The sequence below is a fragment of the Euphorbia lathyris genome, chromosome 5 (assembly GCF_963576675.1).
Source record: "Euphorbia lathyris chromosome 5, ddEupLath1.1, whole genome shotgun sequence".
Classification (NCBI taxonomy): domain Eukaryota; kingdom Viridiplantae; phylum Streptophyta; class Magnoliopsida; order Malpighiales; family Euphorbiaceae; genus Euphorbia; species Euphorbia lathyris.
The window spans coordinates 59603954-59676042 of record NC_088914.1 but is presented as its reverse complement, the minus strand read 5'-3'; positions in this window follow the sequence as shown (position 1 = coordinate 59676042).

Sequence of the window (72089 nt, the reverse complement as noted above, 5' to 3'; positions counted from 1 at the left end):
TGGATATATTATTGAAAAACCGTTTTCTTTCTCTTTTTAGAAACCGTTTTGAGCATATATTATTGAAAGCCACATCAGTAAAGAATCACCCATTTATGTTTATACATACACAGAAAGGGGGAAGGAAGAAGTGATTTATTTACACCCGTATTAAATGTGATGTTGTGTGTTCATTCTACATTAACTTATTTCCCCAAAAACGAGTCCATTTACATGGTTCGTACCTTAATCGCCGTTGGAACGATTTAGGTGCGTTTTAAAACCCCGTTTGATGAAATTTACCCGAATCGCCGTTGGAACGACTCGAGTATTTGAAAACGTTTGAGATAAAAACCTTTTAATGAGAAAACATGGTTTAAACATACAAGTCAATTTTATTTTGTACAAATTCTTTGAGAAAATGATTCAAAACTCTATTATTCACAAAGAAAACGATTTTAATTACAATGATCATTTAATCCGCCTTTGGAACGGATTAAGGTTTTAAAACGTGGTGTTTTGAGAAACGATTTGAAATATTAACAAGAATGACTTTATTTATTTACATTAGAAATCTAAAAACTCATTAGTTTAAATAATTCAATTGAAAACTCTCTTTTTGTGATTTATTTTCCCCACTTATTTAATGGACTCTTTACTAATTATAATTACCATAATAAACCCATTTAAACCACCATCCATACTCAAACAAAGTCCACTTGAAACATGGACCCATGATTAAGCCCAAAAGAATAAAGAAAGCAATTCTAACATATATATATATATTTAAATAAAAAATAGAATATGAAAATAAAAGTTAATACAAAAGGAACTATATGTATATAAAAATAATAGGTACAATATATTTATACTTTGAAAATGTGAAAATAGTAAGTAAATCCTATAACTAAGAAAATAACATTTACCCAAAAATAATTTCATTCAATAATCAAGATAACCCAAATATCCCAAAACTATATATATATATATACATAACTAATATAGTTTTAAATATAAAAAATGACACATACTAATATTTATCCATTATTTCTCAAAATATCAAGTAACTAATATTCAAAACATAGCCTAAATCAATAAAAAGGAAATACATATATATATACTTATACTCATATTGTAAAATAGAATAAAAATGATATACAAATATTCTAAAATAAATATATATGCTAAAGTTCTAAAATAATTTAAAAAACATATATTACGTAATTATACATATATATACTAAGGATTAAAAGCTTAAAAGTTAAGAAAAAGGGACTGAAATGGCATTTTTTACATTTTGGCAGATTTACCGACGGAAAATCCGTTGGTAAACAGCATTTAGTGACAGAATTGGTAAATTACAGCAGCACTCCTAAATGTTTCCAGATTTATTCAACAGCTTTAAATTAAATCTAATTCAATAGTTTTGGATTTCCGAACTACCAAAAATGGATCATAGTCGAAAACGGAAGTTCCTAAAACGACGTTTTTATTTTAAAACATTATTTGGAAATTTCTTTTAAATTAAAATGTTATAATTACAACGTTTTTGATACCCGAACTACCTTTTTATCGGATCACGGTTCGTATTGGGATATCAAAACAAGGTTTTTTATTTTAAAACAAAACCGAATTTTATTTAACACGAAACGAAAATTAAATAAATACGCTAATTAAATAAAATGTGACAAAATAAATAAATAACTAGATAAATAAAAAAAAACTATAGCATAAAAAAAAATAGAAGAGGAGAATAAATTAAATAAAATAAAGAGTCTAGTCCTCGGATAATACCTTTAAATTCGGTATCTGACAGTCGAAGCCGATTGATTCCACGAACCACGATCTTCCGTTTTTTATGAAAATTTTAGTAAAAATTGAACTTAGGAAATTTGGAGATTTTCAATTTTTAGGAAAAAAAATGTTTTCTCCTAAAAAAATCAACTTTCTCTCTCTAAAAAATGTTCTAGTGTGAGAAGCTCTCCCCTTCCTCTCCTCCCTTTTTCTCTTTTTTTGCATGGGGATCCGTGCCTTTTATAGGCAAACGGGTCCCCGGACCAATGGGCGACGTCCAAAAGAAATTGGGCGTCGCCCATTGGGGTTGGGCGGCCGCCCAACATTTGTTGGGCGATCGCCCAACAATCGTTGGGCGATCGCCCAACGGCGTTGGGCGAGCGCCCAATGCTAGGTTGGGCGCCCGCGCCCAACCTCCGTCGGGCGTTCGCCCGACGTGGTTGGGCGCCCGCCCGACGACCCTCAGGGCGTGCCTCGAGCCATCGGGCGTGCGCACCCCGCGGCCACCGAGCGCGCGTCCCGTGTCGCCGGACGCTCACACGTCGCGGCCGCCGAACGCGCGCTTCGCCCTACCGGGCACGTGCGCTCAGCGGCCAACGAGAGCGCGCCCCGTGCCACCGGACCTGGGCATTGCTCGGACGTCGAGAGCGTGCCACTTGCGGTGCGTCCGACGGACGCCGAGCGCACGTCCCGCGCCGCCGAGCGGGCGTTCGACCATTATCGTCCGCGTGCCGGATGCCGCTAAGCACCCGCGCCGTGCCGCTAATTTTCCTTCGCTTATTATTCTTTATATATTTTTTGTTTTTCAAAACTTCCGGAATCAATCACTTCAACCGTCTGGTTTTCAGGTTTTCGTCACAGGTCCTCCGACTCAGTGTCTACAACTGGGGTCTTATTTTTGTTTTTCTTATTTTTCTTGTTCTTCCTAATGGTTTTCTCAATTTCTGGGTCTATAGGGTCTAGTACAATGCCTGAACTTCGAGAACTGCGCATGAACCTGAAATCTTGCACGAACCGAAACTACCTACAAAACAGTATTTTGAAAAATAAATAAATTAGTAAATGAAAACTATTAAATTATAAAAGTTAAAATAAGTATGTTTAAACCTAGATTCGAAATAAAACACGAAAAATTTAAAATTTTGTCAAAAATTTTGGCGTTCCCCGGCAACGGCGCCAAAAACTTGTTGAGCGATTTCCGCAAGTGCACGGTATACGCTTGTAGTAATAAAAGATATCGAACCCACAGGGAACGCTTTTTAACTAAAACTTTATTTAATTCGGTTTAGTCACGTGTTTAGGTTTAACAAAAGAATATCGTTTAATTGATTGAATTGGTTTTGGTAAATTAGGATTAGATAGAAGGATTATATTGAGTTTAGAGAACAGTTCCGTCTTTGTGGTTTTGATTACAAGACAGATATTTCCGCAATTGGAATAAAATAGAACTTATTTTCATAAAGCAAAGAAAACAACTTTAACTTTGTAAGATTATGGACATGTAACAATATAGCGATTTATTCAATTAAATGGCTTCGAACCATAGAAATCCCCCTGATGTTGAGGTGATTCCTACCTTAATCAAACTAGTGTTTTATGTCTGATAAGCCGCGATCAGCGATCATGTCATCCATAAAAACTAAATCTGTCAAGTGTTCAACAAAGTTCTTATATGAATAAGATGGAATAGAACGTTTTAATAAAAACACCAATTTATCATTTTGAAAATCATTTTGTCAGAACGATATCAAAATAACAACAGTAAGAATGTATTGAATAAATAAGTATATCATTAATAAAATGTGAATTTTCACAAGTTAACAGAGAAGTAGAAACTTGGATAGCATTGTAACGAAAACTTTGAGATCCGGGTCGTCAATCTTTCTCTCAAACTCCGTAGGTTCGTCAAACCTCATTCGCTTCAGCCGTCAATTCTTCTCGCTGGATCTTCGGAATAGAGACTGATCTCGTCCACTACCAGAATGAAAACTAAACTAATACTGTTTATAACTAATCTAATAACAATTCGTGTACAGCACGATTGTTTACATAGAAATGAAATCTAAACTTTCTGATTCTTTTCTGAATCAGAAACTCAACATAATAACTTTCTTCTCTAATTTCTCTAACTTTTTCCAACCTTGATCTCTTGAAATGGATCACTTATTTATAGTTGTTGAAGGGTTGTAAATGATGGGTCGTGTCCGCTGGTGAAGGGTTGCTTTTATCCAAACGAACAGACGCGTTTTTCCGATTTAAACATGTGTTTTGTGTGCAGAAGGGTTCGCTGTCGCGACTGAGATTCTGAAAATCTCAGTCGCAACAGCGGGTATAGGGACGAGTGAAAACTTCGTTTTTCTCCCGAGCTGGCCTCTGCAAGTCGCGACTGAGATTCTCAAAATCTCAATCGCGACAGAGAGATGTTTCCCTGTCTCTCGACTGCTTTTTGTCCTCCTTGAGCGTTCTTCTGACTGATATGCATTCTTGGTACGTTTTTTAGGTTTTTCCTCCATTTTAGCTCCGTTTTGGCTTCGTTTTCGCTCCTATTTGGATTTAACCAAATAATTAAGTACCTTGCATCAAAGAAGTAAATAAAGACGTAAAAGTATTCCAAAGGAATATAATTAACATGATTTCAATGTAAATTTAACGTATTTATATATGATATTTTAGGTATATTTTGGGCTTAACAGTTACAACTTCATGACTATATATAGCTTGTATCTCGAGCTATCAAGGTACACTTACACATATCCTTTGTCAATTCAGTTTTCTTTCTTGTTCCTCTATACTGAATCTGGCATCGGAGCTTCCCCCCGTCGAACCCAACGATGCCCCCACAGGGATGGAAGCTAATCAGAAATTCTTCGCAAGTCATCAATTGGTGCGGTGAAGGTGGAATCCTTAATCAAATAAAGGGTTTTCGTTCATGTTAAAAGACATGACGAATGGAGAACAGAACCCCTCCTCAGGGGTTGAAACACCATCAAGCCAACCTGTAACCAGTGCTGGTCGCACTGACTCAAGTGCTCCTACGACGCAGGCTGAAGGGAGTATGGCACCAGATGCATTCATCAACATGTGTGTGGGAGCAATAGGAAGAGAGTTTGGACCTGAGATGGGTAACCGCCTACGGTCATTCATGATCATTCCTCCGCTTTGGAGCATGGCACCTACTTCTACGGTATCTCAATGGCCACAGGCGGCTATAGGATCGAATGCCCATAACTCTTCATTTTTCCAAGTTCGACCTACAGACTCCTTGGTGACCACCACATTACCGCTTGGTGAACGGCCAATCAATCGGGAATTATTTCCTGACGGAGCGGAAGGAAGTCAGAGGAATGCTACAGCTTTTCCTGGCGGATCGACAAACCCTAGAGTTTCTCTCGGCGGATCCGGTGCACCTGGTCACTCACGTCCGAATATTCTAGATGGCAGATCGGAGGGCCAAAGACACAAAAAAAGAAGAAAGGGGAAAAGCAGGCGATCAAAGTCACCTTCGCCTATAAGGAGATCCTCCCGCAGAGGTAGATCACCTCCATCCTCCGGACGGAGACAAAGTAAGAGGCCAATAGAGACACCTCGTTCGGATAGGCCCCCACCACCGCCGAACCAGAGGGAGGATAGGCAAACACCTCCTGGAAAACATGGAGGGGACAATGGACAGGCTCCTCCTAGAGGAGATGGAAGTGGAGGTGGACGTTCGCCATCAGACCCGTCGTCCGGCTCCAACTCCTCGTCTTCACCAAGTCGATCTCCACGTCCCAGGGCGGGTCCAGAAAATTTTGATGATCGAGTTAGAGCTGCGGTGCTCCGCATAAATGAAGAGAATGCCAGGCATAACCCATTCGCTAATCGTGATTCGCCCTTTACGACATGGATCGAAGCTGAGGAAATAGATAGGCATTTCAAAATACCTAATATCCCGGTTTACATGGGTGCAGACAACCCGGAGGCCCATGCCAGAAAGTACCGAATGCTGCTCAGCCTTAACCGTGCAAGTGAGGCGGTCTTATGCCGGATGTTTATCACCACATTAGGCGGCCCCGCTTATGATTGGTTTCAATCTTTACCTCCCGGATCAATAGACAGCTGGGATCAGTTGAGTAGGGAATTTTGTGCTAAATTCGCCGGATGTATCCCTCCAGTGGTCAAGTCACGGAAGCTTTTTGAATTGAAGAAAAAGACGAATGAACCTCTTCGAGAATATGTGGACAATTTCAACAAATTGTGCATACGAATCGTCGATGTGGATGTCTCAATGGCAGTGGAAGCTTTAGTGAAGAACACCACGTGTAAAAGCTTGCAGGAAGATCTAATTAGGAAGAAGCCCAGAAATATGACAGAACTAATTGAACGATGCAAAGACTTCATGGAGGTCGATGATATCTGCAGGGAGTCCTTGTCTCCACCAAAGAAGGATAAAGGCGAATCTCGCCATCGGGATAAGGAGAAAGATAAGAACCCTGATTCCTCATCTAGAGGTCGGCGGAGGGGCTCCAAGAACAAATCAGCATACGTGTCGTCATTTACGCCGCTCAATGCCTCTAAAAGCGAAGTGCTGATGTGGATTGAGAACAGCCAGCACAAGCGGAGCATTTCATACCCCGAACCCAAAGGGGGGGAGTACACCAACACCGGGAAAAATCCCAAAAATTATTGCAAATACCATAGGAAAAATGGCCATGACACAGACGCTTGCTGGGAGTTAGCCAGGGAGATAGAAAGGCTAATCGAAAGAGGAAAGTTGGACAGGTTTGTCCAAAATGATAGTAAGAAGGGTGATGGAAATAGGTCGAGAGATGATCAGAAGAAACAGGCAAAAGGGACCATCAATGTCATAGCAGGCGGACCTGGATACCAACATGTGTTGAAAAAAGCGAAAACCACTGCTCTGGATAGGGCATCACTCAATCGCCCTTTTGCAGATGTCGGCTCAAAGATCTCTCCTCATGCGGATGCCCTGGTCATTACTATGATGGTGGAAGGCTGGGAGATGAAAAGAGTGATGATCGATACGGGAAGTTCATGCAATGTTATCACGAGAGGAGCATTCGCCAAGCTTATGATCGACCCCATCCAAGTGGAAACCACCATAGTAGACATTCTGGGAGTAACAGGGCACACCATCCAAACAAAGGGCCAGGTAACATTAGATTGTGAGTTAGCTAATGAAGATCAAATCTGGAAAGGAGATCTAGAATTCTCCATCCTGGATGGCCAGTTAGCTTACAATATTATCCTTGGACGACCCTTTATCTCCGAAGCCGCGGCTCTCATCTCCATACGCCATTTAACCATCTACATCCCCACAGCCAAGGGAGGTGTAATGGTCCGAGGGAATCAAAAAGTGGCTCAGGAGACATATTCGGCATCTTTAATGATTCGCCCGTAGTCTAAAGAGGAAGACGAGGAAGAACTTGTCACCATGGCCTTGGGTGAAACGGAGATGTACCTTATGGCGGATGAAAAGCAGGTACGGATGGCTAAGGGCTGAAAGGAGAGATTAAAGAAGCGATTACCAAAGTTCTCCATGAGTCGGAGGATGTCTTTGCGTGGAAAGATGAGATTCTCCCCGGAATTAGTCCAGACATGATCACCCACAAGCTCAACATTGACAAGGACGCGGTCCCGGTGGCACAAAAACGACGAAATCATGGCCCTGAAAGGCAGAAGGTGATAGAAGAAGAGATCACCAAGCTTAAATGGGCAGACGCCATCGAGGAGGTGCTTTATACACAGTGGCTGGCGAATGTGGTTCTCGTCAAAAAAGCAGGCGGATCGTACCGCATGTGTACCGACTTCACAGATCTCAACAAAGCTTGTCCCAAAGACAACTACCCCTTGCCATGTATTGATATCTTAGTGGATGGAACCGCGGGACACGCCATGTACTCCTTCACTGACGTGAAGTCGAGTTATCACCAGATTCCAATGGAGCCATCGGATAGAATCAAGACTTCGTTCGTGACTCACCAGGCCACCTATTGCTTCAAAGTCATGCCCTTTGGGCTTAAAAATGCAGGGGCAACTTATCAACGGATGATGAACAAAATATTCGGAGAAAGCAAAGGTGATAACTTTTCTGTCTATGTAGATGATATGATCATCAAGAGTACCACTATGGAAAAACATGCGGATGATATAAAGGAGGTACTGGGCGTACTTCGACATCACAACATCAAGTTGAATCCAGAAAAATGTACCTTTGGAGCAACGTATGGAAAATTCTTGGGATTCATGATAAGCCAGAAGGGCGTAAGCCCAAATCCCGACAAAGTCAAAGCTGTCCTAGAAATGAAAGCGCCACAGAATATTAGAGAGGTGCAACGTCTTAACGGGCGTATCGTAGCCTTGGGCAGGTTTATCTCATGTTCTGCTCATAGATGCCAACCCTTTTACGAAGTGATCAAGAAGCAAAAGGCATTTGAATGGAACGAGGATTGTGAGAAGGCCTTCGAAGGGATTAAGCGGTTTCTCATGGAGCCGCCCTGATGAGTCGCCCTCAGAAAGGTGAAGATCTCTATATGTATGTTTCAGTAACAGATAAAGCCGTTTGCACGGTCATGATAAGGGAAGAAGATGGTCAGCAATATCCCATTTATTACGTGAGCAAGGTATTAAAAGATGCTGAAACCCGATACTCCAAGCTCGATAAAATGGCGTTGGCCGTTGTCACCACAGCGATTCACCTTAGGCCCTACTTCCAGGCTCATGCTATCATAGTTCGCACAAACATACCGATGAGGAAAGTGTTGCAAAAGCCTGAGACCTCAAGAAGATTGATGGAATGGGCAATTCGCCTGGGAGAATTCGATGTTCGTTATGAAAGCCGATCAGCCCTGAAAAGTCAAGTCTTGGCAGACTTTGTGAATGAATTCACTGAAGAGGGAATGAATCTCCCCAAATCTAAATTCGAGGAATGGACGATGCATACAAATGGAGCTTCCTCGGCAGAAGGTGCAGGTATAGGTATCGTGATCAAAGGTCCCCAATATATAAAGCTACGGTACGTAGCAAAATTGGATTTCCTTGCAACCAACAATGCGGCGGAATATGAGGCCTTAATATTGGGGCTGCGCCTGCTAAAGAAAATCACTCCCGAGCGGATTGTGATCTACAGTGATTCCAAGTTAATGGTTAACCAGGTGATCAAAAATTTCGAGGTAAAAGATGACGTTCTGGCCAAATACGTTGATGAGGTCAAAAAATTGCTGAATCACCTTGAAGCCAAAGAAACTAAGTGGGAACTGATCCATGTACCTCGAGGATCGAACATATAAGCGGATCACTTAGCTAAAATGGCTTCACGCAAGGAGAACTGGGCGGATCTACAGTGCCCATTCGAAGTCAAAGCGGCCCCGGCATTCACCTTGGAGGAGGTATCCATACTCACGATAGTGGAAAGTGATTGGAGATCATTAATCCGCCAGTATCTGATAGATGGAACTATGCCTTTGGACAAGGAAAAAGCTCGACGGATAGTAAGGAAGGCGGCCTATTTCTCCATGATAAATGGTTGCCTCTACAGAAAGTCTTTTAGCCACCCCTGGTTAAAATGCATTATGTCGGAAGAGGGACAACAGATCCTCAAAGAGCTGCACGAAGGAATATGTGGAGCCCATGAGGCATCTGCCTCCATCTTGAAGAAATCCATGTTAGCAGGATTTTACTGGCCCACAGCGGAACTTGATGCATAAAAATTGGTGGAATCTTGCCATAATTGTCAGATTCATGCAAATGAATCACACACCGCCAAACACCTCCAGAGGCCCATCATCGAAGGTCGACCCTTTGCTATTTGGGGAATTGACATTGTTGGATGATGCGGATTCCGTGAAGAAGCCTCACTAAGGGATAAGTGTACCCCGTCGTTATCAAGTAATAAATTTCTGGTTAAGTCCAGGTTATCGTCCACAGGATTTATTTCTGCAAGTATCGAGCTACTCGGTTTCAGGTGTTATCTAGGCTTAGGGGGTTTTGAGTTGGTTTTTCTAAGTTAATCTACTCCTAGGTTGAATTATACTATTCCTAGCTAAATTATCTGATTCTAACTAAGTTATTCTACGCCTAATTAAGTTACTCTACCCCTAATTAAGTTAAACTACTCCTAATTGATCTTTCACTAGATGCAATTACCCGAAGGAACATGGTATGAACGATAATAATGAAGATAGATTGTTAGGTCTATTGAGTAAAAACCTAATCTGAGTCACTTGCATTCAAGGCGATTAACCCTACTTACCCTCCTGAGGTTCCTGGCGCGTGATTCCCTAAGGCCGAAACTAGGTCTAAGGCTCAGTAAATTGGCGCTTAATCAACTAAGAGGTTGTCAATCTCCTAGGCTCTGACTAGGTCAGATTCAGCTCGCAATATGTGCCTACTAGATTTTGGGGCTCTTGAATGAGTTAAACCAATTGAATAAAGCGTAAGACAGAGATTAGGCAAATAATCATAGACAAAACAAGAGCTAAATTATTATTAAAGGCGAAGATAAATGTCACAAGATACAATAAGCTAAGTTCGGCAACTGTATCAAAGAGTACAAACAAGGAAAGATAAAAGGAGATACAAAAATCCCTTTTAGGGAACCTGTTTACTCTGCAGCCGGCGACCTAATCTTAAGGACGAACCTTGACAATTCCTCGAGAAAAGCTTTGAAGGAGCTTCAATGGAGTTTTGAAGGATATGGAGGAGATGGAGAGGAATTACAAGGGGGAAGCTAAAGCAATTTACAAATAAATGAAAGATACTAATTTACATTGGAAAAACTCTATTTATAGGCGTGGCTCGGCCCTCTTTTTGACCTATTTTCGTGTCCTTATGCAGGTAGGAAGTCGTGGGGTCCGTCGTGGCATCGTGGGGGCGGAATTGGTCTTTTTGACCAATTCCCGCAGGTCTGCTCGCCGAGCAGGGCGAGCTGCTCGGCGAGCAGGCGCTACTCGCGACGAGCAGTGCCCTGCTCGGCGAGTAGGCCTCTAGTGGCCTGCTCGGCGAGCAGGCATGGCCTGCTCGGCGAGCGGGCCTCCAGGGGCCTGCTCGGTGAGCAGGCATGGCCTACGGAGGCCCGCTCGTCGAGCATTCTTGCCCGGTATGCCCCTGTGTGCTTGCCGACTGCCGTCGATGCCTTTTTCGTCCGAACTTATACCTGTGCATGTACAGAAACTCCAGATAACATTAGTCCAAAGGCTAAATTGACCCGCCAATCGCTTATTTTGAGCAAACGCTTCGTTTGGTGCGACTTTTGACGGACCAATTAGCTTCAAAAGATAACGAAATTATACTATGCATGCTATTTTGGCCGTAATTGCCTAAATTGGTCATAAAACGAGCCTAAACAACGAAAAATAAATAAAATGTTTCCAATTCCTAACTAACTCACACAAAAGCATTTAAATGCGAGAAATGCTCGCTTATTAACTAAATAATGCTAAAACCCGTCCTAAAACCGTACCCAAAGATAGGGGTTTTTGACCCCTATCATTGGACCATTTCCTCCTACCCGCAGACAAAGGAAGTACATGGTAGTGGCAGTAGATCATTTCACCAAATGGGTAAAGGTTGAAGCTGTCTCCTCCATCAATGCTGAACGAATGGTGGAGTTCGTCAAAGATAATATCTTGGGAAGGTATGGAGTTCCCCACACGATTATCACTGACAATGGAACGCAATTCAACTATGGAGAGTTCAAAACTTTTTGTGCACAATTGGGCATTTAGAACAAATTCGCCTCCATTTACTATCCTCAATCCAACGGTATGACCGAAGTCACAAATCGGACGATCGTAAAAGGAATAAAGAAAAGATTGGGAGAGCATGACAAGAAATGGGCGGATCAATTAATGAACGTCCTATGGGCGTATCGCACTACACCCAGAACGGCCACAGGCGAGACACCATTCGCCCTCTCTCATGGCGTGGAAGCTGTAATCCCAGTCAAAATACAGGTCCCCAGTGACCGAGTTGCATTCTACTGCAAGGACGAAAATAGCCAAAGATTGAAAGAAAGTCTTGATCAAGTGGAGGAAAAGCGGGAACAGGCATATGTCCGCATGGCAGCTTATAAGCAGCGGATCGCAGCTTACCATGATAAAAATGCCAAGCTTATCAATCTGAATGTGGGAGACCTTGTGCTCCGTAAAGCGGACAAAATTCAATCTAAGGAAGGGAAAGGAAAGCTGGGACTCTCCTGGACGGGTCCGTACAAAATAATCGACAAGATTGGATTCGCCACGTTTAAAATTCAAGACATGGAAGGAAATACACTGCCACGGACATGGAATCTCCAAAATCTCCGCAAATACTTCGTCAGAAAATAGAATGTAACCAAGGTCTTGAGTACTCTTTTTCCTTTAGTAAGCTTTTTTCCCATGAGGTTTTTCTTATTAAAGGTTTTAATGAGGCTCACATGTAAAGACCCACTTGCTGTAATAAGGTGTATCACCATTCAATAAAAGGCAATTGTTATCTTGTCAACATTCTTTTTTAAGTATTTTTTGTAGCAATATAAATATTCCAGCCTAAAAAAGAAGGGGGGCACCCAACGCTTCCCATGCGCCAAAACATAATGCTATCACGGCATGGTTACTTTTTCTCCTCAAAGATAGGAGACTAATCTCATGGGCAGATCAATCCTTAAATGATCACCCTTCGAGATAGAGTTAAAACATTCCTTGGACGCAAGGTCTTTACACTCTCTTACGCCCTTTCCAAAACGGGTTCAAAGTCCTAAGGGCGGATCGATTTACCTCAAAGATAGGAAGCAAATCGACCGCCTAAGGCAGCTTAACTTCCTCTAAAGGAATAAAAGCTTCAAGCCTTCACAAAGGTTCATGCTATGAGGCAGCAGCCGCGCGACAGCGGCTGGTCGCGCCGTGAGGCGCGACCCGAGCCGCTGTCATATATTTTTTTTTATAAAATATAAATATATATATAAGTTTTTAAAACGATTTCAAAAACGATTTTCAGAAATAGGAAAAACTACAATAGATTTTCGTTTTATGTTTTAGAATTAATAAAACTAATTTTATTAACCTAACTATAAAACAAATAGATTTTGTTATAATGATTATCAACCGAAATAATTAGGAACATACGCATAATCAATTTTAATTAACAATTAACTAAAATTTATTTATCTTTAGAATTAATTAGTCAAACAATTTGTTAATTAATCCTAACCATAAATATTTATTCAATCCTATTGAAAAACTTCTAAATTTTCATATATGAAATAACGGATTTAACGATGGCTCTGATACCACTGTTGGAAATTAAGGCTAAGGTATAGCAGCGGAAATATAAATTTTTTAGCCTATTTCCTTTTAACCATAGAATCCGTTAATCGTTATTTCATATAAAGAGGGATAAGAAGGAATACCTTTCGATGAACAATCTACCGTTGTTAAAGAAGCGCCCACAATTCTTTTCCAAGTTCCCAAGCACGAAGTATAACACAGTAAGGTTAAGTTAGAATCAACCCTTATGAGATGCAACCAAAATAGATTACCTCTAATTAACCAACACAAGATCAAAGAGAAAAGGAGATGAATGAGATTAATCAATTGACGGAAGCCGTATGAATTCTTGTCCACGAACTAGGGGATGCGAATTCACTTTCTCTCTCTTAATGTAGGTTTCGAAAATCACAATAAGAGGAGGGGATAGGCTTAGTCGAAATTCTCATAAGGAGGGGGTATATATAGTCACTTGTATCTAAACCCTAGTTAGATAGGAATAGTTACTTAATAGGAATTCCATTCGGAATAGGATTCCTAATTATTATCTTATAATATATCAAATACATTTAGGATAATAATAAATAACCTAATTGGATAATAATAGGAGTATATTAATCTAATTAAAACTCCTAACTTAATTATCTCTTAATTAATTTAATTCACAAACCTAATCAAATTAGGATTAATGGAATTAAAATAATTCCTTATTTACTATATATAAATTTCGGCCCCCCTCTATATAAATGGGCCTTACTGGGCTCATTTGGGCTTCCATCTATTAATGACATCCATCTCTCTTTTGGTTCCAAGTCTTATGTGTGATCCATTAGGTTCTTACTACTTCTGGCCGTATGCAACTATTAAATTAATTTCTTCAAGAATTATATTTAATCCTTGCATAACGGAATGATGTACTGAGTATGTTATTGGCAAGTCTGTAATCATTCCCCTAGAGTCCGTTAAGAAGACAGGTTGATTCTGTCGTTAACCCTTCCGTATTAGTTACAGTATAATTCGATCCTTTATCAACTACATCCTTAAACTGAATCTTATGACTATGGGTGATGTCAAGTCACATATAGCGAGACGTTCATTTTACTTGTACAGGCCGAGTCAACTCAAATAGATAGGTTAAGTGAAATCTGTATTTCTACTCTTAAGCTATCACCTTGCAAGGATTTAGAGTCGAGTCTTCCACAAGCGATCCTTGGATGTATCTCCCATTAATCGGGAGTGATAAATGCTCAATCCAATGTATAACTACCCTGACATTACCTCCTGTGACACCCAACCTTTGCAGTTCACACCCCAGAGTCATCTCTGTTAAGGATCATGGGACCACAGGATCAAAGTCTCACATTCAGTAATTCAGGATGACCAATTAACATTCCTTTGAGTCTGAGGATTAGTTATACCTATTAATACCAATGAGATGAACAGGTGACAAGGAAGAATCTACCCATCCTGTTATCTCAAATCGGATCCCCAATCCTAATGAACGACGTTTCATCGGATCTATGTAACTGTCTAGATATCTATATATATGAAGCTTGTGAGATCAGCTTTCTGTCGGACAGAAGACATTGTTACATACAAGTCTCAACAGTGATATATCAATCCTAAACATATCACTTGACTTGGGGTGGTTTTAAGTTTATTAGTTTATTATAAAGTTTTGTCTCACTTCATGCTTGTATGAACACTTTATAATCACTTTAAACAAACTTACGGATTTCCTTTTATTAGACTTTATTTAGTGCTTAAAATGGATTGCCTTTTTATAGTTATAAAACTGATAACTTGTCGGATTTAATTCGATGGTCCTCGTCGTAGTTACCTGCAAAACAAAACCGGAGACAGGATCTCCGGGAAAACTCTCCGACGATCAAGTCAGTTTTATGTGGAAGGCTAGTAGATTGATAATAGTATTGATGGGAAAAATGTCAACTTACCTCCCCCATTTGCTTTCATGTCTCTTTTATAAGTATCTCTATGTAACCGCCGAGGGCGGTTACTCTTTCTATGCCACGTCCCTTACGTGGCCACCAACGTGGTTTCGTTTGTTTGAGTGGGAGGTTTAATGCCCTGTTAGGATTTCGGAGCGGTTATCCGCTTTACCCGCTTCCTTTATTAGGAGCCCATTTGATCTGGAACCATGGGCCTAAGTATAGGTTAGGCCCGTGTTTATGATTCAGCCCGATTTGGCTTCGCGGATCATCACATGCCTCCCTCTTAGTTTGGCAAGAGGCCTTTAAGGTCTTTTCATATGCTATAGGCAACTCTTCGTCTTTGTCTGGATATTCAAAATTCGAAAGTGGTTCTTTCGTTCTCCGTCATTTCTTCTCCGGCGTCAACATCTTTGCGTTCGTTCTTCTTCTCGTACCATTACGGTGCATATCGCCGTGCTGGTGATGGATACATAAAGAAATAAATCTTCTCCATCCTCTGGCCTGCTCATTAAGGGCGGATAACATAGTAGTCGTTTTATCCCCTCGAATGCTTCTTGACAATCTGGTGTCCATTCAAAGGACTTAGATTTTTTGATGGCATTGTAGAAAGGTAGACATCTTCTAGCCGAGCATGATATGAACCGCCCTAATGCCACCAACCGCCCATTGAGTCATTGTACTTCTCTTATATTCCTCGGTGTCTTCATCTCCATCACTGCTTTAACCTTCTCAGGATTCGCCTCAACTCCCTTGCCACTAACAATGAAACCCAGGAACTTCCCCGCTCTTGCTCCAAACGTGCATTTCTCTGTGTTCAATTTGAGGCCATATTTGATCAGCACTTCCAGGATTTCTTTAATATCCTGTGGGTGGTCTTGCATCTTCTTGCTTTTAATGATCATGTCATTTACATAAATCGAGAAGTTCTCGCCTGATTTGTCTGAAAATATTCTGTTCATCATCCGTTGATAGGTTGCTCCAGCATTTTTCAGTCCAAAGGGCATCACCTTGAAGCAATAAGTTGCCTGATGAGTTATGAATGACGTCTTGATCTCATCCGCCTTCTCCATTGGTATCTGGTGGTAACTGGATTTCACATCGGTGAACGATAAAGCTTCAAATCCCGCAGTCCCATCTACCAATATATCAATATTAGGTAGCGGATACATATCCTTCGGACAAGCTTTATTCAGATCTTTGAAGTCTACGCACATTCTGTACGTTCCATTTGGCTTTTTGACTAGCACCACATTGGCTAGCCACTCCGGATAGGTGACTTCTCGAATTGCATCTGATTTTAGCAAATCCGCCACTGCTTTTTCAATCGCCTTCTGCCTCTCTGGAGCATGTCCTCTCTTTTTCTGTCGCACTGGGGTTGCACTTTTGTCCACATTCAAACGATGTGTCGCTATTTCTGGGCTTATCCCCTTCAGCACTTCATTTGGAGCGGCGAATGCCGAATCGCACTGGATCAACACATCGGTAATGGCTTTCTTTGTTTCCTCTGTAAGTCCTGCCGCTATCCGTACATTCTTGTCATTTGAGATGGCGAATAGTTCTGTTTCTCCTAACGCTTCAGCCGGCAACTTCTCATCAACTTTATCCTCTTCATCTGGCTTTGGTTCAAGTGACAATGTATAAGCTTGTTGAGATATAAGTTGATCTCCCTCAACAACGACTCGCCCTTGGTGCGTTGGCAAATGCAATGTCAAATGCTTCATTGAAATGAGCGACTCCATTTCCGATAGGAACGGACGCCCCAGGATTATATTATAAGCCAATGGGAGATCAACAATTGCGAATTCCAGATCACCTCGCCATTTTAGATTTTTATCGCCCATTTCTGTCTCCAACACCACCTGTCCACTTGTTTGAGATGATTGACCTCCAAAACCAGTTACATCCATGAACGTATGTTCTACTCGCTCGTCGTTGATTCCCAATTTGTTGAATGCAGTTCGAGTAATAACATTGCAAGAACTGCCTGTATCGATAAGGACCCGCTTAACATCCCATCCTTCAATGGCCACCGTAATCACCAACGCATCTGCATGCGGCTCCGTGATTCGTGCAAATGAGTAATTGAGGGCATCCTCCCTACTCGTGTTGCTTTTTCGCTGTTCACGGCGAGCCCTTTTTGTTGGAGGCTCATAGATCCCGCCTGCTATCACGTTAATCACTCCTTTTTTCTGCTTCTTTTCTGGTCTTACTTCTACCTCACGCGGAAGTGTTACCTTTTCATCCATCGTTTCTTTTCTAACGAATTGACTCAGTTTGCCTCTCTCAGTCAGCTTTTCAATCTCCCTCTTCAATTCGTAGCAATCATTCGTGTCATGGCCGTTCAATCTGTGGAACCTGCAATATTTGTTAGGATATCGCCCCAAACTAGTTCGACCTTTCGTCTCAGGAAACTGCACATCTTTCTTCAGGGGGTTCTTTTCAATCCAAAGTAACACCTCATGGCGAGTCGTATTCAATGGCATTTGATATCCTCCTCCCTGGAAGGAGCGATCGCCCTTTCGAACAAAATTACCCTTGGACTGGGTTTGATGTTGATGGCGCCGATTGTCCGAAGCGGATCTAGTGGCATCTCTTTCTCGCCGGGTTTGAGCTCTATGTTCCCTGTTGACATCATCCACTTCCATGAACTCCTTTGCTATCTTCATGAGTTCGGCCACTGTGCGTGGCTTGTTGCGGATGATTTCCTCCCGCATGCTCCAATCTGTGGTTCCATCCGCCATTATGTTGCGGATGCTCACGATATCCGGGTTCTGTAGCCGCACCAGAATATCATTGAAGGCTACAACAAATTCCCTTAGGGAATTGTAATTTCTCTGTTTGATCTCTTTCAGCTGTCTATCCGTCACATCTGCTGCTTTACAGCCTACGAACTTTGCACAGAAATCACGACTGTATTGAGTCCAGTTGTGAATAGATTCAGTAGGTAGAGACCGAAACCAATCGGATGCTGCACCACCCAAAGTGGTCGAGAACAATCGGCAAATTATGCTTTCGCTTGCTCCTGCAACATCCATCAATTCCCTATAGTTTCTGACATGTGCCTCAGGATCAGAATTTGGATCCCCATAGTATTTAGGTATCGTCGGTGCTTTTATTCTGTGATCTGGAATAAACTCCCGCAACGACGGGGCAAAAGGCGAATCACTCTGCACCACTGCTCTCGCCCTAGGTGTGTACCCCATTCGCTCCATCATGCTTCGCAGTTGATCCTCCAATTCAGTATTGGGTTCCCGTCGAACTTCTTCCATCCGCTGCTGGTGAATTCTGGGTGACATCCACCCGCCATACTGTGTCGACATTTGTTCTCGCTGTGGGTCTAACCGATGTCCAGTTATAGGATCAAAGTTCCAAGTGTGCTCCCACCCAGACATATTCATTCCAGACGTCATCAACTCTGAATGTCTATGGACAAAGGGCTCTGTTTGTTGTAGCGAAAGAATTCCTTGCCTTCCTGACATCGGCTGGGATGTTTGCCAGGTCGGATGGATCGTCATAATAGGATCTTGGTGCGAGTAGTTGTCTGGATGGCTGTGTGGGTTCATGCGACTACTCTGACCCATCCGATTTGTCTCTCGAGATGGCTGCGGAAGCGCAGATATGGCAGGAATAGTCGGTGATTATGTCGAGATGACAACGGGTTCTTGAGGAGCAGCCGCTACGGCGGTATTGTGATCAGCGATTGCAGTTAACAAACTAATCATTCGATCTCCCGCCGCTTGGCTCATATTCGAAGCCAAGACTTGTCCTGCCATCTGTATGAAATCGCTATTGGACATCTCCCTCTCGGTTTGCACTTGGACCTCCAATAATGGACTCAACTGTCCCGAAGGATTTGACGAGCTGGGTACCACAAGTTGTGTACTCACAGGCTGCGAATTCACAGTCCGTGGACCCCTTGAGTTCATACTAGTTGATCTGGTTGTAACTCCGGTCGTTCGTGATGGTTCTGACATGTTCTTTGTGTACCTTTACCCAGATGTTAGTAAAAAAGGTCCACGTTCACCGCACCAATGATAACTTGTCGGATTTAATTCGATGGTCCTCGTCGTAGTTACCTGCAAAACAAAACCGGAGACAGGATCTCCGGGAAAACTCTCCGACGATCAAGTCAGTTTTATGTGGAAGGCTAGTAGATTGATAATAGTATTGATGGGAAAAATGTCAACTTACCTCCCCCATTTGCTTTCATGTCTCTTTTATAAGTATCTCTAGGTAACCACCGTGGGCGGTTACTCTTTCTATGCCACGTCCCTTACGTGGCCACCAACGTGGTTTCGTTTGTTTGAGTGGGAGGTTTAATGCCCTGTTAGGATTTCGGAGCGGTTATCCGCTTTACCCGCTTCCTTTATTAGGAGCCCATTTGATCTGGAACCATGGGCCTAAGTATAGGTTGGGCCCGTGTTTATGATTCGGCCCGGTTTGGCTTCGCGGATCATCAAAAACATATATCTCATTAAAACAAATGACATAAAGAACAATTCATTTACATTAAGTTTGTATCCTGCAACAATTGTCTATAGGACACTAAACCCCAACAGCATCTCTACAAGAGAGTGACAGGCCTTAGATAAACCCTTGACAAAGAGAACAATAAGGTAATTAAGGTTCAAAGAAAAAACAAAGTTACCTCGATCGAGTTGTGCAAACTTTGAGTAAATGAACTTGTCCCCTTCTCGGCGAATCAAAGGAATGTCATTCATCATGAAGTCCAAGGCATCAGTGTATGTCCAAGCATCCGCCTTGACATCCTTCATGAGGTCCGCCACTACCTCATCACTATTTGTCAATATGCGCATGTCTCCCGCCATATGCACAGGTTTGGCATTCCAGAACGATGGAAAGCCTAAAGACTCGCCCTCTTTTATCTTTACATAGAAGAATTTTTCGTCCCAAAGATGGACGTTGAACATCTTGCTGCTAAACGACGAATATGTTCCAAACTTTGCAAAAGTGAGGAAAGACTCAGACTTTCACTGTGACGGTTTATGAAGAGATCGAAAGACACGAGGAGTACACACTACCCCTAAGTTTGAAGCTAAGTAACAATCTAAAGCCAGGTCTAACCAGCCATTTGGATGTAATTGGCTGATAGTGATATCAAAGTAAGCAAGGATGTCCGCCATCATCTTCGGGAGAGGAAGCCGGAACCCTCTTTCTACATGACTACTATATACAGATAGATATCCGCTTGGCGGACGGGCAGGTCATTGATGGGCAGTCGCCAATGGGGTCTCGTAGTTATTTATCCACGGAAAGCGATTCGCCAGATCCACTAGATCCGCGGCGCTCATGTGAGACGGAGTAGACTCTGCACGAGGCACCTTTTTCCTAGACGGGGCAGAAGAAGAGGCTTCCATCCCGGAAAATTGCCTAAAATCTACTGCCGGAGCAGTACCAGTAACGGGGACGGAAAGGTTTTGAATTCTACCTGAACGAGTTCGACCACTATTACACGCCGAGTTACGCAACTCAGCTAAATCAGAGCTAACTGTATCTTCGGAGGAATAAGAATTTTCCGACGAAGAAGTAATCCAGCTAATTACGATTTCAGAGGAAGAGGTCAAATTAAAAAGTTCGAAGGTCGATTCGTAGGATGAAGAAGAGCTCCTAAACATTCAGAAAAAATAGAATGAAAAAGATCCACTTACATGAAAGTTAAAGCTTGGAGGATTCTGAAACTCCGGGAAAACTCTGGGCAAAGAAGCGTAAAGAAAAATGGAAGAGAAGCACAAATGAGGAAGAAAGAGAAAGAGAGGAAGGAAGAAAACGTTTTCTCTTTCCTCGAGCGGCGCGTCCATGACACGTGTCACCCATTGATTGTCATCAAATAGAGTGACCATTAATGCCAGTCATCATGACGGCGCGCGAAGAAGCTCAAAAGCCCTAAAGGACTTTAAAAGAACTTTAGGGGGGCTTCTGATAACATTGGGATATTATCCAAAGGATCAAAAGAGATATTTACCCCCAAAATGGCCGTGTATTGATCGTTTGATGTCGGAACGCTAAGGCGAATCAAATGAAGATATCCGATGGGCGGATCAAACGAGACTACGCCATATGAGATCCGTAGGCAAACCTATGTAGAGATCCGCCATAATCCCTTAATCCGCCAGTTGAAACAGCTGAGTCGATTCCTTCATAAAAGCCATTAACGAACTATTAATGAGCTAACGGACATGCTAAAAGGAAACCAGTAACCGCCATTAATGGAGCATTAATGGAGACCTTCTAGTTACTAAAGGTTACAACTTCATGACTATATATAGCTTGTATCTCGAGCTATCAAGGTACACTTACACATATCCTTTGTCAATTCAGTTTGCTTTCTTGTTCCTCTATACTGACTTTGGCATCGGAGCTTCCCCCCGTCGAACACAACGACGCCCCCACAGGGACGGAAGCTAATCAGAAATTCTCCGCAAGTCATCAAAATGCTAGAGTGATTTTCTTTCTAATCATCTAAGGTGTTCTTTGTCTGAAAAAGGACAATTTTGTATCAATCGTAGTATTGAGAGAGTGTGCTGAGTGCTCGGTGTTAAGTACTCAGTGGTAGAGAAATCTAGGTGTTCGGTATAGCACTTAGTAGGAGTTGAGTAGACGAATAGAGGACGGTACTCTTGCATATTCAACTGCCTTGTAAACGGTTTGTGCTCTACCTTTAAAGAGCTCAGTATTGGATTTAAAAAGCCCGGAGGGATTCTAGGGACTGGACGTAGGCAGAGAGGCCGAACCAGGATAAGTCGTGCTGAGTAATCTCTAACTCTCTTTCATATATATATCTGTATGTGTTGCTTGCTATATTTGCTCAGTATATAAATTGCTTAAACTGACACTGAGTAAATCAGAGTGCTGAGTTGGAAACTGACTACAAAAGTGTCATTTCCCAACTCACAAGTAAAACAGTTCTAGTCAGTATCTGACTAAAGCCGTTTTACGCCTCACTCGGCCGCGCTGACCAAAGCTGAGTTACGAAACTCAAAGAATTAAATTAAATCAGCGTAATTAAAGCAGAAAAGTTACATTAGTTCCTAACCCCCCCCCCCCCCCTTGGAACTAATCACACGGGACCAACAAGTGGTATCAGAGCCTAACAGCTCACTACTCAAAGATATAACTATCTTGAGCTGATCCCGATAAATGGCTGAGAACAGCACTCGTTTCCTTCCAGGGAACCAAACAACACAGATACTCCCTGGGGGATTATCAATTAGTCGGCCTCCCCTATTCTTTGGATCTAACTATACATTCTGGAAGAATATGATGAAGAACTTTATTCCAGCCACAAACATGAGTGCATGGCTTGCAATAGTTCAAGGCCCATATGTGCCTTATAAAACTGTTAACGATGAGAAAGTCGTTAAGAGTGAAACTGAGTGGTCAGAAGATGACCTTAAGAAATTACAAAATAATGCTTCGGCTATCAATATGCTTCACTGTGCGCTAGATGCTGCAGAATACAATAAGATTTCAGGTTGCGAGTCAACACAGGAGATTTGGAAAAATCTTGAGGTAACCTATGAAGGTACAAGCAAGGTCAAGGAATCAAAGGTGAACCAACATATGAGATTATACGAGCTGTTCGAGATGAACGACAATGAGGACATCTCTGAAATGAACGCTAGATTCACCAACATCATAAACGAGCTAAAGCGACTCGGCAAGAACTTCACTGAAGAAGAGCAGGTGAAGAAAATCTTGAGAAGCTTACCAAAGAGTTGGCAAGCTAAGAAAACGGCCGTGGAGGAAGCTCAAGACTTGACAACATATAAATACGACGAGCTGATCGGATCTCTCCTGACTCATGAGATCTCTATGAAAAATTTTAAAGCAAAAGAAAAGTCAGAAGACAAGAAACAAAAATCACTTGTCATGAAAGCTGACTCAACCAAAGCTGACTCATCGGATGATGAGGAAATGGCCATGTTCACGAGGAAAATGAAGAAGCTATTCAGAAAAAATGAAAAGAATAGTAAGAGGCCATTCAGAAGAGGCGATAGGTACAAAGCTGAGTCCAGTGACAAATATAAAAAGGACAGCTCCAAGCCTGTCACGTGCTTTGAGTGCCATCAAACTGGGCACATTAAGTCAAGCTGCCCTAAAAGAAAGAAAAAAAGGGAAGTAAAAAGGCAATGGTGGTCACATGGAGTGACAGTGATGAGTCAACGTCATCTGAAGCTGATGCCGCCGAGTCAGCAAACATATGCTTCATGGCCGATGACGCTGCTGACCACACTCGATCTGAGCAAGCTGACCTCTCTAAAGAATCTGAACAGGAGGAATACTCAAATGAGGTAACGTCCTTACACATGCTTAGAAATGAAATGATTAACGCCCTGGGTGATTTATATACACTGACTAAAAAGTGTAACAAGAAAATAAAGGCACTCAGCAGGCGATGTGACAAGATCGAAGAGGTCAAACTTAGTGACCTTCAATATCTTCTCCAAGACAACTCAACTTTGCATAGCAACATGAAAATTATGCACAAGTTTGTCTCGGAAGTCCAATCAGATTCAAAGAAACTGAGAAAGGATGTCACAAACCTACAGAACCAAATAAAAGGTTCAAACAAATCCCATGCTGAGTACTCAGGTACTGGTCAGCGCAGACAGTTCACTCAGTGTGACTGTTGTGGGAAAAGGGGACACACAACAGATGTGTGTTGGTATAAAAAGCGGATTGTCCAATGTGACTTCTGCAGAAAGAAAGGACATACCACTAAGGTATGTTGGCATGCTCAGCACAATGGTGCTGACCAAAAACAAAGTCACCCTAAAAAGGTAACTCATTGTGACTTTTGTGGCAAACAAGGCCACACCATAAAAGTATGCCGTCACAAATTAAAACATGACTTTGCACATGTCTATGCTAACAAACGAGGACCCAAAAATAATTGGGTACCTAAAGATGAATGATTCAAAATGCAGGTGAGCCTGAGGTGCTTGGAGAAGTCAAAGCTTTGGTATATTGACAGCGCATGCTCGAGGCATATGACTGGTGATGAAACTCAATTCATCACACTTGAGCTTAAACGAGGTGGAAACGTAAGCTTTGGAGACAATAAAAAGGGAAAGATGGTAGGATCGGGTACTATCGGAGGTAATCCCACCATTGAGTCAGTCTCCTTAGTTAAGGGTCTCAAATATAACCTATTGAGTGTAGCTTAGCTTTGTGATAGCGGTAGAAAGGTTATGTTTGATGCTACTCAGTGTCGGATACTCGAGGGAAAAACAAATAATTTGATTTTAACTGCCCCTCGTGTTGACAATGTATATATGTTGAGTTTAGAAAAGCAGTTTTCCAAAAATATATGCTTAGTATCTAAAGAGGATAACTCATGACTATGGCATAGGAGACTTGGTCATGTAAGCATGGACCTCCTTGCCAAATTAGCTAGAAAGCAACTAGTTGAGGGATTGCCCAAACTCAAATTTGAAAAAGATCAATTGTGTAATGCTTGTCAGCAAGGTAAACAAACGAAGAAGTCTTTTCCAAGTAAAAACATTGTCTCAACCAAGCGACCATTGGAATTACTACATTTGGACCTTTTCGGACCTGTCCAGCCACTCAGCTTGGGCGGTAAGAAATTCTCCTTAGTCATTGTAGACGATTTCTCTTGGTATACTTGGATCATCTTGCTGAGTAGCAAGGATGAAACATTTGAGATGTTCACAACATTGATTAAGAAGCTTGAAAATGACAAAGACCTAAGAGTAGCTCATGTTAGAAGTGACAATGGCGGAGAATTCAAAAACCAACAGTTTGATGAATTCTGTGAAGCAAGTGGTATTGACCACAATTTCTCTGCTCCTAGAACACCTCAACAAAATGGGGTTGTTGAAAGGAAGAATATAACAATTGTCGAAATTGCTAGGACAATGCTGAGTGAAAATAGGCTTCCAAAGTATTTCTAGGGTGAAGCTGTCCACACAGCATGCTATATACTCGGGTAAATTTCATCAATGGTGTACAACCTTTGTCCCGTTTCACACTTTGGTGTACAACCTTCATTTTGTCTCACTAATATGTACGAACTTATAGGTGACCTCCCACTTTGGTATACAACAGGTAAAAATGACCGGTCAACACAAAGTCAATGCACCATGTCATTAGTTTGACCGGTCAAAAAGTAAAAATTTGACCCCTAATATTAAATTACTTCTATACCCTCGTCTTCCTCCTTCCTCCTTCCCTCTCTCTCTCTAACTCCTCTCTCTCCTTTATAAAAACCGGAATAAAAGAAATTAAACCAGATTCCTATAGTAGGGGAAATAACTTTTATGAATGGTTATAATTTATGTGATCAGATAAAAATTAAATTAACTAAGGTCGAGCATATTAAAATCTATATCACTGAAAACAGCCAATTCAATAATAATCATCTTCAATATTTAACCATGGGCATGGAGAGTTGGAATATTCCCCTTGTGATGAAGATGATGAACAAGTTCCACTATCTTGTTTATAATTCTCCGGAAAATTCCACGTCCTCGAGTCTTGAAGAAACGTCAACGACTCTGCAGATAATATGTAGCTGAGTAATGAATGGACGGCGTCGTTGCAGTTTGCAGGAATATCCCACCATCCATCCATCGGAAAAGTGATGTCATCGCCGGATGAGGAATGATCGCGGTTATTATTTGTTATTTGCTTATTATCAGCAGCAGCATTATCATTGATCTGATGAAGAGATGTGTAGTTGGATCAATTCCCATTTTACTTGGATCACCACATTGTAATTATTATGAGCTTAAAATACATATATATATCAATACAAAATTGGGATTATTAAATGTTTTTTTTTTTGTCATTCAGTAGCTTTTAAGTTTTCTAAATAAAAGTTGAAAATGATAGCAGGGAATATTTATTCTACAGACATAGACTTAGTTTTTATTTCAACGGATATAGACTTGGCAGGGTTGGTTTTGATTTCAAAATTTTATTGTTTTTATTAGGTTATCAACGAATTAGTGACGGAAGGTGAATCCAAGTTACCATTGCTTGGATGCACAAATTATTAGTCCCTTGTAAGGTTGCAAATATAGTTCCAAGGGGGGGTTAGGAACTATTTTACCTTTTTTTAAGATAAGTTGGGCAGATTTCTTTTCTTCAAGAAAAGTTTATCTAACAGCGGCGCTTACCACTCAGCAAGACACTGGCTTAGTCAACTAGTGACTAGGACAGCTTCGTTGCTTAGGTCAGGAAATAGAACTTAGAGTCTATTCCTGAACCTTCTCGTTGGTAGCGCACAAATCAGCTTGACCTCTTTTACTTGGTCAGTTTTAGTTTGTTTTAAGCAAGCAATATGAATAAGGAGTTAAGGTTTAGAAATACTTCACTCAGCAGATTTATCCAGGTTCGGCTTCTTCTAAGCCTACGTCCTGTCCCCGGAACACCTCCGAGATTTCAAATCCTCTACTGAGCTCTTTAAAGGTAGAGCCTCAAACCTTTTACAATATCAGCAATTGAGTATGACAAGAGTACCTTCCTCTATACTTCTACTCAATCCTAATCTCTCCGCTGAGTACTTAAAATCGAGTACCCAGCCTCTCCTTTCTACTTCTAGAAATGATAAAGATTTTGTCCTAAACAACAATTGCTAGAACACCTTAGATGATTGAAAAACAATCACTATAGACTTTTACACAAATGAATAGACTTTGTAGTGTAAGAACTTTGCTTTGCTTTTGATGGAGAACTTTTGTATACGTTTGGTCAGCGTAGCGGCTCTTGCTCAAAGTTCTCTACAGAATGTGGATTCTGAATGGACTATTTATAGAGAGCTGTGAGAGCTTCTGGTTATTTCGAATTTCGAAATAACCGTTGGAGACAAACGGCTACAGGTCGCTTTCACTGAGTCTGCCAGCAGTTCTCGTTAGCCAATCAGATTCCAGCGTCTTCTGTTCTTCGGTTAGTGAGTCAGTATGTTCCACCATTTTGGGTAATGTCAACCAGACAGCTTGTTGTGTCTTCTGACCTTTACCTAATGAGGAAATACTTGGTCTGGAAGTTGTCTTATGGTCAGTAGCTGTCCTGCACGTTTTGTCAAGACAGCTCAGCAGCTTCATACCGAAGTTGTCTACGTGGATCTTCTCGATCCTTCTTTACTCAGCATGCATTTCATCACTTTAACGGCGATGTTTTGGAGATACGCGGGCTGAGTGATCTTTGGCTTGTTTGACTTGGGCCTTGATTTCCATATAGGGCTTGAGCCTTATGATCTTTATGTCTTATGATAAATTATAAACTCAACATTGAACAAACACATTAGTAACACTAAATCAAAGCATTTAAACTTAGTGTGTTATAGAATATTTACTTTCACTTAATTAATTTTGTCAAATCAAAATCCTGTGGAAAGGTGTTTCAACAAACTCCCCCATTTTGATGTTGGCAAAACTAATCAGCAAGGAACTCAGTATGAGCTCCCCCATGATAGTTGACCTTTTTAATTAAGTGAACTCCCCCGTAAGGATAGAACTACTGACTTAGTTTTATTCTAAACATTCTAAGGTTTGACTGAATAAGCCTAAGATCAGTTTTCAGTTATAGGTCAGCTTATGGGTCATATTCTATTTTACTCAGAATTCAGCGAAAGTAATGTATAGTGACAGAGCGCGCTGAGCAAATTATTGTTCAATGAGTTTTTTATCAGAATGTTTCATAAGATCATAGTATGATGTCAAACATGTTATCAGCATATCATTTAGTCAATAAATATTATAAGTGTTAAGCATAGCTGATATAAACGAAGTATGATATATTGATAGAAGTCAGCAGTTGCACAGCAAAAATAAATTAGCAAAAATTAAGACCTAGCCTAACTATTTCTTTTTCTTGCCCTGTGACTGACTTTTCTTGTACTGACGTTGCTCATGCTGAGCTCTAGCAGGTTGCGCTTTCTCCCCCGTTTTGTCAACTTCAGGGAGCTTAAACGCATCGGTTAAGACAGCGCGAGTCAGTTCTTGTGAAAGCTCTTTGAGTTTGTCAGCACTTTCATTTAGCCCATCAAAAATGCCAACGCCATCAGCGGATACTTCGACTGGTATATGAAGATCAGCAGCACTGAGCATATTCACACTGAAGGCTTGTGCTTTGGCTTGCCAAATGAGAGCTTCAGTGAGACCAGCAAAGACTTGGTGGAAGGTATTGTTATGACGGATGTGAGTGAAGGATTGCTATGCAAGAGATAGCAACTCATTTTGCTTCATCGAGTCAGTATCCATCTCTTGCTTGTTGAGATTAAGGAGCCGAATGGCCTCACCAATTTGCTCGACTGAGCACTGACTATAGGATACCATTTGCTCATTTGTCTTAAGTTGCTCAGTATGAAGCTGAGCAAAGAGCATCTTGAGTTCTGAGGAAGTGGCATAGTCAGTGTTCACAGCAGATAACTTCTGAACTTGCTGATGGAGTGAGTTCAGATGTTGAATTGTTGACAGCTGTATCTCTGCCAACTTAGCAATGGAGTCCTGCTTAGCTTGCTGGGCTTGTAATGACAGGACGACATTCAGCAAATCCTTGAGTCCCTTGACTTCGTTGAGAAGTAGAGTGACTTGAGAGAGCTGAGTTACGGCAGGAATTGAAGAACCAGCAGCAGGCGAAGCGGAATGTTGAAGATCGTGGATGAGTGCTTGCACTGAGTCAATGAGCTTTTTGCCGGACTCAGTGGTATCTCGATGTACATCAGTATGACCAGAAGAAAGTGGGGTGAAAGGAATACCCTGGTCAGTGACTGGATGACTTGGCTCAATCTGCACTTGAGTTGGAGGTAAGTTTGATGGATCAGCAGAGAGGTTGTTGATGATGGAAGTCATAACCCGAACACTGTCTGTGCTGACGGCAGAGGGATGAGGAGTCAGCATTATGCTTGAGGAAACAGCATGGGCAGTGCTTGGTTCAACCTGACTTGTAGAAGTGGTTGAAGTGTTATGCTCGGCATGTTCCTGTTGAGAAGAAACAGAGGCTTGTTTTTCCAACGGCGTTGTAGTAGAGGAAGTTGTGGGCCGTTTGAAAAATTTTAATTTGACGGTAGAAGGATCCTTTGTTGTCTTGGAGAGGACAAGTTGAGGAATGGATGGTGGTTGCACAGGAGGGTCACTGACTATTACCTCACTGGCCTTAACCAGTTTTTGCCTTCTACGTGGTGGAGTGGTATGATGAGCAGGTTCTATTGAGTGAGTAGGAGAAGGTTCCTTTTGCTCAGTCTGAATCTGGTCAGCTTGCTCTTCAACTTGTTCAACTCCCACAGCCAACTCAGTGTCAGTCTGCACAGCACCACCTGCTAACCCAGTGTCAGCGTCCTCAGCTTCAATTTCGCTGGCATATTCTTTAGACTCCTCAGCGTCATTCTGACCGCTGGTTTCATCATCTTCTTCTTCTTCCTCAGTATTATCTCCATCAAGTTCTTCCTCAACTTGGGAGATGAAGTGGTCATCTAACTGGACCTCAGTTCCCTCAGCATCAGTGCCTTGACATTGAGTGAAGTGAGAATCACCTGGTACAATAAAATCCGTCGGTATGACGTCGAGAGGGGCCAGTGTTGAAGACTTCTGCTTCTTCTGAGGGAGCTCAGCAGCTGCCTCAGTGTTAGGCTCATCTTGCCTGCTTCTCTTCTCAGCTGACTTTCCAGCTGACCTCTGCCTCTTTGCTGGAGACACAACATTAGGTGTCTCAGCAGATTTTCTCTTGCGAGAAGCTGGGGCCTTAGTTCTTTGCCCTTTCTTAGGCTCAGCTATAGTCTCCTCAGTCTGATCAGCTTGGCCAGCAGCAGCAGCAGCTTTTCCTTTCTTCAGAGGCTGCCCATATTTCAGTGCCCTCAGCGAGGCCGCTGTGATTTCGGTTCCTCTGAAAGATTCCTCTCCTTCAAGGTCAATCTTGTGGTCGATGAGGATCCTGGTAATGATTGATCCCAACCTCATTGTACCCGTGCTGCGTAGGAACCCAGCAACTAGGAAGACGGGCATGTTGATGGGGGTGTACGTCAGCATGTGCCATATGAAGCACTGTTCAAAGTTCGTTGCTGAGGTCGTGCAGTTTATCTTAGGGTAAATGAAGTAGCTCAGCAGGTAGTGAGCCATCTTTTGGTGCTGCCCCATTGAAGATGCTGAGATCTCGCCTGAGTGACCCTCAGGTTTGCAGAAAGTATGGACGTAGTCGGTTTTGTCCTGATCTCCAGACTTCCTCAACCTCACTCCCTCAGTTTTAAGTTGGAGGAGATTTCCCAAGTACAGAAGGTTGATGAAGATCGTCTTTCCTTTTACTTTAGTGCTTAGATAGTCAGGGGAGTCATTGGCAACCATGAGATTGTGGTAAAACTCCCTTACCAGGTCCGGATACGTTTCATCTCTGACGGAGAACAGCCCAGTCCATTCGTTCTTTGCAATCCATTCGGCAAACAGTTGTTCATGTTGGACGAAGTGCTCAGAAACCCATCTGGAGGGCTCAACTTTCCATTCGAGAACACTTTCGAAGACTTTGGAGTAGGTTCGTATTTTCACAGCTTTCTCTTTTTCAGAGTTTTGATCAGTTTTACCCTTGCTAGAGGTGGAAGGGTTTCGTGAAGGTTCATCGGAGCTGGACTTATTTTGGCCGGCACCGGAGACGTTGAAGGATAGCTTAGTCATGCTTCTAAGATGGAGAGAATAGAGGTATTTGAGAGAGAGAAATTTGGGTGATTTCGTAGCCTTAAAAATTTGTTGAGCGTAAGGAGTAAAAGATGGGGAATTTCCCATGATTTATAGACGAGTTGAACGGTGTGGATCTTAGCCAAATCCATGTGTCAGTTGCCTTGGGATCATGTACCGACAGGGATCCTGGCATTTATGACACATTACGGCAAATACGTCATCCTAGGTTATGCGCGTGCTTGGAAATTATGCTAACGGATTAATCACTCAGTATTTAGAATGTCAAGCGTTTGATATTCTGAGAGGTCAGTGCATTATTTAAGGATGATTTTAAGTTCAAGTTCTAAACTAATTTACTCAGTGTGCAAGTTTACTCAGTATTGTATATTTAGTCAGTTTCAAGAGATACTCAGCAAACAATAAATCATTCAGCATGTAATTCACTCAGCATTCAATATTCATTTAGCACAGGAATTTACTGAAGAGGATTAAACATACCAATTGCTTCTCTCAGTATGCTAAATTGCTCTCGTGCTAGAGGCTTTGTAAAGATATCAGCAAGCTGCTCGTCTGTTGGTACATACGTCAGCTTGATTTCTTTCTTGAGTACATGATCTCTGATGAAGTGATGTCGTATACTGACATGTTTCATCATGTTGTGTTGAATTGGGTTCTTTGAGAGGTCAATTGCACTTTTGTTGTCGCATTTGACTTCAATTGTCTTTGTTTGAACACCATAATCTTCAAGCTGTTGCTTAATCCAAAGGACCTGAGCAACACAACCTCCAGCAGCAATGTACTCAGCTTCAGTTGTGGACAGGGCTACTGACGCTTGCTTCTTGCTGAACCAAGATACAAGACAGCTTCCTAGGAATTGGCATCCTCCAGAGGTGCTTTTTCTTTCCAGCTTGTCTCGTCCATAGTCAGCGTCAGTGTATCCGATGAGTGTAAAGTCATGAGTGTTTGGATACCACAGACCTGCATTTACTGAGCTTTGCAAATATCTAAGGATCCTTTTTACGGCTATGTAATGTGATTCCTTAGGGTTAGCTTGATATCTAGCACAATAACATACTGAGAACTGAATGTCCGGTCTACTTGCTGTTAAGTAAAGTAAAGAGCCAATCATACCTCGGTATAACTTGCTGTCTACTGACTTACCATTCTCATCAGCACAAAGGACAGTGTCAGTGCCCATAGGAGTGGATATTGGCTTACAATGTTCTAGTTCATATTTCTTCAATATCTCCTTGGCATATTTAGCTTGACTTATGAATATGCCATTCTTTCCTTGCTTGATTTGAAGTCCGAGGAAGAAGTTGAGTTCTCCCATCATTGACATTTCGAATTCAGTCTGCATTTGTTTGCTAAATTCCTTGCACATAGATTCATTAGTAGCACCAAATATAATATCATCTACATATATTTGAGCCAGCAGGGTATCTTTACCCTTTCTCTTAATGAATAAGGTTGTATCAGCTTGACCCCTGACGTAACCTCTAGTCAGTAAAAAGTTGGTCAGCCTCTCATACCAAGCACGTGGTGCTTGCTTGAGTCCATACAGAGCCTTTTTGAGTTTGTAAACGTGGTTTGGGAACTTAGAATCCTCAAACCCTGGAGGCTGATTTACATAGACCTCCTAGTCTATTATTCCATTAAGAAAGGCACTTTTGACATCCATTTGAAACAGTTTAAAGTTCATGTAAGATGCATATGCACATAAAATCCTAATAGCTTCTAGCCTTGCCACTGGGACAAAGGTCTCACCGTAGTCAATACCTTCTTGCTGACTGTAGCCCTGAGCTACAAGTCTTGCCTTATTTCTGACTACGTTTCCTTGCTCATCTAGCTTGTTCCTGAAGACCCATCTCGTTCCAATGGTCTTTTGGCTCCTAGGATGTGGCACTAGCTCCCATACATTATTTCTCCTGAACTGATTGAGTTCCTCTTGCATGGCATTCATCCAGAATTCGTCATCCTCAGCTTCGGCAAAGTTCTTCGGCTCAAGTACTGAGACAAAAGCTACATTGCCGAGATACTTCCTTAGTTGATTTCTTATCATCAGCGTATTTCCAGCTGAGTCAAGAATTGCATTTTCTGAATGCCCTCTTGGGACTCTTATCTCCTTTGGTAGACTTGTGTCTTGTTCTATCTGTGTTTCAACATTCTCTGCAGAAGTAGATAGGTCAGTGAAAGTAATTTTAGGTTCACTCTTACTCTTGGTCAGCCGTTTTATGAAGGACTCAGTAGCTGGTTCTTGATCAGCAGGTGCTGAGTTTGGTTCATCTTCTGTCAGCGGCTGGTATCTTCCTGCAGGGTTAGTTTCATCGAATTGCACATGTATAGATTCTTCTAATACTTGAGTTCTCTTATTAAAAACTCTGTATGCTTTACTATTTGTTGAGTAGCCTAGAAAGATAGCCTCATCAGCTTTTGAATCAAATTTGGCTAAGCTATCTTTGGTATTTAAAATAAAACACCTACAGCCAAAGGCACGAAAGTATCCAATGTTGGGCTTTCGTCCTTTCCAAAGTTCATATAGGGTTTTCTTAAGTATAGGTCTAACTAAAGCCCTATTCAGAATATAGCATGCTGTGTTGACAGCTTCTCCCCAAAAATACTTTGGAAGCCTATGCTCATCCAGCATTGTCCTGGCAATCTCAACCAGAGTTCTGTTCTTCCTTTCAACAACCCCATTTTGCTGAGGCGTTCTAAGAGCAGAGAAATTGTGGTCAATGCCGCTGGCTTCACAGAATTCAACAAACTTTTGGTTCTTGAATTCTCCACCATTATCACTACGGATATGAGCTAATTTTAGGTCTTTCTCATTTTCAATTTTTCTAACCAAGTTTGAAAATGTCTCAAAAGTCTCATCCTTACTGGTCAGCAGGATAACCCATGTGTACCGAGAGAAATCATCTACAATAACCAAGGAAAACCTTCTTCCACCCAGACTCAGCGGCTGGACTGGACCAAAGAGATCCAAGTGTAGCATTTCTAACGGACGCTTAGTTGAGACAATGTTTTTACTTTGAAAAGATTGCTTGGTTTGTTTTCCAGCTTGGCAGGCATGGCATAATTGATCTTTTTGAAATTTAAGTTCAGGCAGTCCCTCAACCAATTGCTTTCTTGCTAATTTGGCCAGGAGGTCCATGCTTACATGACCAAGTCTCCTGTGCCATAGCCAGGAATTTTCTTCCTTTGTGACTAAGCATACAGTTTTTGAAAACTTCTTTTCGAGGTTTAGCATAAAGACATTGTCTATCCGAGGGGCAGTTAAGATTAACTCATTAGTTTTACCCTCGTATATTTTACATCCAGTAGCATCAAATATAACTTTTCTCCCATTGTCACATAGCTGAGCTACGCTGAGTAAGTTATATTTGAGTCCGCTGACTAGGGAGACAGATTCAATAGTAGGGTTACCTCCGACGGTTCCTGAGCCTACTATCTTACCCTTCTTGTTGTCTCCAAAACTTACACTCCCTCCTCGTTTACGTTCAAACGTGATGAACTGAGTTTCATCACCCGTCATATGCCTTGAGCATGCGCTGTCAATATACCACATCTTTGACTTCTCGGCACATCTCAGGCTTACCTGCATTGTAACTAGTTACTTTTAGGTACCCAACTCTTTTTGGGTCCTGACTTGTTAGGTGCAACAGGTATAGCATCATATTTTATTTTATGGCGGCATACATGGACAGTATGGCCATTCTTTCCACAGAAGTCACAACTGACCTTCTGTTTAGGATTTTTTACTGACTTATCAGCACCCCAGTGCTGAGCGTGCCAGCACACTTTAGTAGTGTGTCCTAACTTCCCACAAAAATCACATTGGACTTTTCGCTGGGGATTTCTTCTCTACTGAGTACCTTGGTACTGTGTACCTTGATACTGAGTTCTCAGCGGAAAATTGTTTTTGTTTGGAACCTTTAATTGGTTCTGAATGGTTGTGACATCCTTCCTCAGTTTCTTTGAAACTGACTGGACTTCAGAGACAGACTCATGAATGATTTTCATATTTTCATGCAAAACTGAGTTGTCTTGAAGAAGGTATCTGAGGTCACTCAGTTTGACCTCTTCTACTTCATCACAGCGCCGGCTGAGTGCTTTAATCTTCCTATTACACTTTTTAACAAGTGTATAGAGATCACTCAGGGCGTTACCCATTTCATTTCTGAGTTGAGAGAGTGAGATTACCTCATTAGATTGCTCTTCATTATCTAACTCATCAGATTGGTCAGCATGCTCAGAAATGCATGGCTCAGCAAGTTCGTCAGCCATAAAGCATATCTTCGCTGACTCGGTGCCCTCAGTTTCTGTTGATGAAGATTCATCACTATCACTCCAAGTAGCCACCATTGCCTTCTTCCCACTTTTCTTGTCTTTCCTCAGCGTGGGGCAGTTTGACTTAATATGGCCATCTTGGTGGCACTCAAAGCATGTAATGGGCTTTGAGCTGTCCTTTCTGTATTTGCTGTCGCTTGAGTCAGCCTTATACTTATCAAACTTTTTGTAAGGCTTTTTGGAATATTTGTCGTTCTTCCTGAACAGCCTCTTCATCTTTCTTGTAAACATAGTCATCTCCTCATCATCAGTTGAACTCCCGTCAGTGGAGTCAGCCTTCATGACAAGTGACTTCTGCTTCTTGTCATCAGATTTTTCCTTCACCTCAAAGTTCTTCATTGATATCTCATGGGTCAGTAATGAACCGATGAGTTCGTCATATTTGTAGGTGGTTAAATCCTGAGCTTCCTCAACTGCTGTCTTCTTTGCCTGCCAGTCTTTTGGAAGACTCCTGAGTATCTTTTTGACTTGTTCTTCCTCAGTGAAGATTTTCCCAAGTCTCTTGAGCTCATTAATGATGTTGGTGAACCTTGCGTTCATGTCTGAAATGCCCTCATCATTGTTCATCTCGAACAGCTCGTACAGTCTCATCTGCTGATTCACCTTGGATTCTTTTACTTTGTTTGTTCCCTCGTAGGTGACTTCCAGCTTTTTCCAGATCTCTTGTGCCGACTCACAACCTGAGATTTTGTTATATTCTGCAGCATCGAGCGCACAGTGAAGCATATTGATAGCCGAAGCATGGTTTTGAAGCTTCTTAAGATCACCCTCTGTCCATTCAACCTCAGCTTTAACAACTGATTGGCCAGCAACAACTTTCACAGGTACAAACGGGCCTTGGACTATAGATAGCCAGGCACTCATGTTTGTAGCTTGAATGAAGTTTTTCATCCTATTCTTCCAAAAGGTATAGTTTGACCCGAAGAATAGGGGAGGCCTGGTAATGGACAATCCCTGAGGTAATATCTGAGTTGTCTGGTTTCCAGGGAGAAACCGAGTGCTGTTTTCGCCCATGGTATGGATCAACTCAAGGTTGTTAGACCTTTAGTAGTGAGCTTTTAGGCTCTGATACCACTTGTTAGTCCCTTGTAAGGTTGCAAATATAGTTCCAAGGGGGGGTTAGGAACTATTTTACCTTTTTTTAAGATAAGTTGGGCAGATTTCTTTTCTTCAAGAAAAGTTTATCTAACAGCGGCGCTTACCACTCAGCAAGACACTGGGTTAGTCAACTAGTGACTAGGACAGCTTCGTTGCTTAGGTCAGGAAATAGCACTTAGAGTCTATTCCTGAACCTTCTCGTTGGTAGCGCACAACTCAGCTTGACCTCTTTTACTTGGTCAGTTTTAGTTTGTTTTAAGCAAGCAATATGAATAAGGAGTTAAGGTTTAGAAATACTTCACTCAGCAGATTTATCCAGGTTCGGCTTCTTCTAAGCCTACGTCCTGTCCCCGGAACACCTCCGAGATTTCAAATCCTCTACTGAGCTCTTTAAAGGTAGAGCCTCAAACCTTTTACAATATCAGCAATTGAGTATGACAAGAGTACCTTCCTCTATACTTCTACTCAATCCTAATCTCTCCGCTGAGTACTTAAAACCGAGTACCCAGCCTCTCCTTTCTACTTCTAGAAATGATAAAGATTTTGTCCTAAACAACAATTGCTAGAACACCTTAGATGATTGAAAAACAATCACTCTAGACTTTTACACAAATGAATAGACTTTGTAGTGTAAGAACTTTGCTTTGCTTTTGATGGAGAACTTTTGTATACGTTTGGTCAGCGTAGCGGCTCTTGCTCAAAGTTCTCTACAGAATGTGGATTCTGAATGGACTATTTATAGAGAGCTGTGAGAGCTTCTGGTTATTTCGAATTTCGAAATAACCGTTAGAGACAAACGGCTACAGGCCGCTTTCACTGAGTCTGCCAGCAGTTCTTGTTAGCCAATCAGATTCCAGCGTCTTCTGTTCTTCGGTCAGTGAGTCAGTATGTTCCACCATTTTGGGTAATGTCAACCAGACAGCTTGTTGTGTCTTCTGACCTTTACCTAATGAGGAAATACTTTGTCTGGAAGCTGTCTTATGGTCAGTAGCTGTCCTGCACGTTTTGTCGAGACAGCTCAGCAGCTTCATACCGAAGTTGTCTACGTGGATCTTCTCGATCCTTCTTTACTCAGCATGCGTTTCATCACTTTAACGGCGACGTTTTGGAGATACGCGGGCTGAGTGATCTTTGGCTTGTTTGACTTGGGCCTTGATTTCCATATAGGGCTTGAGCCTTATGATCTTTATGTCTTATGATAAATTATAAACTCAACATTGAACAAACACATTAGTAACACTAAATCAAAGCATTTAAACTTAGTGTGTTATAGAATATTTACTTTCACTTAATTAATTTTGTCAAATCAAAATCCTGTGGAAAGGTGTTTCAACACAAATGATTTAGAGAGAGAAATAAAGTAGAGAGAGAGGACATAGAGAAAGAAAGAGAAAGGGGAAGGAGGAAGAATAGGGTATAGAAGTAATTTTATATTAAATGGTCAAATTTTGACTTTTTAACCAGTCAAACTGCTGACGTGGCGCGTTGACTTCGCGTTGACCGGTCATTTTTACTTGCTGTACACCAAAGTGGGAGGTCACCTATAAGTTCGTACATATTAGTGAGACAAAATGAAGGTTGTACACCAAAGTGTGAAACGGGACAAAGGTTATACACTATTGATGAAATTTACCCCTATATACTCAATAGGGCTTTAGTTAGACCTATTCTTAAACTTTCGTGCCTTTGGGTGTAAATGTTTTATACTCAACACAAAAGATAACCTTGCTAAATTTGATGCTAAAGCTGACAAAGCGATCTTTTTAGGGTACTCAACTAACAGTAAAGCATATAGGGTGTATAATAAACGAACTCAAGTTGTAGAAGAGTCTGTCCATATCGAGTTCGATGAAACTGACCCTACAGGAAAGACAACTCAGTCTGTCGAAGATGAACCAAGCTCAGCTTCCGCTGACCAAACAGGAGCCCCTGATTCATCTGTACAAGGGCTGACCAAAGGTAAAAACGAAACCGAAATTACCTTTGCTGACCAATCTACTCCTGCAGATATTGTAGAAACACCTATTCCAGACAACTCAACATTACCCAAAGAAATAAAAATTCCAAGAGGACATTCAGAGAAGTCCATTCTTGATGCCGCTGACAACAAGCTGATGACAAGAGATCAGCTTAGAAAGTATCTCGGCAATGTTGCATTTGTCTCAGTACAGGAGCCAAAGAACTTCTCAGAAGCTGAGCACGACGAACATTGGATCAATGCTATGCAAGAGGAGCTTGATCAATTCAAAAGAAATGAGGTATGGAATTTAGTACCTAAACCTAGAAATCAAAAGACCATAGGAACTAAGTGGGTCTTTAGAAACAAACTAGATGAGCATGACAATGTAGTCAGAAACAAAGCCCGACTTGTAGCCCAAGGCTATAGTCAGCAAGAAGGCATTGACTATGGTGAGACCTTCGCTCCTGTTGCTAGGTTAGAGGCTATACGAATATTGTGTGCTTATGCAAGCTATATGAACTTTAAACTATATCAAATGGATGTTAAAAGTGCTTTTCTTAATGGCTTTATAAACGAAGAGGTATATGTTAGTCAGCCTCCAGGGTTTGAAGATCCAAAACTTCCAAACCACGTTTATAAACTCAAGAAGGCCCTATATGGGCTGAAACAAGCTCCAAGAGCTTGGTATGAGAGGTTGACCAACTTCCTGCTGACCAGGAATTATGTCAGAGGCAAAGTTGACACAACCTTGTTCATTAAGAAAAAGGGTAAAAATACCCTGCTGTCACAAATTTACGTAAATGATATAATATTTGGTGCTACTGACGAATCTCTGTGCAAAGAATTTAGTAAACAGATGCAAACTGAGTTCGAGATGTCCATGATGGGCGAACTCAACTTCTTCCTTGGTTTACAAATCAAGCAAGGGAAGAACGGCATCTTCATTAGTCAGTCCAAGTACGCCAAAGAAATGTTAAAGAAATTTGATATGGAAGAATGTAAGCCCATATCAACCCCAATGGGTACTGACACTGTCCTTTGCGCTGATGAGAAAGGTAAGTCGGTAGATAGCAAGCTATATCGAGATATGATAGGCTCTCTACTTTATCTTACTATAAGTAGACCTGGCATTCAGTACTCAGTATGTTATTGCGCAAGATATCAAGCTGGCCCTAGAGAATCTCATCTTATAGCTGTAAAAAGAATTTTCAGATATTTGCAGAGCTCAGTTAATGCAGGTTTATGGTATCCAAATACAAATGACTTCACACTCATTGGATACACTGATGCTGACTATGGACGAGATAAGCTAGAACGTAAAAGCACTTCAGGAGGATGTTGTTGGAAATTAGGCTAAGGTATAGCAGTGGAAATATAAAAATTTTAACCTATTTCCATAAACCACAAGATCCGTTAACCGTTATTTCATATAAAGAAGGATAAGAAGAATTACCTTTTGATGATCAATCTACCGTTGTTAATGAAGTGCCCACAACTCTTCTCCGAGTTCCAAACACGAAATAAAACACGGGAAGATTAATTTAGAATCAACCGTTGAATAGCAACCAAAGTAGATTACCTCTAACTAATCAACACAAGATCAAGGATAAGAGAAATAGATGAAATCAATTGATCGGAAGGAAGCCGTAGAAAATCTCGTCTTCGAACTAGGGGTGTCGAAATTTTCTCTCTCTCTTTAATATATGATTTCGAAAATCACTAGGGCTTACTCTCTTGGGGATTCGAAAATCCCATAGGGTGGGGTATTTATAATCTCTTGTATCTAATCCCTAGTTAGATAGAATTAGGTTACTGAATAGGAATTCAATTCGGAATAGAATTCCTAATTATTATCTCATTATATATCTAATATATTAAGGATAATAATAATAACCTTATTGGATAATAATAGGAGTATTATAATCTAATTAAAACTCCTAACTTATTTATCTCTTAATTAATTTAATTCATAATCCTAATCTAATTAGGATTAACAAAATCAAATTAATTATTCATGTATTTAACTACATGAATTTCGACCCCCCCTTGGTCCATGGGCCTTATTGGGCTCAATTGGGCTTCCATCAATTAATTAACAACTATCTCTCTTTTAGGTTCCAAGTCTTATGTGTGACCCATTAGGTTCTTATTGCTTCTAGCCGTATGCAACGTTATTAAATTAATTTTCAAAGAATTATATTTAATCTTTGCATAACGGAATGATGTACAGAGTATGTGATTAGCAAGTCCGTAATCATTCCCCCAGAGCTATAAGAAGACAGGTTGATTCTGTCGTTAACCTTTCCGTATTAGTTACAGTATAATTCGATCCTTTATCAACTACATCCTTGAACTGAATCTTATGACTATGGGTGATGTCAAGTCACTTATAGCGAGACGTTCGTTTTACTTGTACAGGCCGAGTCAACTCAAATAGATAGGTTAAGTGAAATATGTATTTCAAGTCTTAAGCTATCACCTTGTAAGGATTTAGAGTCGAGTCTTCCACAAGCGATCCTTGGATGTATCTCCCATTTATCGGGAGTGATAAATGCTCAATCCAATATATAAAGATCCCGCAATCACTTCCTGTGATACCCAACGTCTACTGTTCACACCCCAGAGTCATCTCTGTTAAGGATCGTGTTACACCAGAGTCAAAGCGTCACATTCCGTAATCCAGAATACCAATTAATATTCCATTGAGTCTGAGGATTAGTTATACCTATTAATACCAATAAGATGAATAGGTGACAAAGATGAATCTACCCATCCTGTTATCTCAAATCGGATCCCCAATCCTAATGAACAACTTTTCATCGGATCTATGTAACTGTCCAGATATCTGTATATATGAAGGTTGTGAGATCAGCTTTCTGTCGGACAGAAGACATTGTTACATACAAGTCTCAACAGTGATATATCAATCCTAAACATATCACTTGACTTGGGGTGGTTTTAAGTTTATTAGTTTATTATAAAGTTTTGTCTCACTTCATGCTTGTATGAACACTTTATAATCACTTTAAACAAACTTACGGATTTCCTTTTATTAGACTTTATTTAGTGCTTAAAAGGGATTGCCTTTATATAGTTATAAAACATATATCTCATTAAAACAAATTATAAAGAACAATTCATTTACATTAAGTTTGTATCCTAGAACAATTGTCTATAGGACACTGATGCGGATTCCGCGAAGAACCCGATCTGAGGGATAAGTGTACCCCGTCGTTATCAAGTAATAAATTTCTGGTTTAAGTCCAGGTTATCGTCCACAGGATTTATTTCTGCAAGTATCAAGCTACTCGATCTCGGATGTTATCTAGGCTTAGGGGGTTTTGAGTTTGGTTTGTTTAATTAATCTACTCCTAGGTTGAATTATGCTAATCCTAGCTAAGTCATCTAATTCTAACTAAGTTATCTAATTCTAGCTAAGTTATTCTAACCCTAACTAAGTTACTCTACCCCTAATTGATCTTTTACCAAAGCAATTAACTGAATGAACATGAAGGAATACGATGATAACAATGATAGAATGTTTAAGCAATTGAATTGAAACTAAGTCGCTTGTGTCCAATGCGATTAACCCGACCTATCCTCCTAAAGTCCCTAGTTCGTGATTCCCTTGTAAGGCCGAAACTAGCTCTAAGGCTCAGTAATTTGGGCTTAATCTTCTATAGGGTCGTCAATCCTATAGGCACTGACTAGGTCAGATTCAGCTCGTAATATGTGCCAACCTAATTTTGGGATTATCGAATGAGTTAAACCAATCAGACAAAGCGTGAGACAAAGATTAAAACATCAAAACAATTGAATGAACAAAAACTATATTATATATCAAAGATGAATGTATTGTCACGAAGTTACAATAAACCTAGAATTCATAGCATGTATCAGAGGCTAGACAGAATATAAAAGAAGAAAAATCCCTTTCAGGGAACCTGTCTACCAATGCAGGCGTCTTTCTAGGATTTAAGGATGGAGCTTGAGTAATCCTCGGTGAACGGAGCTTCGAAGGTATCTTCAATGGAGGTTTGAAGGATATGGAGGAGGTGGAGAGGATTTCTCAAGGTGGAAGCTAAGCTAATTACAAAAGTAAAAGATATTTAATTTACAATTGAAAATTCCTATTTATAGACGCGTCTCGGGCCTCGTTTTGACCTATTTTCGTGTCCTAGTTGGTGTAGGAAGACATGGGGCCGAACGTGGCTTCGTGGGGGCGGAATTGGTCTTTTTGACCAATTCCCGCAGGGCTGCTCGTCGAGCAGGAAAGGCTGCTCGGCGAGCAGGGCTGCTCGCGCCGAGCAGCCCCCTGCTCACCGAGCAGGCGCCTGGTGGCCTGCTCGCCGAGAAGGCTCCTGCTCGGCGAGCAGGCTCCTGCTCGCCGAGCAGGCCTCTGGCGGCCTGCTCGCCGAGCAGAAATGGCCCGTGGGGCCCTGCTCGCCGAGCGTTTTCGCCCGAAGCGCGCTCGATCCAAGATCGATGAGTTCCGCGACCTTTTTCGTCCGACTTCACACCTGCACATGCATAAAAACTCCGGAAAACATTAGTCCAAAAGCCAAATTGATCCGTCAATCGCTTATTTTGAGCAAACGCTTCGTTTGGTGCGACTTTTGACGGACCAATTAGCTTCAAAAGATAACGGAATTCTAATACGCATGCTATTTCGGCCGTATTTGCCTAAATTGATTACAAAACGAGCCTAAATGACGAAAAGTAAATAGAATGTTCTCAATTCCTAATTAACTCACACAAAAGCATTTAAATGCGAGAATTGCTCGCTTATTAGCCAAATAACTCTAAAAACCGTCCTAAAACCGTACCCAAAGATAGGGGTTTTTGACCCCTATCAAACCTCCTCGCACTTAAAACTTTACTTGTCCCTAAGTAAACTAAAAAAACTAAACCCGCAATCACAAGCAAGCTAGAAAACCTCCCGGTTTGACTAGGTGCTTGACACAATTTCGAGCATCTGTAATTACATGCATTCGGAAATACAAAGTAGAGACACGATATCCAAAAGCCGCATTTCAATTATCATAGGTCATATGTTTTAAGAAAAAGGACACATGTTCAATTAAACGAGCTTGAGGGGATCGCTAAGTAAAACACCTCACCATAGGTAGTTCACTCATTTCACACAATTTTCGGTGGCTAAAGTGTTTACTCTCGGCTTATGTTCTTGCTTAGGATTACGTTGATTTTGCACGTTCAACCGAGTTCTTCTACTATGCTATATGACTCCGATGATATCAAAAACAGCATCGAATTGGGGTTGTAATGTGGTTAGAGGGTTAAAGGTACAACAAGGGTTAATAGTTCTAGCGCTAGAAAAATAAAGTTCAAGTGGCTTTAGCAAATATGAAGTGACTGAGCTTTTTATTCATTTTTTCTTTCTTCTTTTTTTTTTCTTGAGACATTTTGATTTTAAGAACTGAGGAATAAAGTTCTCCTTTTTGTTCGTCTCTTTTCTTTTCTTTTCTTTTTTGTTTTTCTCTTTTTTTTCTTTTTTTTTCTTTTTGGATAGTGATGCTCAATCACTTCTTAGCCTTTTGGCTTGCTACTATGATGCCATAAACAAAGATAAAGCGCTAGAGGAAAACAAAGGCTCGATGTGAGCTTTGCAAAAACTTAGGGTTAAGTAACAAACCAAGTGATGGCTTGCAAAAATTAGGTTAGAACGAAAGAAAAATCTATAAACTACAAAAATACAGGCTCAAAGGGGCTTCCTAGAGTGGATGAAAAAGAGAAAATAAGGTAAAGAAAAGGGTTAATTCTAGTGAGGCTGATTCATCGTTTATCATCTCAAATCATTGCATGTAGGTTCAACACAGTATTAGGTGCAAAATCTGTAATCTTTCCACAAGTCAAAGCATTCACACAAAAATGTCAAGAAAAAGAGTTTTTTGATGTACGCTCTTAGGCTCAAATTCAACTCACAATTCTTTGGGTTTCAATTTTGTGTTTACTAGTTTTCCCCAAACTCAAGTTCAACATCACATGCCTTCAATTCTTAAGTTATCTACCTAAGTAATGATTTTAGCATTTCTTCAAAAGTAGGGTCTAAATGCAAACTTTAGCTCATGCTTTTACAGATACAGGGATTGTGTCCTACACCTAAACTAGTTGTCATGCAATCTTAGATTCGGTTCTCAGCCCTCAAGGACAAATAACGAAGTTTAGATTCGAAGGAGGTTCACGGTTTTAGGTCCTAAACATGCAAAACCTAAAAAAAACCTGAAAACGCAAAACTAAACTAGACACGACGCAACAAAAATTTAAAAATTATACAATTTTTGTAAGTTTATCTACCCCTCCTCCTCACACTAAAAATATGCAATAAGTTCCAACATTGCATCACAAACCATAAAGTACAAGTGCAAAAAGTTAGGGTGGAGAAGAAAACTTACGGATTTTATCGCAATCGCCAAAAATTTGATGATTTGCGGTGCAATTTTTTTTTTATTTATTATTATTATTTTTCAGCTCCGTTCGGGATTTTAAAAAAAATCCCGAACAGTTTGCTTATCGCGGCCGAGCAGCGGGCTGGGCGGCAGTGCCCAGCGGCGGGCTGGGCGCAGTGCCCAGCGGCGTGCTGGGCGCCAGTGCCCAGCGCGCGGCGAGCAGGGCCTCCTGGGGCCAAATTTTTTTTTTTTTTTTATCTTATTTTATTTTAAACCTGAAAACTTTAAAATAAAAAAATAAAAATAAAATAAAATAAAACTAAACAACTAAAAAAAATATTTATTTATTTAATGATTTATTTTTTTTTATTATTTTGTTTTTTTTTAAACGAACACTTTAAAAAAAACGTAAAAGACTAAACTAAAAGATCAATATATAATCTAAATAAAACAAACCTGAAAAGTTTTATTAAAACTTGGGTTGCCTCCCAAGAAGCGCTACGTTATAGTCAGTGAGCTCGACATAGAATTTCCGCCTAGGTGTATGCTTCTACTCGCGTTAGGAATTCAAATTCCTGAATAAATAATCCGTACCTACAAAACGGATTAAGAGCCTCTAATAAGTTTAATGAAAGCAGGAGGCCGAATTTAAACATATTATGAAAAAGTTTGGTTTGCTCCCTTTTGGATTCTCTTGGTAGGCCGAAGAGAATGAAAACTTCTGAGCATGAAACAAACCTAAACTTTTCTAATTTTTGAGGAAAAGGTAATTGAGATACACAAGTTTTGATTTGATCTTTTATCTCTACCACATGATTTAGAATTTCAGATTTTGAACCGGGGTTGCTTACCGCTTCCGGTTCTTCACTTACCTCGAGTGATGCATGTGATAGTGGACTTGGTTCTACCTTTTTGTCATTCCTCAAGGAGATGGCTTGAGCTGATTCCCTTTGTGGAATTTCTATGTTTTCCTTTATGCATGGTAGAGCATCTCGGGATTGCTTTTGCATCTCTTGGTTTATTTGAGCCAATTGGTTGCTCAAGTCCTTGCAAACCTCCTCGTTGATTGTAAGTCGGGCTGATATTCCTTTCAAAAGGGACAGCACCTCATCTCGTGAGCTAGAGGGTTGTGGAGGAACTTGGCTTGCTTGTTCGTAAGGGAACATTCCCAATTCGTTTTCCCTGTGCTCATTAACAAACCTATTTGGAGGCCTCAACATGTTAGGGTTCCCGTAGGACAGATTTGAGTGTTGAGGGGGTTAGAATTATACCTTTGGTGATTACCCACAAAACTTACACTTTCATTGGTGTTGAGGCTCAGTTTCGCCATCAAGATATCCATTCTCATTTAAGTCGGCCATGGAGGGATTGGGAGCCTCATTCTCCAGGGCATGAATGTATTGTCTTGATGGGATAGTAAACTTTTGAGCTTGCCACTCGACTTTTTCTTGCCAATTCATTGATCAGAGAATGCTGAGAAAAAGTGAAGTTCTAGCACAAAAGTTGATAAGTAACAGTATACAAATATGAACAAGTATAGAAAAGTATAAAGAAATTATATATCAACAAGTATAGACGATATAAACAAAGATATTTACAATGAATGCCTAAACTAACAAAATCGACCTTTGGTTCGATATTGCAGAAGAAATAAATCCCCGGCAACGGCGCCAAAAACTTGATGCGGATTCCGCGAAGAACTCGATCTGAGGGATAAGTGTACCTCGTCGTTATCAAGTAATAAATTTCTGGTTTAAGTCCAGGTTATCGTCCACAGGATTTATTTCTGCAAGTATCAAGCTACTCGATCTCGGATGTTATCTAGGCTTAGGGGGTTTTGAGTTTGGTTTGTTTAATTAATCTACTCCTAGGTTGAATTATGCTAATCCTAGCTAAGTCATCTAATTCTAACTAAGTTATCTAATTCTAGCTAAGTTATTCTAACCCTAACTAAGTTACTCTACCCCTAATTGATCTTTTACCAAAGCAATTAACTGAATGAACATGAAGGAATACGATGATAACAATGATAGAATGTTTAAGCAATTGAATTGAAACTAAGTCGCTTGTGTCCAATGCGATTAACCCGACCTATCCTCCTAAAGTCCCTAGTTCGTGATTCCCTTGTAAGGCCGAAACTAGCTCTAAGGCTCAGTAATTTGGGCTTAATCTTCTATAGGGTCGTCAATCCTATAGGCACTGACTAGGTCAGATTCAGCTCGCAATATGTGCCAACCTAATTTTGGGATTATCGAATGAGTTAAACCAATCAGACAAAGCGTGAGACAAAGATTAAAACATCAAAACAATTGAATGAACAAAAACTATATTATATATCAAAGATGAATGTATTGTCACGAAGTTACAATAAACCTAGAATTCATAGCATGTATCAGAGGCTAGACAGAATATAAAAGAAGAAAAATCCCTTTCAGGGAACCTGTCTACCAATGCAGGCGTCTTTCTAGGATTTAAGGATGGAGCTTGAGTAATCCTCGGTGAACGGAGCTTCGAAGGTATCTTCAATGGAGGTTTGAAGGATATGGAGGAGGTGGAGAGGATTTCTCAAGGTGGAAGCTAAGCTAATTACAAAAGTAAAAGATATTTAATTTACAATTGAAAATTCCTATTTATAGACGCGTCTCGGGCCTCGTTTTGACCTATTTTCGTGTCCTAGTTGGTGTAGGAAGACGTGGGGCCGAACGTGGCTTCGTGGGGGCGGAATTGGTCTTTTTGACCAATTCCCGCAGGGCTGCTCGCCGAGCAGGAAAGGCTGCTCGGCGAGCAGGGCTGCTCGCGCCGAGCAGCCCCCTGCTCGGCGAGCAGAAATGGCCCGTGGGGCCCTGCTCGCCGAGCATTTTCGCCCGAAGCGCGCTCGATCCAAGCTCGATGAGTTCCGCGACCTTTTTCGTCCGACTTCACACCTGCACATGCATAAAAACTCCGGAAAACATTAGTCCAAAAGCCAAATTGATCCGTCAATCGCTTATTTTGAGCAAACGCTTCGTTTGGTGCGACTTTTGACGGACCAATTAGCTTCAAAAGATAACGGAATTCTAATACGCATGCTATTTCGGCCGTATTTGCCTAAATTGATTACAAAACGAGCCTAAACGACGAAAAGTAAATAGAATGTTCTCAATTCCTAACTAACTCACACAAAAGCATTTAAATGCGAGAATTGCTCGCTTATTAGCCAAATAACTCTAAAAACCGTCCTAAAACCGTACCCAAAGATAGGGGTTTTTGACCCCTATCAGACACTAAATCCCAACATACTCCCACTTGGACTAAAGCCAATTGTTTCTAAAACTTATCCCAGTAGAAGTTAAATGACGATCATGTACTTTCTGGGTTAAAGGCTTTGTCAACGGATCTGCAACGTTGTCCTCTGTAGGTACTCTTTCTATTCTCACATCTCCTCTAGCCACAATCTCTCTAATGATGTGGTATCGCTTAAGGTAATGCTTGGACGCATTATGAGACCGTGGTTCCTTTGCTTGCGCAATTGCTCCATTGTTATCACAATACAGTGTAATGGGATTTACAATGTCAGGCACCACACCAAGTTCTGTAATGAACTTTCTTATCCAAACCGCTTCCTTTGCTGCTTCCGCAGCTGCGATATACTCTGACTCGGTCGTAGAGAAAGCTACGCTTCCCTGCTTGGAACTCTTCCAACTGACCGCGCCCCCATTCAAGATAAACAGGTATCCTGATTGGGATTTAAAATCATTCTCATCTGTGAGATGACTTGCATCTGAAAATCCTTCTATTTTTAGATCACCTTCTTCGTACACTAGGAACATATCTTTAGTTCTTCTCAAGTACTTAAGAATGTTCTTGACGGCAATCCAATGCTCGTCTCCCGGATTCCCTTGGTAACGACTCGTTACAGATAACGCGAACGCTACGTCAGGTCTAGTGCATATCATAGCATACATAATCGAACCGATTGCGCTGGCGTACGGGACTACTGCCATGCATCTTTTGTCATCATCCGTTTTAGGACATTGATGATTGTTTAACTTTACTCCATGTAGCATGGGTAAGTTACCTCATTTCAATTCAAGCATGCTAAACCGATTTAGCACCTTTTCAATGTATGTAGCCTGTGAAAGACCAAGCAGTCTTCTCGATCTATCTCTGTAGATCTTTATACCAAGTATATAAGCTGCTTCACCAAGGTCTTTCATTGAGAAGTTACCAGATAACCATACTTTTACCGACTGTAGTAGAGCAATGTCATTTCCCATTAATAATATATCGTCCACATATAGTATGAGAAATGCTATAGAGCTCCCACTTGCTTTCTTGTAAATGCAAGCTTCTTCGCAATTTTGTTCGAAACCAAATTGTTTTATGGTTTCGTTAAAACGCTTATTCCAGCTTCTTGATGCTTGCTTGAGTCCATAAATGGATCTCTGAAGTTTGCAAACTTTATTTGCATCCTTCGATATGAAACCTTCAGGCTGCATCATATATACATCCTCAAGCAGGTTTCCGTTTATGAAAGCTGTTTTCACATCCATTTGCCAAATCTCATAATCGAAATGAGCGGCAATTGCAAGCATGATTCTGATTGATTTGGACATAGCCACAGGAGAGAAAGTTTCGTCATAATCAATTCCTTGCTTCTGACGATATCCTTTCGCTACTAACCTAGCTTTGTAGGTGCTAACCTTTCCATCCATGTCTGTCTTCCTTTTGAAGATCCACCTGCACCCAATGGGTATTATCCCTTCGGGTGGATCAACCAAAGTCCACACTTGGTTAGTATACATGGAATCCATTTCAGAATCCATGGCCTCAAGCCATGCTTTAGAATCTGGACTAGTAAGAGCCTCTTCGTAGTTTTCGGGTTCGTCGTCTAACATGGGAACCTCATTATCATCTCCCACTAGAAAACCATATCTAATTGGGAGTTCACGAACTCTTTGTGATCTACGAATAGGTGGCACTGGAGTCTCATCTAATAGGACTTCTTCGGGTACCTCAACCGCCTCTGTTGTTTCAGTCGGTGTTTCTTCTTCTTGAACTTCGTCAAGTTCAATCATGCTTCCCTTTTGTGTTTCTTCGAGAAACTCTTTCTCTAAGAAGGTTGCGTGCTTGGATATTATTACTTTTTGATCATCTGGATGATAGAAGTAATATCCCATAGTTTCCTTAGGGTATCCAATGAAGAAACATTTATCAGATTTCGAATCTAGTTTGTCGGACGCAATGCATTTGACAAATGCTGAACTCTCATAAATGAAAACACGGGTTTCCTACCAACGAACAATTCATATGGTGTGGAACTAGCGGATTTAGTTGGTACTCGATTTAGGGTGAAGAGGGCAGTTTCTAAGGCATAGCCCCAGAACGTCTTTGGAAGTAAGGCCATGCTCATTATGGATCGTACCATATCTAGTAGGGTACGGTTTCTCCTCTCGGATACACCATTGTGTTGTGGTGTATAGGGAGGTGTCCATTGTGAGCATATCCCACATTCAGTTAGATAATTCAGAAAATCATCTGAAAGATATTCGCCACCTCGATCAGATCGAAGCGTCTTTATTTTCTTTCCTAATTGATTTTCTACTTCATTCTTGAAGCATTTGAATTTCTCAAAAGCTTCTGATTTGTGCTTCATCAAGTAGATGTAACCATATCAGGTATGGTCATCTATGAAGCTTATGAAGATTCTGAATCCTCCTCTTGCTTGGACTGACATAGGACCGCATACATCTGAATGAATAAGTCCTAGAGTGTCTGATACACGCTCACCTTTATTGCTAAAGGGTGTCTTTGTCATTTTACCTTTTAAACATGATTCACATGTTTCCAATGATTCAGGATCAATTAAATTTATAAGCCCATCTTGATGTAGCTTAAGCATGCGTCTTTTGTTTATATGGCCTAAACGACAATGCCACAAGTAAGTTGAATTATCTAGCTTATGTCTTTTGGTATCAATTGCGAAAACAGAAATTTTGTTATCTAACACATAAATCCCATTTTGTGATATTCCTGAAAAATAGAAGATCGAATCTCTATAAAAATCGCAATGTTTGTCTTTTATTGAAATATGAAAAGCCGTCGTCAACAAGGCGGCTAATAGAAATAATATTTCTAGATATTCCTGGAATATCCTCAGGCTGCATCCGGTATCAAGTACCAAAAGATTCAGACTGTGAAATTTCAATATAAAACATACCAGATGTTGAAGTCCCATCTTCTTCCCCTTTTGAGGAAGGCTAGGTACACCAACAGTTTCTTTTCCAATGCCCGTCTTTACCACAGAAGTGGCACTCTCCTTTGGGCTTCTTCACTTCCTTTCCCTTAGTTTTGTTGGGCACGGCTTTCTTACCTTTCTTGGGATATTTAGGATTGGGAGAATTCCCTTTCCTCTTCTTTGATCCCTCTATGACAAGAGCCGGTATGGCTTTGTCTTTCTTCATATTGGGCTCAACTGACTTAAGCATATTTGCAAGCTCTTCAAGAGAGGTTTGCAAGTCATTCATCTGATAGTTCATGATGAACTGTGAATAACTCTCTGGGAGGGATTGAAGAATTAAGTCTACGCTTAATTCGTTATCCATCACAAATCCAATACTAGAAAGTTCGGTAATGTAGCCAATCATCTTGACACAATGTGTCATGACAGATGTGCCCTCTTGCATCCTGCAACGATATAGCAACTTGGATATCTCGTAGCGTTTGCACCTGGTCTGTTTCCCAAACAATTCCTTTAGGTGCATGATGATGGAATAGGCATCCATTTCCTCATGTTGCCTTCGTAATTCCGGTGTCATCGATGCAAGTATGATGCATTCGGCATGATCATCATCAGCCTTGTGCTTCTAGTAAGCATCAATTTCCTCAATGGGAGCATCATCAGCAGGGACAGGGGGTATCGATGTATCAAGTACATACCCTATTTTATCGAACTTCAAAACGATTTTGAGGTTACGAAACCAGTCAGTGAAGTTTGAACCATTCAATTTGTTATCGGTAAGAATGTTTTGCAGATTGGTGTTAGTCATGATATTAAGAGTGTTTTAATTTTAAACTTGAGATGTGAGAAAGAGTAAACGTATGTTATTCATTTGCTTTAAAGTATATCAATCTAAAATTATAGGCCTTTTGTTTATTTTAGATTGCTCCCACTATTTTGCCAAATTAATAGCCCTCCATATTAATTCGAAGAATTTCACAAATCCTTTAGTGAGCTAGGATCCTAACTCCTGAGATTTCGCCTTGAGTTTACTCAACAAGCTAGTCTCATTCGTTAGGTAGATTCATGTAATCAATCACATCTTTAATGTGATTCCTAGGTTATTGGGTTACTAACCACATTAGTAACTAATATGCTATTCATATTAATCCCAACCATATTGCCCATTAGTTTATGACAACATGAGTTTACTCATCCAATTATCATAATCTAATTTAAGTATTACCTCATATTCATGAAAAATGATTTTCGATAATTCAGGTGTTATCGTAAGACCCCGAGCTTGAGTTTACTCAACAACCCAAAGGCCCTCAGTACTGCCGGCTGAATTATAATATTAGGGAGGGACAATCGATTTTAATAACTTGCTTATTTACTTAACTTTTTAATGAGGGATTTTATTTTAGGTCTCATAATCTAACTTAGTCTTGATTTGCTTTAGCATACATCAGACACATACATTGGCGTTATGGACATATCATCTAAATTATTCCGTCGAGCCAGAGACGGAATAAAAGGGCAAACCTAAGGAAATACTTACTATTACATATTTCTCTTTAGGTCCTCCGTCTTCTCCATGGCGCCTTGAAATTACATATTAATTTCTATACTACTAAAGAAAACTTCAATTGAATTGAAGGGAATTAGATGAGAGGAGAAATTACAATAGATAATAGAAAGGCAGGACTCGCATACCCTATTTCAAAAATACCAAAAGACTAAAAGAGGGTCCAAATATGTCCATAACTCCAAACATGCATAGACTTAATTAAATAAATTTAATTGGTTGATTACATAACTATCTTATGTAATATTTATGTTAATCACATTAACTTACCAAATTAACTTTCATCCAATTTTACTTCTAATAGTTTCGTATCTTTTATATTAATCTTTAGATTAATATAACTATACAAAAATTTAATTATGCACGTCCCAATAATTTTGATTTTAATTCATTTAACATTTTGATTTACAAATTGGTAAAACAAACTTTTAAACAAATTTTCATTCGATAATCAAAACAGAAAACTATCAATTTCTGAAACATATATATATTTAAATATAAAAACGATTTTAAACAATTTAAAATCAAGTGGGTCTCGGGCCGGGCCCGAGAGTGGGCTGCTGCCGATTGGCAGCAGCCCTAGCGCGGCTGAACCGCCGCTGCCTTGCGGCAGCGGCGGCCAGGCACCGCACGCGGCTGCTGCTGCGAGGCAGCAGCCGTGCGACAGCGACCAGTCACGCCGCGAGGCGCGACTCGGGCTGCTGTCGTATTTTTTTTATAATAATAATAATTTTAAATATATATATATCAGTTCTAAAACGGTTTTAAAACGATTTTCAGAAAATAGGAAAAAACTACTATAGATTTCCGTTTTATCTTTAGAATTAATAAAACTGATTTTATCAATCTAACTATAAAACTAATAGATTTCGTTATAATGATTATCAACCAAAATAATTAGGAGCATATGCATAATCTATTTTAATTAACAATTAATTAAAACTTATTTATCTTTAGAATTAATTAATCAAAATAATTTGTTAATTAATCCTAACTATAAATATTTATTCAATCCTATTGAAAGCTTCTAAATTTTCATATATGAAATAACGGATTTAACGATGGCTCTGATACCACTGTTGGAAATTAGGCTAAGGTATAGCAGCGGAAATATAAATTTTTTAACCTATTTCCATAAACCATAAGATCTGTTAACCGTTATTTCATATAAAGAAGGATAAGAAGAATTACCTTTTGATGATCAATCTACCGTTGTTAATGAAGTGCCCACAACTCTTCTCCGAGTTCCAAACACGAAATAAAACACGGGAAGATTAATTTAGAATCAACCGTTGAATAGCAACCAAAGTAGATTACCTCTAACTAATCAACACAAGATCAAGGATAAGAGAAATAGATGAAATCAATTGATCGGAAGGAAGCCGTAGAAAATCTCGTCTTCGAACTAGGGGTGTCGAAATTTTCTCTCTCTCTTTAATATATGATTTCGAAAATCACTAGGGCTTACTCTCTTGGGGATTCGAAAATCCCATAGGGTGAGGTATTTATAATCTCTTGTATCTAATCCCTAGTTAGATAGAATTAGGTTATTGAATAGGAATTAAATTCGGAATAGAATTCCTAATTATTATCTCATTATATATCTAATATATTAAGGATAATAATAATAACCTTATTGGATAATAATAGGAGTATTATAATCTAATTAAAACTCCTAACTTATTTATCTCTTAATTAACTTAATTCATAATCCTAATTTAATTAGGATTAACAAAATCAAATTAATTATTCATGTATTTAACTACATGAATTTCGACCCCCCCTTGGTCCATGGGCCTTATTGGGCTCAATTGGGCTTCCATCAATTAATTAACATCTATCTCTCTTTTAGGTTCCAAGTCTTATGTGTGACCCATTAGGTTCTTATTGCTTCTAGCCGTATGCAACGTTATTAAATTAATTTTCAAAGAATTATATTTAATCTTTGCATAACGGAATGATGTACAGAGTATGTGATTAGCAAGTCCGTAATCATTCCCCCAGAGCTATAAGAAGACAGGTTGATTCTGTCGTTAACCTTTCCGTATTAGTTACAGTATAATTCGATCCTTTATCAACTACATCCTTGAACTGAATCTTATGACTATGGGTGATGTCAAGTCACTTATAGCGAGACGTTCGTTTTACTTGTACAGGCCGAGTCAACTCAAATAGATAGGTTAAGTGAAATATGTATTTCAAGTCTTAAGCTATCACCTTGTAAGGATTTAGAGTCGAGTCTTCCACAAGCGATCCTTGGATGTATCTCCCATTTATCGGGAGTGATAAATGCTCAATCCAATATATAACGATCCCGCAATCACTTCTTGTGATACCCAACATCTACTGTTCACACCCCAGAGTCATCTCTGTTAAGGATCGTGTTACACCAGAGTAAAGCGTCACATTCCGTAATCGAGAATACCAATTAATATTCCTTTGAGTCTGAGGATTAGTTATACCTATTAATACCAATGAGATGAACAGGTGACAAGGATGAATCTACCCATCCTGTTATCTCAAATCGGATCCCCAATCCTAATGAACAACTTTTCATCGGATCTATGTAACTGTCCAAATATCTGTATATATGAAGCTTGTGAGATCAGCTTTCTGTCGGACAGGAGACATTGTTACATACAAGTCTCAACAGTGATATATCAATCCTAAACATATCACTTGACTTGGGGTGGTTTTAAGTTTATTAGTTTATTATAAAGTTTTGTCTCACTTCATTCTTGTATGAACACTTTATAATCACTTTAAACAAACTTACAGATTTCCTTTTATTAGACTTTATTTAGTGCTTAGAAGGGTTTGCCTTTATATAGTTATAAAACATATATCTCATTAATACAAATGATATAAAGAACAATTCATTTACATTAAGTTTGTATCCTACAACAATTGTCTATAGGACACTAAACCCCAATAGATGTCACTTCCTAGGAAGCTGTCTAGTATCTTGGTTCAGTAAGAAGCAATCGTTAGTGGCCATGTCTACTACTGAAGCTGAGTACATTGCTGCTGGAAGCTGTGTCGACCAAGTCCTGTGGATTAAGCAACAGCTTGAGGATTACGGAGTTAAAACAGAAACAATTGAAGTCAAATGCGATAACAAAAGCCCTATTGACCTATCTAAGAATCCAATCCAACACAGCAGGATGAAGCATGTCAGCATAAGGCATCACTTCATTAGAGATCATGTACTTAAGGGTGAGATTAAGCTAACCTACGTACCAACAGATGAACAACTTGCGGATATCTTCACTAAGCCTTTGGCTCGTGAGCAATTCAACATACTAAGGGAAGCAATCGGTATGTCTAATCCTCTTCAATAAAATTCTATGTTTAAATTGAATGTTGAGTGATTACCATGCTGAGTGATTTGTGCCAAATTAGTAACTTTTGCATGCTGAATCGAACATAATATAAAATCACCTCATACTGAGCAGACTTACATACTGAGTGATTATCTTAAGCAAAGTTACTAAGCACACGAATAATTCTCCTACGTAAAACTGACTACTCAAAACTTTAAACGTTTAAAATTCTTAACGCTGAGTAAAAGATCCGTTACAAAATTAATGCGGGCACGCGTATCAAATAGCCACCTAGGATGACGTAATCACAATAATTAGAAAACACATGCACCGATTGTGTCATAAATGACAGAATCATTGTCGGTTTATTATCTCGAGGTCAAACCGCCATTCCAACAATTCAGATCAATTCGACACCCCTATAAATAGTGGATGAATTCCCACTTCTATCTCTTTACACTTGAAATTTCTGGAAATCAATCTCTCTCTATTTAAAATTCCCAAACCTCTCAAACTCTCTCTAAGAATCATGTCAAATGATTCACAGAATATCTCCGGTGCCGGTTATGACGACAACCGCTCCGATGAAAACCCTCCATCTCCTGCTCAGCAGGAATATAGCGAGACTCCCACCAAGTCTCAAGAACATGGCCAGCATGACCAAACTCCGAGAGAGAGCCCCCACGCTGACCTTGCAACTTCGTCGAAAAAGAAAAAGGATAAAGGGAAGAAACCAATGGAAAGAACTTACTCTCTAGTCTACAACAGTGTCAGGGGATACAAGGTTGATCACTCCCGATGGTTTTCTAAGGGATTTGTAGACGATGAGAAACCGTTCTACGAATGGATCTCTAAAAATGGCTGGACCGAGCTATTTTCTATCCGAGAAGCCACCTACCCAGAAATGGTAAAGGAATTCTATGCCAATCTGAGAGCCGCTGATGATGACAGGGACTACATGGTCACAAAGGTCCAAGGGAAATATATCTTCGTCAATCCTCCCTATCTCGCTAAATTGCTCAAGCTGACCAATAGCGGAACCAAACTTAGAACCACCAACGATCACACTAAAATCGAATACCCCACTGAGTTCTGCAAACCCACCGGTCATGTAGGGGAAATAGCTAGCACTTCAATAGGCCAGAATCAGACGATGGCCCACTACATCCTGACGAACTTTCTTTTCCCCAAAGTCAACTCCACATCCTCAGCGTCAAATTTTGAGCAATGCTTTATCTGGCATATGCTGACCTACAAACTAATCAACATGCCGGTCTTTCTCATCGGTGCCTTCCAACGGAGTATTGGTACCCTCAGGTTAGGCTCACTAATTACCAAAATCCTAAAAGACTACCAAGTGAGCTTAGTAGAGGAAATCAACGTCTGGGGTACGGAGATTACAACTAGAATATTGTTCGGTTTGGCCTTCGACCAACCGATCGTACCCAAGAAAGGTAAGGGGGGCGTAGTTAAAGAAATAGAGGGCATGCTGACCAGAGAAGGGAAGAAAGTAAAGCAAGCTCGCACTGATAGAAAGAGGAAAGCTATTCAAACCTCTTCCAAAGACATTGATGTTGTCCTGAAAAAGCTTCGGATTGTATCAAGAGGAAAGAAAGCTGATGCTGAGCAAGGTCAGGAGGAACCTAAGTCAGCAGAAAAACAAAAGAGGCAAGTTGAGCCTGAGGAAGAAGAGAAAGAAGACACTCCTGAGCAACCTCTGCGAAAGAAGAAGAAGATTTCATCTGGGTTGAACCCTATAAATGCACCCCCTCTTGCCTCTTTAATATCTGAAGACTCACACTTTGTGAGAAGTCAAGAGATTGATCTCGAGAAAACTCCTACTGACCGAGATGAAGAAGAGTTGGGTGATCTAGGAGGTCAGTTTAATGTTGAGGAGACAATGATTGCTGAGCATGAACAGACAATTAACACTGAGCAGGTTGAAGAACAAACTGAGCCAACAACGAAGGATCACGCTGACCTAGGGGTAAACGCATCTTCTAAATCTCTTGACTCTATTCCAGCTGACCCCTCTCCTCCAAAGGCTAAGAAACTCAAACGGCTCAAGAAAAAGGCTCATAAATCTCCAGTCATTGACCTTCTAGGTGATTCTCCTCTCCGGGATCCCATCACTGACCTCATTACAATGCAGTTCAAATTCTTCTCCAATGTCTCTGAGCCTTCTCCAAGGAAACTCTAGAAAAAGCAAGACTCTGTTTCTCAAGCTGAGGAACAAGTCGATCCCAAGACTCCAGAAAATCCAATCTTTACCAAGCAAGTGCTTGAAGTTCCTGCTGGTCAAACCACTGAGTCAGCGCAGGAAAAGTCTGCTCACGTCAGCTTTGAAATTCCTCAATCTTCAACTCCAATCCCAGCTGACACTGAGCCAGTCAATAATGTTGGTCCCTTATAACGTTACAAGTATAGTTCTAAGGGGGGGTTAGGAACTATTCAAAAAATTTAAGCTAGGCCAGACTTCTTTTTCGTGAGAAGAAGGTTTGGACAGCGGCGCTGAGTGAATAGCAAGATACTGGCTTAGTCAACTAGTGACTAGGTCAGTTTCTTTACTTGAGTCAGGAGATAGCACTTAGAGTCTATTCCTGAGCTCAGATATTCAATGCGCACAACTCAGCTTGACCTCTTTACTTGGTCAGTTTTTGTTTAAGCAAGCAATAAATATATAAAGGAGTTTAAGGTTAGAAATATGTTACTCAGCAGATTTATCCAGGTTCGGCCTCCAAGCCTACATCCTGTCCCCGGAACACGTTCCGAGATTTCGAATTCTCTACTGAGCTCTTTAACGGTAGAGCATCAAACCTTTTACAATCTTAGCAACTGAGTATAACAAGAGTACCTTCCTCTATACCTCTACTCAATCCTAATCTCTCGCTGAGTACTATAACCGAGTACTCAGCCTCTCCTTTCTAATCTCTATAAATGATAAGTGTTTGTCCTAAACAATGATTGCTAAGACACCTTAGATGATTGAATAATCACTCTAGACTTTTACACAAAAGATATGAAATTTAGTGTAAGATTGCTTTGCTTTTTCTTGCAGAACTTTGCGTAGAGATTTGGTCAGCGTAATGGCTTGATCAAGTTCTGTAACGAATGAAGCAATTGATGGCACTATTTATAGAGACGTCTGAGGCATCGGTCATTTCGAATTTCGAAATAACCGTTGGAGGGAAACGGCTTCCTGTCGTTGTCATCCTGTCTTGCTCAGAGCTCTCGGCCAATCAGATTTGAGTATCTTCTGTCCTCGGTCAGCTTTTGGTCAGCTCGGCAGAATGTCTCTCCATTTATGGTAAGGTCAACTGGACAGCATACTGTGTCTTCTGAACTTTACCCGAAGTGGAAATACTTTGTCTGGAAGTTGTTCTTAGCCAGCTGCTGTCTTGTACTGTTTGTCGAATCAACTCAGCAGCTTCGTCCCGAAGTTGTTCCACGAAGGCCTTCTTGATCCTTCTTCCGCTGAGCTGCGTTTTGTACATAACGACAGCGTTTTGACATACGCAGGCCGAGTTGCCTTAAACTGTTTGACTTGGGCTTTGACTTCCGTATTGGGCTTTGGGCCTTTTAAACTTTGTATCTTATAAACAATTTAACTCAACATTGAACAAACACATTAGTAGAATAAATCAAAGCATTTAAACTTAGTGTGTTTAGAATATGTTTTTAATTATACTTAAACAATTTTGTCAAATCAAAATTATGTGGAAAGGTGTTTCAACAAACTCCCCCATTTTGATGTTGGCAAAACTATTCAGCGAAGAACTCAGCATTGAGCTCCCCCATGATAGTTGACCTAATATAACTTAGCAAACTCCCCCGTCAGGGTTGAGCTACTGACTTAATTTTACTCTAAACATTTGAAGGTTTAATCGAGTAAGTCTAAGGTCAGTTTTCAGATATAGGTCAGCTCATGGAACATATTCTATTTTACTCAGTGTTTAAGCGGAAGTTTTAACATTCAGAGGGCGCTGAGTAATTTGTTGTTCAATGGGTTTTATAAGACAATGTTATATAAACATACAAGTCAATGTCAAACATGTTATCAGCATTGGGTACGATCAACAAGTTTTATAAGCATTAAACATGGTTGATGTAATTGAAGATACATCATGACTTTATACTCAACATCGTATAAAATAACTCATAACTCAGTTTTAGGATAAAAAGATGCAAGTATTGATATTACTAGAAATAGTCAGCATGTACAACAAAAGATAAGCATAAACATATAGACTACAAACTTAGCATAACTGAGCAAGCCTAATTTCTATTTCTTTTTCTTTTGCTTGGATTGACTATGCTCATGCTGTGTTCAGGCTTGTTCTTTCTCCCCCATTTTGTCAACATCGGGAGGAGGAATCCTAAAGGCGTCGGTTAAGACGGCTCTGGTCAGTTCTATGGACAGCGCCTTAAGTCTATCGGCGCTTTCATTGACACCATCAAAAATAGCAACTCCATCATCTGATACCTCGGCGGGTATATTGAGTTCAGCAGTGCTGATCATGCTTACTATGAAAGCTTGAGATTTACCTATCCAGGTAAGTGCATCGGACAGACCAGCAATGACTTGATGAAAAGTCATCGGACAGACCAACAACGACTTGATGAAAAGTCTTCAGTAACGATGTGTCGTAGTATTGACGCTGAATATTGCTGTGACGTATGTGGTTGAAGGTTTGTCTTGTGATAGACAACATTTCATTTTGCTTCATAGCGTCAGTGTCCATCTCTTGCTTGTTCAAGTTCAGCAATCGAACGGCCTCACCAATTTGCTCCACGGAGCACTGAGAATAGGAGACCATTTGCTCATTGGTTTTGATTTGCTCAGTGTGAAGCTGAGCAAAAAGCATTTTGACTTCATCAGAAGTTGTATAGCGCGTGTTCGCAGCTGACAAAGTCTGAACTTGTTCTTGAAGAGCATTGAGATGTTGAACTATTGTCAGCTGGATCTCAGCCAGCTTTGCGATGGAATCCTGCTTAGCTTGCTGTGCTTGAAAGGTAACGATGACACTCAGCAAGTCCTTGAATCCCTTAACTTCATTAAGAAGCTGAGTTACATGAGAGAGCTGAGTTGTCTCAGCAGTAGAAGACCCAGCAGCAGGTTGAGTGGTTTGATGAAGGTCTTTGATTAGTGTTTGCACCGAGTCGATGATTCTTTTTCCAGACTCGTTGGCATGCAAGTAGCTAAGAGGGCCTTCATTACTTTGCCTTGTTGCCTCAGTATGACCGGTTGGAAGAGGAGTCAGAGGAATAACGTGGTCAGTGACTGGAAGTATGCTTTCAATCTGCACTTGAGGTTCTGGTAGAGCTGATTGATCGGCAGATGTGTTGATTGGAGAAGAAGTAATTCTAATGCTGTCTGTGCTGACAGGGGCAGGAATGTTTTGAGTCAGCACAATGCTTGGATTGACAGCATTTACAGGAATTGACTCAACTTGACTTGTTGAGTTGGCGGAAGCATTCAAGTCGGCGTGTTCCTTTGGTGAAGAAACAGAGGCTTGCTTTTCAAGGGAAGCCGATGGAGTAGTGGTTGGTTGTTTTCTGAAAAATTTCAGCTTGAGTTTAGAAGGGTCTTGGGTCAGCTTCTGGATAACAAAGTCAGGAATAGTTGGTTGTTGGATAGGAGGGTCAGTGACAGACTTCTGACTTGCCTTGATCAACCTTCTTCTTCGAGGAGGAGTATCAGCTTGTATAGATTCTCCTGAGTGAGAGGGAGAAGTTTCCTCTTGATCAGCATTAAGCTGGTTAGCTTGTTCTTGTTCTTGATTAACATTGGGTTGGTCAGGTTCTTGTTCATTTCCAGCAGCCAACTCAGTATTGATTGGCTCAGCTCCAACCTCACTAGCTGTCTCCTCAGTGTCCTCAGCGTCATCCTGACCGTTTGCTTCTTCTTGTTCTTCATCTTCTTCACTATCACCATCTAACTCTTCCTCAACTTGTGCAATGAACTGATCGTCCAGAAGCACATCATCTTCTTGATGCTCAGCTACAGTTCCTAGACAATGTGTGTAGTGAGAATCACCAGGCACAATGACGTCAGTAGGGATAGCATCAATAGGAGTCAGTGTAGAAGACTTCTGCTTCTTTTGAGGCTGCTCATCAGCATCTGTTCTTTCCTCAATTTCAGGCTCATGTTGCCTGCTCCTTTTCTCAGCTGACTTAGGTTTCTCCTGACATGGTTCAGCAGCTGACTTAGGCTTCTTGGTCTGAGGCTCAGCCTTCTTTGAAGGAGTCCCAATAGCTTTCCTCTTGCGGGCAGCTGGAGCCTTTGTCCTTTTGCTTTGCTTTGGAGCTGTTTCCTCAGCTTGTTGTTCAGCAGCAGCTTTTCCTTTCTTTAGTGGTTGATTGAACTTCAAAGCCCTCAGCGAAGCCGTAGTAATCTCAGATCCTCTAGCCTTAGTTTCCTGAGATAGATCAATTTGATGATCTAAGAGGATTCTGGTGATGAGCGATCCCAGCCTGAGAGTTCCAGTGCTCCTTAGGAACCCAGCAATCAAGAATACTGGAATATTGATCGACTTGTATGTCAGCATATGCCATATGAAGCATTGCTCAAAATTCGTTGCTGAGGTGGTGCAGTTGATCTTGGGATAAATGAAGTAGGTCAGCAGGTAGTGAGCCATCTTTTGGTGCTGACCCATTGAGGTACTTGAGACTTCTCCAGAGTGGCCATAGGGTTTATAGAAGGCAGTATCGTACCCAGTACCGTCATGATCTCCAGATCGCCTCAGTTTTGTTCCCTCATTCTTTAACTTCAGCAAGTTAGCGAGATAAGTAGGGTTTATGAAAATGGCCTTTTTCTTTACCACAATTGCCAGATAGTCCTGGTTATCATCAGCAACTCGGAGATTGTTGTAGAACTCCCTTACTAGGTCATGATAGGTGTGATCTCTAATGGAGAAGAGTTCAGTCCAGCCATTCTTCGATATCCATTCGCAGAAGGGTTGCTCGGATGTCACGAAGGCCTCAGACACCCATCATGAGAAGTCTACTTTCCATTCGCTAGTATCTTCAAATACCTTGGTATAGGTTCTGGCCTTGGTCGGCTTTCCTTTAGATGAGGCAGCTTGGTCAGCTTTGCCTTTGCTCGGCGTAGTGACCTTGGTAGTTTCAGGCACAGTAGTTTGCCTGGAGGGTTCATCGGAGCTGGTCTTAGGGTGACCGGCACCGGAGATGTTAACAGAAACTCTAGTCATTGTTTCAGAAAAAGATTGGGAAGCTTTGAGAGTTTTTTGAGAGAGAATGCTTTGCCAAAGAATTCGGTAAAAGTAAAGAAAATAAAAATGGGGATTTACCCATTATTTATAGCGGTGAAGAGTGGGTCTTATCGAATCCATGTGTCAGTTTTGCCTTGGGATTATGAAACGACAATAATCCTGGCTTTTATGACACATTCGGCGCATACGTCATCCTAGGTGGCTATTCGCGTGCTTTTGCATTTAATGCAACGGATCTAACACTCAGCGTTTAGAACACTAAGCGTTTTATATTCTGAGTGGTCAGTAGTATATGAAAGGATGATTTCTCAGTTTGAGATTACTACTCGGTGTGCATATTAACTCAGTATTGATATTTATTTTGCGTTAAGTACTCAGCATAACAATCACTCAGCATGCATTTGCATAAATCATTCAGCATAGTAATTCACTCATCATAAATTTTCATTTTAGAACAGGAATGTTACTGAAGAGGATTAAACATACCAATGGCTTCTCTTAGTATGCTGAACTGTTCACGAGCCAGTGGCTTTGTGAAGATATCCGCAAGCTGCTCATTCGTTGTGACATAGGTCAGCTTTATCTCACCCTTGAGTACATGGTCTCTAATGAAGTGATGTCTTATGCTGACATGCTTCATCCTGCTGTGTTGAATTGGGTTCTTTGATAGATAAATTGCACTTTTGTTGTCGCATTTGACCTCAATTGTCTTTGTTTGAACACCATAGTCTTCAAGCTGTTGCTTAATCCATAGGACTTGAGCAACACAGTGACCAACAGCAATGTACTCAGCTTCAGTGGTAGACAGGGCTACTGACGCCTGCTTCTTGCTGAACCAGGATACAAGACAGCTTCCTAAGAAATGACATCCTCCAAAGGTGCTTTTCCGTTCTAGCTTGTCTCGACCATAGTCAGCGTCAGCGTATCCAACGAGTGTAAAGCCATGAGTGTTGGGATACCATAAACCTGCGTTCACTGAGCTTTGCAAATATCTAAGGATTCTTTTTACATCTATGTAATGAGATTCCTTAGGGTTAGATTGATATCTAGCACAGTAGCATACTGAGAACTGAATATCCGGTCTACTTGCTGTTAAGTAAAGTAGAGAGCCTATCATACCTCGATACAATTTGCTGTCTACCGACTTACCATTCTCGTCAGCGCAGAGGATAGTGTCAGTGCCCATAGGAGTGGATATTGGCTTGCAATTTTCAAGATCATATTTCTTTAATATCTCCTTGGCATATTTAGCTTGACTGATGAAGATGCCATTCTTTCCTTGTTTGATTTGAAGTCCAAGGAAGAAGTTGAGTTCTCCCATCATAGACATTTCAAACTCAGTCTGCATTTGCTTACTAAATTCCTTGCACATTGACTCATTAGTAGCACCGAAAATAATATCATCAACATATATTTGAGCCAGCAGGGTATCTTTACCCTTTCTCTTAATGAATAAGGTTGTATCAGCTTTGCCCCTGACATAGTTTCTAGTCAGCAGGAAACTGGTCAGCCTCTCATACCAAGCACGTGGTGCTTGCTTGAGGCCGTACAGAGCCTTTTTGAGTTTATAAACGTGGTTTGGGAATTTAGGATCCTCAAACCCTGGAGGTTGATTAACATAAACTTCCTCGTTTATAACTCCATTAAGGAATGCACTCTTAACATCCATTTGAAACAGTTTAAAGTTCATGTAAGATGCATATGCACATAAAATCCTAATAGCCTCTAGCCTTGCCACTGGGGCAAAGGTCTCACCGTAGTCAATACCTTCTTGCTGACTGTAGCCCTGAGCTACAAGCCTTGCTTTGTTCCTGACTACGTTTCCTTGCTCATCCAGCTTATTGCGGAAGACCCATCTTGTTCCAATGGTCTTCTGACTCCTTAGATGTGGCACTAGCTCCCATACATCGTTTCTTCTGAATTGGTCAAGTTCCTCTTGCATTGCGCTTATCCAGAATTCATCTTCCTCAGCATCAGCGAAGTTCTTAGGTTCCTGAACTGAGACGAAGGCTACATTGCTGAGGTACCTCCTGAGTTGGTTTCTTGTCATCAGGGTATTCTCAGCGGCATCAAGGATTGCACTCTCTGAGTGCCCTCTTGGAATCCTTATCTCTTTGGGTAGATTGATGTCTTGTGTTGTCTGTGTTTCAACAATCTCTGCAGGTGAAGACTGGTCAGTGAAAACAATATTTGGTTCACTTTTACCTTTGGTCAGCCCTTGAGGGAATGACTCAGCGGCTGTATCTTGATCAGCGGGTGCTGAGTGTGGATCATCCTCGGTCAGCGGCAGATATCTTCCTGCAGGGTTAGTTTCGTCGAACTCAACATGTACTGACTCTTCTAAAACTTGAGTTCGTTTATTGAAAACTCTGTATGCTTTGCTGTTTGTTGAGTAGCCTAAAAAGATAGCTTCATCAGCTTTTGAGTCAAATTTATCTAGGCTATCTTTAGTGTTTAAAATAAAACATTTACAGCCAAAGGCACGAAAGTATCCAATGTTGGGCTTTCGTCCTTTCCAAAGTTCGTAGGGGGTTTTCTTTAGTATAGGTCTAACAAGAGCCCTATTAAGAATATAGCACGCTGTGTTAACAGCCTCTCCCCAAAAATACTTTGGAAGCCTATGCTCACTCAGCATTGTCCTGGTAATTTCAACCAAGGTTCTGTTCTTCCTTTCAACAACCCCATTTTGTTGAGGCGTCCTAGGAGCAGAAAAGTTATGGTCAATGCCGCTGGTTTCACAGAATTCAACAAACTGTTGGTTTTTGAATTCTCCACCATTATCACTTCGGATGTGAGCCAATTTTAGGTCTTTATCATTTTCAAGTTTCTTAACCAAATTTGAAAATGTCTCAAAGGTCTCATCCTTGCTACTCAGCAAGATGACCCAAGTGTACCGAGAGAAGTCATCTACAATGACCAAGGAAAATCTTCTTCCACCCAGACTCAGTGGCTGGACTGGACCGAAGAGATCCAAGTGTAGTAATTCTAACGGTCGCTTAGTTGAGACAATGTTTTTGCTATGAAAAGATTGTTTGGTTTGTTTTCCAGCTTGGCAAGCGTGTCATAATTGATCTTTTTCAAATCTAAGTTCAGGCAGTCCCTCAACCAATTGCTTTCTTGCTAATTTGGCCAGGAGGTCCATGCTTACATGACTAAGTCTCCTGTGCCATAGCCAGGAATTTTCTTCCTTTGAAACTAAGCATACAGTTTTTGAAAACTTTTTCTCTAAGTCTAGTATAAAGACATTATCAATCTGAGGGGCAGTTGAAATTAACTCGTTTGTTTTTCCCTCGTATATTTTACATCCAGTAGCATCAAATATAACTTTTCTCCCATTGTCACATAGCTGAGCTACGCTGAGTAAGTTATATTTGAGTCCGCTGACTAGGGAGACTGACTCAATAGTAGGATTACCTCCGATGGTTCCTGATCCTACTATCTTACCCTTTTTGTTGTCTCCAAAACTTACGCTTCCTCCTCGTTTACGCTCAAACGTGATGAACTGAGTTTCATCACCAGTCATGTGCCTTGAGCATGCGCTGTCAATATACCACATCTTTGACTTCTCAGCACACCTCAGGCTTACCTGCATTGTAACTAGTTACTTTTAGGTACCCAATTCTTTTTGGGTCCTTGCTTGTTAGGTTCAACAGGTAAAGCATCATATTTTATTTTATGGCGGCATACTTGGACAGTATGGCCATTCTTTCCACAGAAGTCACAGCTGACCTTCCGTTTAGGATTTTTCACTGACTGGTCAGCACCCCAGTGCTGAGCATGCCAGCACACCTTAGTGGTGTGTCCTTTCTTCCCACAGAAGTCACACTGGACATTCCGCTGGGGATTCCATCTCTGCTGACCAGTACTTCGGTACTGAGCATTTAGAGGAATATTCCTTTTGTTTTGAACCTTTAGTTGGTTCTGGATATTTGTGACGTCCTTTCTCAGTTTCTTTGAATCTGATTGGACTTCAGAGACAGACTTATGTATGATCTTCATGTTATCATGCAAATTTGAGTTGTCCTGAAGAAGGTATCTGAGGTCACTTAGCTTGACCTCTTCAACCTCGTCACAGCACCTGCTGAGTGCTTTAATTTTCTTATTACACTTTTTGACAAGTGTATAGAGGTCACTCAGGGCATTACCCATTTCGTTTCTGAGCTAGGAAAGTGATATTACCTCATTTGATTGCACCTCATCGTCAGATGCAACGAAGGGGTCAGCATGCTCAGAGACGCACGGCTCAGCAAGTTCGTTAGCCATGAAGCATATCTTTGCTGACTCGGTGGCCTCAGCTTCTGTTGATGAAGACTCATCACTATCGCTCCATGTTGCCACCATTGCCTTTTTGTCATTCTTCTTATCTTTCCTCAGCGTGGGGCAGCTTGACTTGATATGGCCAGTTTGATGACATTCAAAGCATGTAATGGGCTTTGAGTTGTCTTTCTTGTATTTGCTGTCGCTGGACTCAGCTTTATACTTATCAAACTTTCTGTAAGGCTTCTTAGAATATTTGTCATTCTTCCTAAATAGCCTCTTTATCTTTCTTGTGAACATAGCCATCTCTTCATCATCTGTTGAGCTCCCATCAGTGGAGTCAGCTTTCATGACAAGAGACTTCTGCTTCTTGTCTTCAAACTTTTCCTTTACCTCGAAGTTTTTCATCGATATCTCATGGGTCAGCAGTGATCCGATGAGTTCGTCATATTTGTAGGTGGTTAAGTCCTGAGCTTCCTCAACAGCGGTCTTCTTTGCTTGCCAGTCTTTAGGAAGACTCTTGAGTATCTTTTTGACTTGTTCTTCCTCAGTGAAGATCTTCCCAAGTCTCTTGAGCTCATTGATGATGTTGGTAAACCTTGCATTCATGTCAGATAGTCCCTCATCATTGTTCATTTCGAACAGCTCGTACAATCTCATCTGCTGGTTCACCTTGGACTCCTTTACTTTATTGGTTCCTTCGTAGGTGACCTCCAGCTTCTTCCAGATCTCTTGCGCCGACTCACAACCTGAGATTTTATTATATTCTGCAGCATCGAGCGCACAGTGAAGCATATTTATAGCCGAAGTATGATTTTGTAGCTTCTTGAGATCATCCTTTGTCCATTTGGCCTCAGCTTTAACAACTGTTTGGCCAGCCACAACTTCGACAGGTACAAATGGGCCTTGGACTATGGATAGCCAGGCACTCATATTTGTAGCCTGAATGAAATTTTTCATCCTATTTTTCCAGAAGGTATAGTTAGACCCGAAGAATAGGGGAGGCCGAGTAATGGACAGCCCCTCAGGTAAGATCTGAGTTGTTTGGTTTCCTGGGAGAAACCGAGTGCTGTTTTCGCCCATAGTGGGGATCAGCTCAAGGTGGTTAAACCTTTTACAGTGAGCTTTTAAGCTCTGATACCACTTGTTGGTCCCTTATAACGTTACAAGTATAGTTCCAAGGGGGGGGGTTAGGAACTATTCAAAAAATTTAAGCTAGGGCAGACTTCTTTTTCGTGAGAAGAAGGTTTGGACAGCGGCACTGAGTGAATAGCAAGATACTGGCTTAGTCAACTAGTGACTAGGTCAGTTTCTTTACTTGAGTCAAGAGATAGCACTTAGAGTCTATTCCTGAGCTCAGATATTCAATGCGCACAACTCAGCTTGACCTCTTTACTTGGTCAGTTTTTGTTTAAGCAAACAATAAATATATAAAGGAGTTTAAGGTTAGAAATATGTTACTCAGCAGATTTATCCAGGTTCGGCCTCCAAGCCTATGTCCTGTCCTCAGAACACGTTCTGATATTTCGAATTCTCTACTGAGCTCTTTAACGGTAGAGCATCAAACCTTTTACAATCTTAGCAACTGAGTATAACAAGAGTACCTTCCTCTATACCTCTACTCAATCATAATCTCTCGCTGAGTACTATAACCGAGTACTCAGCCTCTCCTTTCTAATCTCTAGAAATGATAAGTGTTTGTCCTAAACAATGATTGCTAAGACACCTTAGATGATTGAATAATCACTCTAGACTTTTACACAAAATATATAAAATTGATAACAAGGGAGAAATTTCTGATCGGAGCTCGTCCCTGTGGGGGGCGTCGTTGGGTTCGACGGGGGAAACTCCGATGCCAAAGTCAATAGAAAATATGAAGAATAAACTGTATTGATAAAGCTTAGAGAATATAGAAAAGTGTGAGTATCTTGATAGCCTAGAATGGTAGGCTATATATAGTTGAGAAGTTCGTAACCTCTAGGTAACTAGAAAGTCTCCATTAATGCTCATTTAATGGCGGTTACAAGTTACTCTTAACCTGGCGGGTAAGACAGTTAATGATCCATTTAATGATCCTTTATGGCCGAGCCGGCGGCCAGCCGTTACCAAGGTGAATGGAGAGATTCGCCTTAGAGATCCGCCAGCGGATCTCCTAGAGCTAATCCAGGGAGATTCGCCAGCCGACTTCCTTTGCTACGTGGCATACTTAAATGCGAATATCTCTTTTGGTCCTCATGATAATATCTCGATGTTATCAGAAGCCCCCCCTAAAATGCCTTTAAAGTCTTTTAGGGCTTTTGGACTTCTGCGCGCCGTCATACGCTCCCTCATTAATGTGCACTCTGTTCAACGCCATTTGATGGCCGACACGTGTGGTGGCACACTGCCCTAGGAAGGTTCAAAAGAAAACCCTTTTTTTTCTTTTAATTTCTCTTTCTTCCTTATTTCTTCATCTCTTCTTGCCCTCGAAGCGTTTTCCCAGAAATTTTCCAGAGATCCTACTCAAGCTTCTACATTTCCATGTAAGTGCATTTTCCTTTTATCCTGAATGTTTAGAAGTTCATCTTCATCTTCTGGGTCGACTTCTGAACTTTTTAACTCGACATCTCCTCCTAAGATTGAAGTAGATTTTAGTTGGACCACTTCATCATCGGAAAACTCCCAATCTTCTGTAGGTGTGATTAATTCCGGTTTAGCTGAGTTCAATAACTCGGCGCGTAACCATTACCAGACTCGTTCCACCAGAAATCCCTCTTTCTTTTCCTCTGTTTCCGGTGCCGTTCCGGCCAGTGCTCGTAATCGGTTTCTGGGTTCAATGGCCACTTCTTCCTTCCCTGTTAGGAAAAAGAATCCTCGAGCGGAGCCCACTCCATCCCGTATGAATGCCGTGGATCTGGCGAATCTGGCGGATCGCTTTCCGTGGATTAAAAATTACGAGACCCAACTCGCTGCTTCTCATCAACGTCCCTCCAATCCGCCTAACGGCTTCCTTACTGTATTCTGTAGTCATGTGGAGAGAGGGTTTCGTCTTCCTCTTCCCAAGATGATGGCGGATATTCTCTCATACTTTGACATTGCCGTCAGTCAGCTACATCCTAATGGCTGGCTCGACATGGCCTTAGACTGCTATCTCGCTTCAAATTTAGGCATTGTTTATACGGGTCGTATCTTTAGAGCCTTTCATAAACCTTCCAAGAGGAAGTCGGAATCCTATCTTACATTTGCCAAATTTGGTGTCTACTCGCCCTTTTACGACAAAATGTCCAACGTTCATAGCTGGGATGAGAGTTTCTTCTATGTGAAGATAAAGGATGATGAACCGTTAGGTTTCCCTTCAGTTTGGAATTCTCGTCCGCTACATATGGCGGGTGACATGCGAATCTTAACAAACAGTGATGAAGATGTGGCGAATCTCATGAAGCAGATCAAGGCGGATGCATGGACTTATGCGGATGCCTTAGCCTTCATGATGAGTGACATTCCATTGATTCGCCGAGAAGAGGATCAATTTATTTATTCAAAAATTACTCAGTTTGATCAAGGTACCTTTCTGTTACTTTCAGGAGTCTTGATTATTTTGATGTCTTCTTTGGCAGGGGTGTATCTAAGGCCAATCACGCTCTTGCAGAGACGCGCAGGAAGCTTTTGGAAGATGAGGCGCGCAAGAAAAGTCAAGCGGCTAATCCTCAAGCTGATATGGGCAAACGTCCTGCAGAGACAGCTGTTGATCCGCCACTGAAGAAGAGGCGGCCCAACACTATTGGTAGTACTAAGATTATGGCGGACGCGATACGATCCGCCAAACCTGCTGAGAAGATTGTTCAGGTAATCCATCTCTTGATTGCCTTTTTTGCTCATCCGATTCTAAAGCGGCATATGGTTCTTTTCTGTTTGTGCAGACAGCGAAGCCCGATATTGGAGGATACTGGTCCGCCAAATTGGGGGCCCAAGGTTCTTTTGAGAATGAATCCCTTCTGAATGATCTGGATGAAGCCTTGGGTCAGGTGGGAGAGGTACAAAGGAACTATAACCAAATCCCTGGACCAATTCACGTCCACAAGGGGAAATCAGAGCTTCTTTCGGTGAGTTTAAAAAAGAATGTAGATAGTGGTAATTCCTTCACTCCCTTTTTGCCCTTGGACTAAATCATTTTGTCTTTTATAGCTGTATGCCCGTCTGCGTACTTTGGAAAATGGGCTTCTTCAGAACGTGGCGGACAGAGCGACTATTGAAAAGTTAGAAAAAGAGATAGCGAATGCCAATTCCACCATTGCTTCAGCAAACGCGAATCTAGCTTCCGCCATAGCTGCTTTAGTTCTTTGGGATGAGGAGATTAAAAATTTAAAGGCAAAGATGGCTTCTGATGCCAAAAGCCATGAGGATGCTCTCGAAGAAGCTGAATACATGGCGGGTGTATAGGCGGTTTTATTATGGCGAGATGCTTATGGCGTACTTCTCCCTGGCCTATCCTGAAGTTGACTTCACAGATCCCCAGTTCGCCGTCCCCAAACCAGAAGACGTGGTGAGGTTTAATAAAATGACAGATGTCAGGGAATACCTCCGCAATTATGTACGGAGATGGATGAAGGGACCCATGCAGGAAACCAAACCTTCTACCATAGCTGTGGCGGATGATTCCGAAGAGATGCCGCCTAAGGCAGGTACAGAACCAATTCTTGATTCTGTCCTTCCACCGGGTCCTGTTCCTTCGAAGGATAAGGAGGTATCTCCTGATGGCGGATCTGTGACTGTGGTGAAGAAGGATCCTCAAGCAAGCATCGTAGGCGAACGAAGCACAAAAGAGGATGCCCCTATTATTATTTAGCTTTTGCTAGAGATTTTTTTGTAAAAACCTTCTAAGTACAATTTGGTTAATCCTTTACGCTGCTATCTATTTATTTTACTCTTACATTTGCGCAAAGAAGTATTTTAAATATAAGCATGTTTAGGATTTATGTTTGGAGTAGGTGGCCAGCCATACTCCATGGTATGAACCTTTGCGAAGGTTTGAAGCTGTTCTATTCCTTATTGGAGGAAGTAAAGCTATCTAGGGGTTCAAT